The sequence below is a fragment of the Thalassophryne amazonica genome, chromosome 18, assembly GCF_902500255.1.
Source record: "Thalassophryne amazonica chromosome 18, fThaAma1.1, whole genome shotgun sequence".
In the NCBI taxonomy this organism is placed as follows: domain Eukaryota; kingdom Metazoa; phylum Chordata; class Actinopteri; order Batrachoidiformes; family Batrachoididae; genus Thalassophryne; species Thalassophryne amazonica.
In genome coordinates, this window is record NC_047120.1 from 4758687 (window position 1) to 4830775 (window position 72089).

At 43.0% G+C, this 72089-nt stretch overlaps 1 protein-coding gene and 2 long non-coding RNA genes across 3 annotated transcripts; 1 reads left to right on the forward strand and 2 right to left on the reverse strand.

The window, feature by feature from the left end:
• Window positions 1–8644: 8644 nt before the first annotated feature.
• Window positions 8645–18844, reverse strand: LOC117531548 (muscarinic acetylcholine receptor M3-like). Its single transcript, XM_034194669.1, has 6 exons — window positions 18796–18844; window positions 18472–18621; window positions 18128–18279; window positions 13559–13854; window positions 12674–13398; window positions 8645–9180 (listed from the first exon to the last, which is right to left on the reverse strand). Exons 1-6 carry the CDS (start codon window positions 18842–18844, stop codon window positions 8645–8647), a joined length of 1908 nt encoding a protein of 635 aa, XP_034050560.1.
• Window positions 18845–19183: 339 nt separating this feature from the next.
• On the reverse strand, window positions 19184–39625 carry LOC117531053. The gene is made up of 3 exons (XR_004566510.1): window positions 39615–39625; window positions 34499–34506; window positions 19184–19342 (listed from the first exon to the last, which is right to left on the reverse strand). It is a non-coding gene; the product is annotated as an uncharacterized LOC117531053 (long non-coding RNA).
• An 11302-nt stretch (window positions 39626–50927) lies between these two features.
• LOC117531513 lies at window positions 50928–69113 on the forward strand. The gene is made up of 4 exons (XR_004566638.1): window positions 50928–51022; window positions 51128–51269; window positions 51500–51763; window positions 68555–69113. It is a non-coding gene; the product is annotated as an uncharacterized LOC117531513 (long non-coding RNA).
• Window positions 69114–72089: the final 2976 nt, after the last annotated feature.

Here is a 72089-nt window from a genome sequence, read left to right on the forward strand (position 1 = left end):
TTTAAATAATTAATTAGCATTTTATTGCATGAAATAACAATTTGATACAATAGAAAAACAGACCACGATATTTGGTACAGAAACCTTTGTTTGCAATTACAGAGGGTTTCCTGTAGTTATCAGCCACTTCTTTTATCAGTAATTGTGCATTAACGGTGGCTAATGGATGAAGCTTCAGATGGGTGTTTTAATTTTAATTAATCTCTTTTGCAAGGGAGACCTGGACAATTATTAAGTTTCCAATTCACCCAACCAGCATGTCTTTAAATGTGGGAGGAAACCGGAGCATCCAGAGGAAACCCAAACACGGGGAGAACATGCAAACTCAGCACAGAAAGGCCACAGGTGGGAATTGATCCCATCACCTTCTTGCTGTGAGCCAACAGTGCTAACCACGAAGTCACCATGCTGCCTGTTAAAAGTGTTAGCGTACAACCTCAGTTTCAATGAAGTTGGGACGTTGTGTAAAATGCAAATAAAAACAGAATACAATGATCTGAAAATCCTCTTCAACCTATATTCAATTGAATACACCACAAAGACAAGATATTTAATGTTCAAATTGATAAACTTTTTGTTTTTGTGCAAATATTTGCTCATTTTGAAATGGATGCCTGCAACATGTTTCAAAAAAGCTGGGACAGTAGGATGTTTACCACTGTGTGACATCACCTTTCCTTCTAACAACACTCAAGTGTTTAGGAACTGAGGACACTAATTGTTGAAGCTTTGAAGGGTGAATTCTTTCCCGTTCTTGCTTGATGTACGATTTTAGTTGTTCAACATTCCGGGGTCTCCATTGTCGTATTTTGTACTTCATAATGCGCCACACATTTTCAATGGGAGACAGGTCTGGACTGCAGGCAGGCCAGTCTAGTACCCACACTCTTTTACTATGAATCCACGCTGTTGTAACACGTGCAGAATGTGTCTTGACATTGTCTTGCTGAAATAAGCAGGGACGTCCCTGAAAAAGTCGTTGCTTGGATGGCAGCATGTGTTGCTCCAAAACCTGGATGTACCTTTCAGCATTGATGGTGCCATCACAGATGTGTTAGTGCCCATGGGCACTAACACACCCCCATACCATCACAGATGCTGACTTTTAAACATTGCGCTGGTAACAGTCTGGATGGTCTTTTTCCTCTTTTGTCCAGAGGACACGACATCCATGATTTCCAAAAACAATTTGAAATGTCGACTCATCAGACCACAGCACACTTTTCACCTTGTGTCTGCCCATTTCAAATGAGCTTGGGCCCAGAGAAGGCGGCAGCGTTTCTGGATGTTGTTGATGTATGGCTTTCGCTTTGCATGGTAGAGACTAGTGAGGGAGATCACCAAGATAATCTCTCACAGACAGTTTCTCTGAATCCTCTGATTATATTATGGACTGTAGATGATGGAATTCCTAAATTCCCTGCAGTTGAACGTTGAGGAACATTGTTCTTAAACTGTTGGACTATTTTTTTCACACACTTGTTCACAAAGTGGTGATTCTCACCCCATCTTTGCTTGTGAATGGCTCCTTTTATACCCAGTCATGACACTCACCTGTTTCCAGTTAACCTAATCACCTGTGGAATGTTCCAAACACGTGTTCTTTGAGCATTCATCAACGTTCCCAGTCTTTTGTTGCCCCTGTCCCAGCTTTTTTGAAATGTGTTGCAGGCAGGCACATCGAGCGGAGGGCACCGCGAGAGTCTCAATTGGCTCAGCTGCTGTCACTCAATGTGACCACGCCCCTATTTATACAGAACTCTTACAGCGTCTTAAACTAAAAAAAATAAAATAAATTCACCCTTCTTACATTCATCATGAGGAGGAAAGTATGTACAGACACCAAAACCGTTGTTATTTTGTTTGTTTGTTCATCCCAGGCTGTAAACATGTTTATTTCTGCTTATTTAAACATCGACTTGAATGGGAATCTGTTTGCTTTTGTTGCCAGCCTCAAGTGGACAGTCAAGGAACTGCAACTTTGTCTTCATCCAGGTGGAGCTTCATCTGAGACCATCGAAATTTACTGCTTGAAAAATGATCAGTGAAGACCATGTAAATCTAAAGAAAGTGCACACAGAAATGACTGACAAAGTATTAAGCTGATTGAGGAACAAAAACAATCAGCAGGTAAGACGAATCAACAGACCAGGAACAGAAAATCCAGAACAAAATGCACAGCAGGAAATCAGAGAGACTAAAAGACAAACCAAGAACTTAAACGTGGGGGTTTGGTGAGAACAGATGGGAAATGAAGCCAAAACAGCAGCTGTTAAGGAAAACATCAGAGAACTGTACCAGGAAGCCTGGAAAATCACAAACAAGAGGTGTTGACAAGTTGCAGCCATTAAGAACAAGAGGGGTGAGACAGCAAATGACAAGAAAGACGGACTGAGGCACGAGTCAGGGAGGCTCCAACAAACCCGAATGAAGAGCAGGAAGTGCGCGTGGAGGCGGACAAAATTAACAAAATGATACAAACTGAGATGAGGGACGTACAGGTGAGACACTGAAGAGCAGGAAGTAGAGAGCGATGTGGCAGTAAAGTACTGACATGAACATAGCTGACAAACAAGACAGTTAAATGAGCTAAAAGAGGAGATCTGAAGTAGTTTAAACATGCACAGGAAAGCAATGGGGAGGGTTAAAATTCAGAGGATCCAAAACAGCACAGATAAGGACCTCAGAAAGGAACAGGCCGGTTCTTGAAAGAACAAGCGTCCAGTTGAACAAATGTTCAATGTTCATCTGCCACAACGTGATAGACCAGGTCAGTGAGTGGCAGCCAACATTAGAATTTTGTTTTATTTACTTTGAAAAAGCTTTGACTCAATACACTGTGAAGGACTATGGAGAATCATGGCCATCAGTAGCATCCCTGACAAGCTGCTCAGAATGGTGAAGATCATGTAGGAGGACTTTGAGCATTCAGTACTTGAAGAGACAAGATGGTTCAAGATGACCGCTGACGTAAAACAAGGTGGTGTATGTCGGGGTTCCTGTTCTTGCTCCGTGGGTGACTGGGTGATGCAAAGAACAACAGAAAGAAATGTCATAACGAGGTTTGATGATCTCAATCTTAAGGACATTTTTTCATACATCATAAGAAGAGCAAACTAAATGCAGGAAAATGCAAAGTGATGAGAATGAACACATGAAGAGAAGATGAAGTGAGGAAGTGGAAGATGCCAACGCCATTAATATCATATTGACCTCTGCTACATACTTGGACCATACTTGAGGGATATTGTAAGAAATGTTGGAGTGCTTCTGTGAAACTGACCCATTTATATTATAATAGCCAAGTGGCCTCTCTCTGTGTTTGTGTGCACATGTGCGTGCGAAAATGGAAAGTTGATAGGACAAATATTTTTTGAGAAATGAGCAATTTTGACTAACCAATAAACACTGGACATTGTACTGCAATGCACCATGGGAGTTTTGGGTTTTGGAGTTTTAAATGTTGTTATTGTGGTTCATATTAGTTTAACAGTGTTGTTCATGTCATTGATTTATTGTATGTGTGTGTTTTTTTTTGGTAGTTGGGGGTGTAGGGGCTCTGCATAGAAGTCTGGACCTTTGGCAGCCAGTCTGCTACCCATCCATCCCCTAATCCCTCACATGTGGCTCCAAGTGCCACACCCTGGTACACTACATCAGCAGGTGGACTAAACCATGTGAGGGGCCACCCTGGTGGTGGTGTAACCTGCGCTTGTGCGCCAGTGCAGGATTATAGCCTAGACACCCTGCAACCCCATAGTGAACCAGTCATCTTGGTCTTTCAGTTGACACTGGAGTTCTATCATGGGGCCAAGTTAGTAGACTGAGAGGTGTGCAACCTCCCTTCACTTAGAATAGAATAGAATAATTCTTTATTGTCCACCAATGTGGAAAATTGTCTTTGGCTCACAAACATAGTCATACAAACACACGAATAAAACAAAGATACATAAAATACATAGAAGTAAAGGAAGGCTTCATCACGGCGTTGCTTTGCGCCATGCGGCTCCACCGTGATGCGCGGAACTCCTCCGCACGTCTGTCTCAATGTGCCGAAAAAGTGCTGATGTCCACGTCTTTTCACAATTCCTGTGCTAGTCAGATGACATACCGGATCAAGACAGCGTCCAGTTTAGAAATGAATGGCACATTCCACTGTTACAGGAGTTTTTGTCATGGAAAGAGGAGCGGAATTCCGCGCGTCGCGGTGGAGCCACATGGTGCAAAGCAACGCCGTGATGAAGCCTCACAGGACATGTTGGGGCATGTCCAGCTCATGCTCAATTTCACGGATAGTCACACGACTGAAAAGCAACCAACGGCCGTCTGAAAGCCGCCTGAAAGCCGTCCTGTGAGACCAACACGGAGGTGGTTTTGTGCCACGTAATGAACGGCTCCGTGGCACGTCCCTCCGCTTTTCTTTCCATGAAAAAAACTCCTGTAACAGTGGAATGTACCGAAAAAGTGCTGATGTCCACGTCTTCTGCCTTTTTGTGAAAGTCAGACGAGGTCCCGGATCAACAAAGCCTTCACGTTGGAAATGATCTGGTTGTTTCAGCGGGGTCTGAGCATGTTGATCGGCGCTGGGAGCGCAGCGCGCACTCAGCAGCTGTGGGCGGTCTTTAAACCGGCTGGAGCACGAAGGTCACTGGTGGTAGAAGGAGGATTTTTAATGCTGAGCAGGAGGCAGCTGTTGTCAACATGGTTGTGGCAAATAATGCCATTAGGCTGAGAGAAATCAGGGCTACAGTAATTGCAGATCAGGGAGTATTTAGAAATATAAATACTGTGAGCGAGACCACCATAGACCACATCCTCAGGATGTGGCAATGAAACAGCTCTACAGAGTTCCTTTTCAAAGGAACTTTGATGCTGTGAAGGAGGCCAGATGCCAATATGTGGAGGTAAGGAAACATTACTATACTGTTCCTGTCTGCCCTGTCATATCCTGCAGTTCCTGTAGAGGCAACTAGAGTCACTTTTACATAATTGTAATTTTGACTTTTTTTTCATTAGAGAATAATGGAGCTTGAAGCCGAGGAGGCACATCACGTCTTCATTTATGTCGATGAGGCCGGCTTCAATCTGTGTAAAGTCAGGAGACGAGGAAGGAACCTCATTGGGCATAGGGCCACTATTGCAGGTCCAGGGCAGAGGGGCACCAACATAACTATGTGTGCTGCCATCTCCAGTGATGGCGTCCTGTGCCATATCTCCACCATTGGGCCCTACAACATCAAGTGCCTCATAACATTCCTGAATGATCTTCATGACATGCTGATCCCACCTCAGGAGAGAGGGTTGTTGAGGTCTGGCTTGCCACTGTTCGTTTTCATATGGGACAATGTGGCAATCCACCACTCTCGTAAGTGAGTGGTTTGCAGTCCAGAAACAACAGGAACAACAACAACAAAAAAAGCCGGTCTGTGCGTGCGTCAATATGTACGTGTTCGGAGTCCAAAGCGCAGATGGTTTTCATCCTCCACAGTCTTCCTCTTCCTCAGCGGAGGCACAGCCAGTCATCTTTTATTTGATTTGTTTTTTAAACTTGTTTTATGTTAAACATGACACTTGATGCTGTTGACTGGAAAGTGCTGCGCTCTTGCTGAAGAGGACTGTATATCTGCCCGCGGTATATCTGCCCACTGTACAGCTGCGCTTCAGCGTACTTTCACCACATGCATTGCTCAATCAAATTTCCTTTTACACTCAACAAAAATATAAACGCAACACTTTTGGTTTTGCTCCCATTTTGTATGAGATGAACTCAAAGATCTAAAACTTTTTCCACATACACAATATCACCATTTCCCTCAAATATTGTTCACAAACCAGTCTAAATCTGTGATAGTGAGCACTTCTCCTTTGCTGAGATAATCCATCCCACCTCACAGGTGTGCCATATCAAGATGCTGATTAGACACCATGATTAGTGCACAGGTGTGCCTTAGACTGCCCACAATAAAAGGCCACTCTGAAAGGTGCAGTTTTATCACACAGCACAATGCCACAGATGTCGCAAGATTTGAGGGAGTGTGCAGTTGGCATGCTGACAGCAGGAATGTCAACCAGAGCTGTTGCTCGTGTATTGAATGTTCATTTCTCTACCATAAGCCGTCTCCAAAGGCGTTTCAGAGAATTTGGCAGTACATCCAACCAGCCTCACAACCGCAGACCACGTGTAACCACACCAGCCCAGGACCTCCACATCCAGCATGTTCACCTCCAAGATCTTCTGAGACCAGCCACTCGGACAGCTGCTGAAACAATCGATTTGCATAACCAAAGAATTTCTGCACAAACTGTCAGAAACCGTCTCAGGGAAGCTCATCTGCATGCTCGTCGTCCTCATCGGGGTCTCGACCTGACTCCAGTTCGTCGTCGTAACCAACTTGAGTGGGCAAATGCTCACATTTGCTGGCATTTGGCACGTTGGAGAGGTGTTCTCTTCACGGATGAATCCCGGTTCACACTGTTCAGGGCAGATGGCAGACGGCATGTGTGGCGTCGTGTGGGTGAGCGGTTTTCTGATGTCAATGTTGTGGATTGAGTGGCCCATGGTGGCGGTGAGGTTATGGTATGGGCAGGTGTCTGTTATGGACGAAGAACACAGGTGCATTTTATTGATGGCATTTTGAATGCACAGAGATACTGTGACGAGATCCTGAGGCCCATTGTTGTGCCATACATCCAAGAACATCACCTCATGTTGCAGCAGGATAATGCACGGCCCCATGTTGCAAGGATCTGTACACAATTCTTGGAAGCTGAAAATGTCCCAGTTCTTGCATGGCCGGCATACTCACCGGACATGTCACCCATTGAGCATGTTTGGGATGCTCTGGACCGGCGTATACGACAGCGTGTACCAGTTCCTGCCAATATCCAGCAACTTCGCACAGCCATTGAAGAGGAGTGGACCAACATTCCACAGGCCACAATTGACAACCTGATCAACTCTATGCGAAGGAGATGTGTTGCACTGCATGAGGCAAATGGTGGTCACACCAGATACTGACTGGTATCCCCCCCCAATAAAACAAAACTGCACCTTTCAGAGTGGCCTTTTATTGTGGGCAGTCTAAGGCACACCTGTGCACTAATCATGGTGTCTAATCAGCATCTTGATATGGCACACCTGTGAGGTGGGATGGATTATCTCAGCAAAGGAGAAGTGCTCACTATCACAGATTTAGACTGGTTTGTGAACAATATTTGAGGGAAATGGTGATATTGTGTATGTGGAAAAAGTTTTAGATCTTTGAGTTTATCTCATACAAAATGGGAGCAAAACCAAAAGTGTTGTATATTAAAGTAACGAGTAATGAAGATGTTTAAGGGAATGTATCAGAGTACAAGTACACATTTTATTGAAGAAATGTAGTGGAGTAAAAGTGAAAGTTGCCAGAAATGTAAATAACGAAGTAAAGTACAGATACGTCAAAATTCTGCTTTGTTACATTACAACACTGGTGTTACTGATTTATTGTGTTTTTGTAGTTCAATTGGTTTAGTCAGTTTAGTTAAGTGTTGTGTTAGTACTATGAGTGAAATGTGTAGTGCTTTTCATGTCTTTTGCCATTGTCTCTGTTTGTAAAATTAAAAGCACTTGCTTACAGCAGAATGCAGAAAAGAAAAACAGCTGTGCGTGCGCGCAATTTTGATCATGCACAAACAGGGGAGAGCTGACATTTGCCATTTGGTATGCTTATGTATTTTGGACCAAGGGTGAACAGTGCCAAAACTGAACATTGATAGGAGTAATCTTTTTAGAGACGCTACATATATTAGCTAACAACACTGAACAATGGACATTAATATTTGCATTCAGGACTCACATGCCAATCCAGCAGACGGCGGTGTAATTTTTTTAGTAATTTCTATGTAAGTACATAATATAATTGTAAACACATTAACAATACATGGATGACGCAAGAAAGTGAAAAGACTTATTTCCATTGTGTTCCATTTAAAAATCAAATGCCAAAATAGGAGTAAAAGTAAAATAATAATTATAATAATAATAATACTGATAGGAATAATAATGATGATGATAATAATAATACTAGTTTGTATATGATAACAAGAACCAAAACAATTTATAAATACATTAAGACAGTAAATTAACAATAAAAAATAAAAAAAATCACATAATTAACAGGAAATAAAAGGGCTGAGATCTTCTTCAAAAGACTGTTGAGGTCTAATGTCTAAGGTTCTAAAACATTCTGGACTCACACGCCATTCCAACTCATTATAGAAACTTGTGCATAATTTATTACCGCCCTTGAAAAATGTCAACTACCTATTTTATAAACACTACCCAATCTAGGGCCTCTGGATCCCCACAGGCAACACGCTCATAGTCTGTTTAACTGGTTAGGACGACCACTTTTACCCTCTGAAGAACTGCTGCCCGATAACCTGTCTTACAGTCTACCCAACCTCAGCCTGGACTCCTTCCTGAGGATTGGAATCCTGCTTTCTCAGGTCTGAAGATCAAGCCTGTCCCTGGTTCTTGATTAAAACCACTGAATGTTGTTGTTCACTGTGAGGGGGTTGACTGACTGGTCCGTGACACACGGTCACTTCTGTGTTGTAGATATGAATCAGAAAATGAACAGTTAAAGATGTGACCCATAAATTAGGACTTTTGTGTGAACTGTATGTTTCTTTTGCAGAAAGCCACCGCCTTTCTTTGCTGAAACTGAGGCTTGTTTTTCCTCTTATTCCACTGACACATCAAAATATCCCTGAAAGTTGTTCTGAAGGTCTTATTGCACAAAGCATAGCACATGGGGTTGACTGTACTGTTGACGTAACACAGCCAGTAGCCCAGCGCCCAGAGCATTTCAGGGATACACTCCTGACAGAAAGTGTTGACCAGCACCATGATGTTGTACGGCAGCCACGTCATAATGAAGGCCAGCAGGATTGCACTGAGCGTCCGAGCTGCCTTCTTCTCACTGGCTTTTTTCTCGTTCTTGCGTTTGTGGATCTCTGTCTTGGCCTTCGATGCCAAGTGTTTGGCCATCACTGCTTCTTTGATGGTGATGGCTGCAGGTGATTGGTCAGCTGTCAAAGATATCACAGATTTTGATTGTGACCCTTCTTCACGTCTGGAAAATGAAGATAGCTGTTCATCGGTGCGTTTCTTCCCCTTTGTGAATTTTTTGACACCTAGACAGAGAGAGATACATCGATATGTAAGACATATCAAACTCCTTGTTGTGTCTTAAAGGTTCATATCTTACATTAAGAACACTGAACAGGAAAAATAGAAGACATTATAATGCGCACACACTACACATGATGACAGTTTTTGCAACTGAAATAAGTTATTACCCGTGATTATTTTATTCAACGTTGCTTCTCATAATAATTACAACTTTTGTTTATTCTGATTTTTTTTTTTTTTTTTTTTTTTAGTAGCGATGTTTTTAGGGCCCCTTCACACATAGTGCGAATACGTACAACTCAGGGCGACTAACAGCGGTAGAGCTCCTATGAGCGAACCACGAAACATCACATTACATTTGTTTATTTGATCTTTGTTATTGTTAGTTTGGCCTAAACTTTGGGCCACCCCCCCCCTCCAAGTCTGGTCTGCTTGTGGTTTCTTCCTCAAAATAAAATTAAAAAGCAGCAGTGGGAGTCCTTGCTCTGGGGGTTGGTAAGGTTGTGATTTAGTGCAATATATCCTTCAAATCAAATCAAATCAATTTTATTTATATAGCGCCAAATCACAACAAACAGTTGCCCCAAGGCGCTTTATATTGTAAGGCAAGGCCATACAATAATTACAGAAAAACCCCAACGGTCAAAACGACCCCCTGTGAGCAAGCACTTGGCGACAGTGGGAAGGAAAATTCCCTTTTAACAGGAAGAAACCTCCAGCAGAACCAGGCTCAGGGAGGGGCAGTCTTCTGCTGGGACTGGTTGGGGCTGAGGGAGAGAACCAGGAAAAAGACATGCTGTGGAAGAGAGCAGAGATCAATCACTAATGATTAAATGCAGAGTGGTGCATACAGAGCAAAAAGAGAAAGAAACACTCAGTGCATCATGGGAACCCCCCAGCAGTCTAAGTCTATAGCAGCATAACTAAGGGATGGTTCAGGGTCACCTGATCCAGCCCTAACTATAAGCTTTAGCAAAAAGGAAAGTTTTAAGCCTAATCTTAAAAGTAGAGAGGGTGTCTGTCTCCCTGATCCGAATTGGGAGCTGGTTCCAAAGGAGAGGAGCCTGAAAGCTGAAGGCTCTGCCTCCCATTCTACTCCTAAAACCCTAGGAACTACAAGTAAGCCTGCAGTCTGAGAGTGAAGCGCTCTATTGGGGTGATATGGTACTATGAGGTCCCTAAGATAAGATGGGACCTGATTATTCAAAACCTTATAAGTAAGAAGAAAAATTTTAAATTCTATTCTAGAATTAAGAGGAAGCCAATGAAGAGAGGCCAATATGGGTGAGATATGTTCTCTCCTTCTAGTCCCCGTTAGTACTCTAGCTGCAGCATTTTGAATTAACTGAAGGCTTTTCAGGGAGCTTTTAGAACAACCTGATAATAATGAATTACAATAGTCCAGCCTAGAGGAAATAAATGCATGAATTAGTTTTTCAGCATCACTCTGAGACAAGACCTTTCTAATTTTAGAGATATTGCGCAAATGCAAAAAAGCAGTCCTACATATTTGTTTAATATGCGCATTGAATGACATATCCTGATCAAAAATGACTCCAAGATTTCTCACAGTATTACTAGAGGTCAGGGTAATGCCATCCAGAGTAAGGATCTGGTTAGACACCATGTTTCTAAGATTTGTGGGGCCAAGTATAATAACTTCAGTAACTTCAATCCTTAATCCTACTCCGTTAACATTACTAGAAAAAGTCAAATAATTACCTTGGGGACAAGGACCGATTCCTCAACAACTATTTTTAATGACAGTTTACTTCAATTCAATCATCACTCACAGCTTCACAGTGAAGTGGGGCAGAGGAGGATTTTCATACAACATAACAGGTCAGATCTAGACTTACATCTCTCATGGACCTTCTGGCAAAGTGTAGCTGAACCTTCAGCTCTTTTTAAGAAAATCCTTCTCCATACCATTTCAGGATGAAGCTGGATGTATGATGTATGATTGGGATGTATGATTAACTGATCCAGTCCAAAGCCAACAGTACCTGGATTCACACATTGGAACTTATTCAGAGAGATTTTGATTTCCTTTGGACTGGCTGAACTTTGATGATTCTGCTGATGGTTGGGTAAATCTGTGCCTCACTGTCTTTCCACACATATTGAAAGAAGAAAAAGACACTTACAAATTGAACCCTACAACCTCATGGTGTTGGTTTACACAGCCATAACTGAGATAAAATTCCCCAGGGTGAATTTTGGTTTATTTGTGAGTTGGGGCCATTATTGTTTTTGTTGTTGATGTTTTTTTTTTTTTTTTTTTATTGCTTTGTGTGAAAAGTTAATGTGTGAACGTTCTAACACAAACAGGTATCTTACTTAAGTTTACTGTGTGGTCTTATTTCATCCATTCTGCTCCAGTAGCCGAACCTAGTTTCTAAACTGAAATTGTTGCTTTCAAAAAATTCCTTCCTCTATCCATGGAAGTTTTTTGGAACTGCCACCTCCTGACATACAGTACCATACTGTATTTATTAATGAGAATATGTTTCACTGTGAGGTTAAAAGATGTAATTTTTAGAAATTTTACTATAAAGAGCCTGAGTGAAGAAAGGAACCGAACAAAACCGAAACTAATGAAAGAAAAATGAAGCAAACATCAACCTCAGCACTTTAAATGAAATCAAAATGAAACATTCATAACATGACCGAAAGTGTGTATAAAACTGAGCGCAGCCAACCTTGTCCTCATGTCCACAGCACTTGCAGCTATGAGATTTTGTTTGTTTTGACAAGTTTTGTTTGTCTTCACATTCTGAGTTCTCACAGCATGTCTGTACCTTTGTTGTACACTTTATTTGTGATAGTACTTGTCCTGACGAGTACCTCTGATGAGTCCATGGCATCAGCCATGGGGAACTGTCCGTGTCAGATGAAGGCTACTCCCAAAGACACGCACGCACACACAGGTGTGTTGTAGTTAAATAAAACTTTCTTAATGCTATTGTTTTTGTATGAAAAAAATGTTGCTTTTTCTTCCCAAAAATGAACAATTCATAAGTGATACAAGGATATTTTGGTCAGTTTGATGAAGCTTTAATTATTGATTTGTTCAGATATTGCTGCGTTCGTCAACCTTCTTTCTATGCGTTGGACTTGGGAGGTTGAACGAAGTTGGACAAAAGTCAAATGAAACACTAATGTTACGAAAATTAAGCAAACGATAAGAAACCATCAAGAACAAAAGCAAAATTAAATATGGATGAATTGAGGTTGTCAGCGGTGTTTGTTCAAATTTTTCAACAGTTTAAAAATTCTGCCGAAGCGCTAGCTGCAGGAAACAAAGCTGAATGAAGGTTAAAGAACCACTCCAAAAGTCAACGAAAGCCCAGATTTCTTGTTTCGTGTGAACTTCATTGTCCCTCGTTAGTGCCGTGTGACTGGGGCTTTAGACTGTCGATGGATAGATTCATAGACAGAGAGATAGATAACTTTCCAATCAAGACAGCACAGTAAGGGTATGATCCAACCAACCTGCTGAAAGATTTGGTGTATCTGCCACATGAGCTTCCTCATCGAAACCTGACTGCTCCTCGAACACACCACCTTCATTGTTCCAGACGTCACAGCTGCTGTTCTCCACCTCATTCAGCATGCTCATGCTGGTGGTAGATCTCTTTGATGACTGATCTGACAGGACGAATGAAAACTGGAGGCAGAGTGAACTGCACCTGCCTTTGGGCTCCACTCCTTCAGGTAAGTTGTCCTCTGATTTCTTCTCTGAAGCCCTCTGGGTGAGTTTTGTCCTGCAGTGAGTTGGGGAAGTGGCCATCTGGTGCAGCACAGCTGATGTGCCCCTCTGGCTTTCACTGGTGTCCTCTCTGCCCATTTTTTTAGAGCCACTTTGTTGCTTCTGAGCAGGGATGGGGTTGTTTCCTGACCCAGAACCCTTGAGACCTTGCACATCTTTAGCACGTTTCTCAGTCTCTTGGTAGATCTTCCAAAACAGGATGGTCATAATAGTCACTGGCAAATAGAATGCAGCAATAGCAGTGCAGAATGTAATAATGGGCTCCGACAGAAACTGGATGTAGCACTCGTTGGGCTGGACTGTCCGCTCACCCACAATGTACTGCCAGAACAGGATAGCTGGGGCCCACAGGATGAAGGAGATGGTCCAGGCTAATCCAATCATAGTCATTGCACGCTTGGTTGTACGTTTGACACGGTAGGTCAAAGGTCTAGTCACAGAAAAATATCTACGACAATTTGACAATAAGAGAATGGAACAGTGTCAGATCTACATGGACAATCCATACATGCACAATTTACCCACAGAATGAAACATGCATGTGTTCTTTGATTTATTAAGCAAAGATGAACTCAGTTAAAGGAGGGGGAACCCATCCACAGGAGTACCTGTCAAAGCTGATGACCAGTAGGTTCATGACGGATGCGTTACTGGCCACATAGTCGATCGCGAGCCACAAATCACAGACAACTGGACCCAAAGCCCAGTGGTTCATGATGATGTAGGTGGTGTACAGGTTCATGGACAGTGTTCCAATGGTCAGATCAGCAAATGCTAAACTCAGCAGGTAGTAGTTGTTCACGGTCTTCAACGCCTTATTGATCTTGAAGGACATCAACACGAGGATGTTGCCAACAATCGTGACAAGAGACAGTGATCCAGTGAGGAAGACAATGATGATAACCTATTAAAGGAAGAGCGATAATCAGAAATGAATAGAAACTAAAATAAAATGTGAAAAACAGCATTTCATTTTAATTCAGTTGTTACTCTGCCCCATATTCCGAGCCATAATGTGATTTGGGATTTTGAACTCTCTGGAGAATATAGCTTTAATAGTGACATTGGAGGCCATTTAGTGCCACTTTGCAGAGTCTTTCACATGTTTGACAGGTTGAAATGATCCAACATTAATGTGGCTTCAATTCTGCTATATGTATCAGGGCTGAAATTAAAAAATGGTCCATGATCAATCATTGAACCCAGTGAATCAAAACTTCACACATTCTCAAGAAATGTTGGTTTCTCAGAATGCAAAAGATGGAGAACCACATACTACTTTTTTCTGGGTCAGGCTCAAACATCTCAACTGCCCCTCATAGTTGTGTATTTCCTGCTTGTTTCTTGAACAATAAATGTCTCCATGTGTAACAGGGGGCCGGTCTATAGTTCTACGCTGTTTTGCGTTGAGCACAAAGTTTATTTTGGCGAGACTCCTTTTGGGCAGTGGTGGGCACATTTCTGATAACCAATAATTATCAAAGATAAAGTTTTCATTATCAGATTATCTTTTCAGATAACTTTGAAATCCATTATCAGACTAATTATCTTCCGATAATTTTCAGACTGTTAACGTGGTAAACAGATGTGTAGTTGTACCTTTTGTAAACAGAGGAGAGCTGCTTCTAGAAGAAACCACTCTATCCTCTGCAGGCAAAGAAGAACTGGTCACCAAAAAAAGAACACCATACTGATATGTGGCCAATATCACCCAAGTCATCCAGAGGCATACATTTTTAACTTATGGTTCAAATTTTAACCAAACTTATTTCGGACAAGTTATTTAAATTAAGTCACTTCTTAAGTTTTATAAAGTGAAAATATCAGATATATGTATTAGTTTTAAAGTAATGTGCTAATTTTTAAGGTTTTAGTGTGGGCATGCTGTGTCCAGGTGCATTATGGGTGATAGGGTAATCTCAGTACGTTCACGACAGGAGAATGCATTTGAGACACTCTGATCAGGACAACAGCATTAAACTCTAGTGCCTAAAACTCTCATGAATATATTCTCTGGGTTTATAGACGTTGTTATTGTGTTTGCTTTTATTAAATTCCACACATCTTAAACGTTACGTAGCAAGTAGCAACACAGATTACGATTTATGTTCTCACACACATTGTACATTCAAAAACCACACATCTGACTCTTATTTCCAGAAGCAAAACGTAAACAGAAGCTTTTTTTTTCAAACTTAATTTACAAAAACTCTCGATGGGAGACATCAAAGTAAAAAAAAAAACATTTACAAGACAGGTCTGCGGTGTTTGCAAAGGCACAGTGCGAGAGTTTTGATGCTTGTAGCGCTTCAGCTGTGTGATACCCTCACGACTACCGACCAGAATATCAAACAGATTTGATTTTCATCTGACTATACGATCGGTGATCAGGAGGTGGTCGTGAGATGTTAAACGCAGCTCATTACTCCATGTATACTAAACGATACAGGACGCACGATTAAGCTGAAACTGTGCGATCCAAAAAATTCTCACACGAATGAAAAATCAGCTGAAAAAGGGCCAACCAGTTATATCAGACAGTTATTTAATTACAACTTGGCTTTTTTTTTTTTTTTTTTGAAAATTCCTTTTTTTACAAATTAAAAATGGCATATTTTACAAAAGCACATTTATCTGTAAACACCAACACATGACACACCTCACATTAACGTGTTGGTTTACATAGAATGAATCAACCAATCAGTGTAGCGGAGGCACATTTTACCCAGAATGCCATCTGTCTGTGTTTGTTACAAAACTTCAGAATTAGTGCATTTTTCAACATTAAAAGATATATGTTATATCTTAACTTTGCACAAATGACAGAATTTACATTAATGGAGTTATTCTATCAGTATTTATCTTATTTATACACCAAACCATAACTCAGCACTGCTTTATTTTCCAAGACCTCGGCCTGACGGGAGCGCTGTGTTTGAGTAGAGAGTTGAGCTTTCTGGCTCCTCCCCCAGTTGAGGCTGTGCTGAAAGCCATGTAGTAAACTGGAGCTTCCAGCAGAGGGCAGGATGTGCTGATTCATTGTTTGGGTCTGTTGTCGCTTTTGATGCTTCCAAAAGTGAACGCAATGTTAAAACTTTATCGAAGATAACTTTTCAGTTATCTGGTTATCTGTTATCGAAGTTAATTTTTTGGTTATCTGTGCCCACCACTGCATTTGGGAGTGTGTTTATTTGTGTGTCATACTGTATCACACAAATAAACACACACATATCTCAGGGCATGCGTGGGATGATGCAGAGGTGGAACACATAGCTGTCTGTGTGCATTCCACCAGAAAGAACGTAGTATGATTACTCACCAGATTTTTTTTCTTTTAAATTGCCAGTTCAAGAATCCGGAGTTCATGTGGAAGGAAGCACAATGTACACACCTGCAAGTGGCTGGTTGAATTTCATTTTGTGCATATGGCAAATTAACATGCACAAACTGCCTATAATCAACTGTGTAGTAAATCACCCACAAAACTCTCCACCCCAGTGTGAAAAGTTTGGATTAGTGTGTAGATTCTTTGGCGATGTCTTATTCAGTTTAATACACCCATCATTTCCAAACTTCAGTCTTACCTCTAAATCAGGGGTTTTCAAAGTGTAGGAGAGTGAGGTTCCCCCACGACACACATCCATCCAATTTCAACATTGCCGTGTGTTTCTTTTTATTCCTTTACACATCTTAAACACATTTTAAAAGTATTTGTGTATTTTTTAAGGAACTGTCTATGCATTTACACATTTTACAGACTTTGTAAACATTTTAAACATCAACTTCATATTCTTCTATTTTTACCTTTTGTTATGTTTTAAACATTGTTTCTTAAAACATCTCTGTGTGTTTTAAAATGTCTTTGGAAATAACTAACACATTTTAACAGAAATAATATTAATTCAACTTTACAGGGCTGGGTATTGATAAGATTTTATCAATATTGATGCCATTATCCCATTCCTTATCGATTCCCTTATCAATACCTCTTGTGAATTTTCTGTGTACTAAAAGTAGGCTTTACAGGTTTTCTATGTCAATAACATTTAATTGAGTCTTAAAGTAAATAAATATGAAAATGGTCACTGGATCCTTAAACTCTGGGCATAAATAGAAATAAACAAAATCTGTAGTTTTTCTCAAAAGCATTTCCGTTCAGATATTAATGGCATAAATGTCACTCCATACCTCTGAGCTGAACACAGCCAGGTGAGCTGCACGTCAGCATCAATGTAATTCATAAAGAACACAGGACGTCTCATTTTGGGAGGAATAAATGTTTTAGTCTGTTGTAGTTTGCTGTATGTGTTACAACGTTTGGAAAGAGGTGCCATTTCATTTCATGCTGTAATTCGCTTTGAAGTTATTAATTCCAGCTGGACTCTAACTTGACTCTTCAGAGAGCGGCGCAGCATTTGGAGCTGTGCCAACGGAATGGAGGACGATTCTTGTTTCTTTTCTGCAACAAGACAAGACAAAAGTGACTCACAATTGACATTTTTAAATGGCTTTGAGAGGGTTTAAGAAGTGGACTTGCTGCTTCTGAAAAGCAGTGAAGCAGAGAACCAACGAACTGCTTCGTTGCTTCAAGCTTCAAGAACAGCAGCTGCAGAAGCGGTTGATTACAGACCCGCTGCAGGGTCTGCAACCAATGTAAAGAAACAATCATTTTCTGGACCAACACCTTCAAAAACAACGGCCGCTCTGAAGGACCGAATTAGGGAATCCTTCAGCGAAAAGGCTATTGATTGAATCATTTGTTAATGATTCTCAAAAAGGTTCTCAACACCCATCCCTTGTGCCCCCCCCAAAGAACTCTGGCCACAGTTTGAAAACCACTGCTCTAAAGTATTAAATTGCAGATTAATTTAGTGGAACCTCAATAATTTTGTGACTATATAGGTGTGATTTTTCTGGAGCTTTAGAGTAGTCCAGTGAAGAGGTCCATGGTCAGGATTCCTCGGCACTAAAGCTTCTTCATTCACTCGCTGGGTCCATTTTGAGTGGATTTCATCTCATGCATGAAGACATCGGTGGAAAAGCGCGACAGGGATTCATTCAATATTAGGAATGAGTAAATGTTTGAACATTATAAAACAAAAAGCACTGCTCAGAAGTGTCTTTTGATTGGTTGTTAATGCCACGTGTACAAGCAGCAGAAGCACAATCAGTGTTACCTGCCAAACTGCGTGTCCTCCAAAGGGGTCAAACTCCTCTATGGGAGGGATCGATGTCTTGTTTACCGGGGAATCAGTGACATTTGACAGATAGGTACTCTTATATTGCTGAAACCCATCATGGATTGTGGACTGATGCTGGTATAAGTCACCTGAAAATACAGACATTAACAGAATAATACACTGTGTAAGAAAGTACATTTAGGATTTTTTTTCTTTCATAAAACAGAAAAGTGTTTCAAGGAGTCAAGTTTGAGATTTTTACTAGAAAGAAACAAATGGCTGATGGCTGGGTCGAGTAAGTCACTGGAAGCTTGGATCTTCACAAGCCCAGATACTCTGACTCCTCACTTTGACAATGAGGACAACCACTAATTCCACAAAGATCACATCATCTTCTGTACACTCAAGGTCAGTGAAACTGTCCTCACTGACAAAGGCTCCCAAGGTGCTGGATTCCACAACCGTACCCCAACACCCAGCCTGTGCATGCACTGAACAGAACACCAGAATTCACTGGAGACTCTGAAAAAAGAAGAAGTAGCAATGGATGAAATTAATGGATGAGAGAAACAAACACAACATGTCTTTATATGAGGGTTGAATGAAAAGTACTGCCTCAGTTTCTTTTTTTCATCAACAGTTGGCAGCACTTGTATCCTAGATACCCGCTTGGGCGTAGATGAGCCGATTAAACTTTAGATTTGTGTTGTGCATATATTTACAGTATTGCAGGAGTGGTGGCCAAGTGGTTCATGCACTTGGTTTCAGTGCGGAAGGTTCCCAGGTCAAACCGCACGCCTGCCATATTTTTCCAAGTAAAGTGTAATTGTATCAGGATGGGTGTCCGGCGTAAAACCCGTCCCAAAAGCAACATGCAGACCCAACTTGGATCTGCTGTGGTGACCCTGAGTGAAAAACAAGGGAGCAGCCGAAAGGGACATACAGTTGGCAGCACTGGTGTGAAACAGGTTTTAACACCTTCTGTAACTTCTCCGCTATAGTCTCAGTTAGGGGCAAGCTAACACGGTGAAAAGTTTATTTGCTATTTAGTCCATGGGTGAAGCAGGTTTTTGGTACCACTGAAGGTGACCAAACAACACTTAGAATCCAGCCTCAGTGTATCATGGCCTGCACAAAAATGCATGATAGCCATCACAGGGTGGTGGCTGTAGCCAGCTAGGGGTCAGTGAAGAATTACACAGAAACTAAAATCTAAAAAAGCTCCAGTCATGTTGAAAACTATATCACATTATTTGTCTGATCATAACGATTCCATAAAGGTATAGTTTGGACCATCTATGACAGAATGTTCTGGAGTTATGGGGTTAAAACAGTAAAAATGCTGACAAAGGTCACCATTTCTTGGTGGTCTTGGTGGACTTGGTGGTCACCGTTTCTCCCCCTCTAGCTGCCACCTTATCATGGTGGGGGAGTTTGCATACCCGGATGATCCTAGGAGCTATGTTGTCGGGGGCTTTGTGCTCCCTGTAGGGTCTCCCAAGGCAAACAGGTCCTAGGTGACGGGTCAGACTAAGGGCACTTCAGAACCTCCATGACCAGTAAAAAATCAAGGACCGAGACGTCGCCCAGTATGGCGGAGCCGGGGCCCCACCTTGGAGCCAGGCCTGGGGTTGGGGCTCGCGCACAAGTGCCTGGCGGTCGGGTCTTAGCCCATGGGGCCAGGCCGGGCTCAGCCTGAAAGAGCGACATGGGCCCACCCTCCTGTGGGTTTACCACCTGCAGAGGGGGCCATAGGGGTCGGGTGCAGAAAGGATTAGGTGGCGGTCGAGGGCGGGTGGCTCGGCGGGCCGGTCCATGCTCACAGCCCCTGGCTGTTGGGACGTGGAATGTCACCTCACTGGGGGGGAAGGAGCCTGAGCTTGTACGGGAGGTTGAGAGATACCGACTAGAGATAGTCGGGCTCACCTCCACGCACAGCTTGGGCTCTGGTACCCAACTCCTGGAGAGGGGCTGGACGCTTCATTTTTCTGGCATTGCCCACGGGGAGAGGTGGAGAGCTGGGGTCGCATTGCTTATTGCTCCCCAGCTCAGTCACCAAGTGTTGGAGTTCACTATGGTGAACGAGAGGGTCGCGTCCCTACGCCTTCGGGTCGGGGACAGGTCTCTCCCTGTTGTCTCGGCCTATGGGCCGAGCAGCAGTGCAGAGTACCCGACCTTCTTGGAGTCCCTGGGAGGGGTACTAGATAGCGCTCCGACTGGGGACTCCATTGTTCTCCTGGGGGATTTTAACGCCCATGTGGGTGGCGACAGTGAGACCTGGAGGGGGGTGATTGGGAAGCACGTCCTCCCTGATCTGAACCTGAGTGGTGTTCAGTTGTTGGACTTCTGTGCTAGTCACAGTTTGTCCATCATGAACACCATGTTCGAGCACAAGGGTGTCCATAAGTGCACGTGGCACCAGGATACCCTGAGCCGGAGGTTGATGATCGGCTTTGTAGTCGTATCATCTGACCTACAGCTACGTGTCTCGGACACTCGAGTGAAGAGAGGGGTAGAGCTGTTGACCGATCACCACCTGGTGGTGAGTTGGATCCGCTGGGAGGGGAGGAAGCCGGTCAGACCTGGCAGGCCCAAACGTATCGTGAGGGTCTGCTGGAAACGACTGGCGGAACCCTCTGTCAGCGAGGTCTTCAACTCCCGCCTCCAGGAGAGCTTCTCCCAGATCCCGGGGGAGGTTGGAGACATGGAGTCTGAGTGGACCATGTTCTCCACCTCCATTGTCGATGCAGCCGCTCGTAGCTGTGGTCGCAAGGTCTCTGGTGCCTGTCGCGGCGGCAATCCCCGAACCCGGTGGACACCGGAAGTAAGGGATGCTGTCAAGCTGAAGAAGGAGTCCTACTTATCTTTGTTGGTAGGTGGGACCCCAGAGGCAGCTGACAGGTACCAGCAGGCCAAGCATGCAGCAGCCCGTGCAGTCGCAGAGGCAAAAACTCGGGTCTGGGAGGAGTTCGGGGAGGCCATGGAGGAGGACTATCGGATCCGATGCCTCAGGAGGCGGAAGCAGCTCTCCACCAGCACTGTTTACGGTGCGGGTGGGGACTGTGCCTATTGACCCTGACTAGGGATGTTGTCGGGCGGTGGAAGGAGTACTTCGAGGATCTCCTCAATCCCATTGTCATGTCTTCCGAAGAGGAAGCAGAGACTGGGGACTCAGAGGCGGACTCATCCATTACCCAGGCTGAAGTCACCGAGGTGGTTAGAAAGCTCTTTGGTGGCAAGGCTCCTGCGGTGGATGAAATCCGTCCTGAAGACAAGTCTCTGGATGTTGTGGGACTGTCTTGGCTGACATGCCTCTGCAACATCGCGTGGCGATCGGGGACAGTGCCTCTGGATTGGCAGACCGGGGTGGTGGTCCCTCTGTTTAAGAAGGGGGACCAGAGGGTGTGTTCCAACTATAGGGGGATCACACTCCTCAGCCTCCCCGGTAAGGTCTATTCCAGAGTACTGGAGAGGAGAATTTGACCAATGGTCAAACCTCGGATTCAGGAGGAGCAGTGTGGTTTTCGTCCTGGTCACGGCACACTGGACCAGCTCTACACGCTCCATCTGGTGATCGAGGGTTCATGGGAGTACGCCCAACCAGTCCACATGTGTTTTGTGGATCTGGAGAAGGCATTCGACCGTGTCCCTCGGGGCACCCTGTGGGGAGTGCTCCAGGAGTACGGGGTCCGGGGTCCTTTGCTAAGGGCTAGCCGGTCCCTGTACGACCACAGCAGGAGCTTGGTTCGCATTGCCGGTAGTAAGTCAAACCTGTTTCTAGTGCACGTTGGCCTCCGCCAGGGCTGCCCTTTGTCACCGGTTCTGTTCATTATTTTTATGGACAGAATTTCTAGGCGCAGCCAGGGTGTAGAGGGGGTCTGGTTTGGGAACCACAGAATCTCGTCTCTGCTGTTTGCGGACAATGTGGTTCTGTTGGCTTCGTCAAATCAGGATTTTCAGCGTGCACTGGGGCGGTTTAAAGCCTAGTGTGAAGCATCCGGGATGAAAATCAGCACCTACAAATCCGAGGCCATGGTTCTCGACCGGAAAAAGGTGCTTTGCCCTCTTCAGGTTGGTGGAGTGTCCTTGCCTCAAGTGGAGGAGTTTAAGTATCTCGGGGTCTTGTTCACAAGTGAGGGACGGATGGAGCGTGAGATTGATAGACGGATCGGTGCAGCATCTGCAGTGATGCGGTCGCTGTATCGGACCGTCGTGGTGAAGAGAGAGCTGAGTAGGGGGGCAGAGCTTTCGATTTACCGATCGATCTACGTTCTGATCCTCACCTATGGTCATGAGATTTGGCTCATGACCGAAAGAACAAGATCGCGAGTACAATCGGCCGAGATGAGTTTCCTCTGCAGGGTGGCTGGGTGCTCCCTTAGAGATATGGTGAGGAGCTCGGTCACTCGGGAGGAGGTCGGAGTCGAGCCGCTGCTCCTCCATGTCGAAAGGAGTCAGTTGAGGTGGCTCGGGCATCTTTTCCGGATGCCCCCTAGATGCCTCGCTGGAGAGGTGTTCCAGGCACGTCCCATTGGGAGGAGGCCCCGGGGAAGACCCAGGACATGCTGGAGGGACTGGGGGAGGTGTGTGTGTGGATCGGGAGGTCTGGGCGGCTTTGCTTGAGCTGCTGCCCCCGCGACCCGACTCCGGATAAAGCGGAAGAAAATGGATGGATGGTGACAAAGGTCAATTTCAGTTTGTACTGGGGTCAAAAGTTAAAGTTGTTCCAGTTTCATTAAAAAATATGCATATTATTGTTTGTGTTGATAGGGTTCTAATAAGGAATAGTTTGCACCATCTGTCATGCTTAGTTATCACGTTACAGGGTAACATATACCACCTGTCATTGAATTCAATGGACGTCAACCTTGTTTGACCTTTACTTTGGAGACCAAACATTCAGCACAGTCAAAACTATTCCATTTATTAATCTTTTTATTTTAACCAATAAGTTGAAGATTTGATATTTGTTTAGCTTTGAAGATTTGAAGATTTGAGATAAGATTTGTTTCACTCTGCTTTTGTTTCTGGGTCTTGAGCTTTTTGATGTTGAGCCTTTTGACAGGTTTGCAGTGTCCAGGTCTTCTCTTAGGGCAGATGTTCAGCTGGATCCTGGAGCAGATCAGATGATGATCTACAGTGGGGTAAAAAAGTATTTAGTCAGTCTTTGATTGTACTTTTTTTTTTTCACCTCACTGTATCTAACAGTTGTCTGCACCAGTCATTGCCTTGGTGGACAGGACATGTTTCTTGTCGCGCTTTCAGACAATTGATGTAGTGGAGCAGGTGCCAGTACTTCAAGTGAGGGTGTTGCAAGGAGACTTTAAGCTTTTGCTTTTCCCTGGTTTTGGTAAAGACAAGATCAAGTTCAGTGCACTTCATGAGAAGCACGATGCCCCTGACACTAGAATTGCCCACTCAGTTTCTCCCATTGTTTCTGGACTAGAGGTGGTGGTTCTTTCTGACCAGGGCATCGAAGTTACTGAGGAGGTTGCTGGAATTGCAAATGGAATGGTGTCCAGCTTGGCGTGGAAGGTTTCCTTCTCTTCATGGTCGGTGTCAAGTGTTGGTGCATAAGCACTGACAGTGACATGATGTTCACTCACAAGTTGGAGACAGAGTGTCATCAATCATGTAATGACACCCACTGGAAGTTCAGTCAGTTTTGAAAGGAGAAAGTCCTTTATGGCAAAAAGACGTCATGGATTTGTTGTTTCTTCACAGGAAGTCCTTTCCAGAAGAAAGTGCTGCCCCCTTGCTCCTCCCATAGCTGGCCTTCTGTTGCTCTTCAATGTCAAAGTCAAGTTTCTGGAGTTTGCGAGAAACAAGAGCTGCTCGTCTGTCTGGTTGGCCTGATCTTTCATTGTACATCAAGGTTTGTATGACTCATACCAAATTTCATCACTTGTGTTTTTGTGGTTTTACAGCAGAGCTGGTGACCCTCTGGACACAGTAATCCAGACAGGATAAGGTCAAGCAGACTATGTTTAGGGCACCTTTTCTAGTCCCTCCCTGTTCAGGGTGAGCAGAGCAGATCCTAAATTGGGCTGCCCAGATGCAAATACAGCTGCCGGAAAATCTACCTGCTTCTTCCAAGGGTCTGAAGACTGAATCGAACATCTGTCGCTCCATATCAGGTCAGAGCTAAGGGCTTCCAGTTTCACAATCCTGCCCCTGTCACTATTCGCTGCACTGTGGGTGTAAAGTGCAGCATAGAAAGTCTGCATTGGGGGTTAATCTGGAGACTGCTGTCCATGGGTTTGTTTAACGCAGAAGTGCTGTATGCTGACAAACACGGTGCTTGAGGGATCCTGAACTTGGTCTGATGGCTGGGAAATCTGAGGACCTGCTGCAGCCTTTATCCACCTTCACAGCTGTTGGGTTCAGGCCATCACAAGTCACCATCTTGCATAGTCACTCAGTTTTTGAGATCAGGTTTACCACACAGTACCATACTGTTTGGATGGATTGATGGAAATGTTCATGTGTCCACCCCTGACTTGTAAAGGTATTTGTATGGACAAGTCAAGTAAAGTCTGAGAGCATGCACTTTGCCACTGTGCTTTGCCACACCCACATCACCACAGAAACACCCGGATCCTGGATGACAACCACTCAGGCAGACAACCGGTCCAATGAACAATAATCCTTATATTTACAAAATGTTTAAGAAGGAGCACTTACTGGACTGAAATAACCTATATTTTCAGGTACTCTTTGGGTGGTACTCTCTGCGTATCCATAAACAAGAAAAACTCCAAGGCACTTACAAAAAATGATGCATTTTAAAACTCAAATGCATCAGTTTTTTGTTTTTTAAGATGATCTACTCAAGCAAATTAAGGCTTTTTAACTATTTTTGGCAGAGTGCCTTGGCGTTTTTCTTGTTTTTGGATAATCCTTAAGTTTAGTTTGTCTGATGATGAATGGGCTGTGAAAATGAAGAGTATCTGTGTAAAAATGTGTGTAATTATTAAATTGTTAATCTGCTGGGTTTTTTTAACCCTCTGGGGCTGACGCTGTCGTATACGACAGCTAAGACCAAGCTTTACTAAATTATAAATAGGTTTTTAATGATATGAGATAGAAACATACTTTTTTGCTGAAAAGTTAACTCCGCGGTCTTCGGCCATCTTTGTACTCCTCATAGAAGCTGTGTGATGACGTGTGCAACGTGAGTGTCCTAGTGTCCTGTACAGTTCACCATCACATGATTTTCCAAAATCCAATCGTAGGGCAGATTTACTTCATGTGAAAAGCCAAAGATCATTTTCAGGAGTGATATATTACTAGTTGGCCCGTTTGAATAGCTCCAATGAGTACATACTATTAGCACACTACTCAGTGTGCCCTGCTCCATTATGCACAGTGATCAGTGAACACAGACGGAGCAGACGGAGAGCCTCTGATGACAATCTCACGTGCTCAAACAAAGAGTGTGTAACTATCAGGATTGCTCCACTAGTTTGCATGTGAATGTTACTGGATAACTCTGTTGCTTTCTCTGTGTAAAGCACTGTTTACCATATCAACGGACAACAAAATGCATAGACCATTTTGTATATATTGTTCAAAATGTGCATTTGTGTTTATTGTTTGAACCTTTTTGTTGTACAGTCTTTCACACAAGACCTCAAATTACCTTTATAAAGTGTCAAAACAGTTGTTTATTATAGTTTGCTTTGTGTTTTGAATAAATGTGTGTGGAAAATTATTTTTCGCTTTATTTTTTCCTTGCTTATTTTTGATTGTAAACCATTATTACACTTATAAAACACAACAAAAACATATATATTCTGAAAGCACAGGTTGTCCTGAAAAAAGAGACATAAAACTTGATTGTGGGATGCAGGGAGAGCTGTTAACAGCAATAATAAAACATTTATGCCAAGCGAGTGAACTGTCCAAAAAATGCTCTCAGACCCCAGAGGGTTAAAGCTGTTGAGCTGAAGCTGAACATTGATATTACAAGAACATCTGGTTTCTTGGGTTTCACCATCATTACAGTGGTGACAAGATTACAAAATTTTATCATTGTCCAAATACCTATGGACCTGTCTGCATTTATTTTATTGAAAAACTGTCTTCATTACATCAAACACAGCAATATGAACGAGTTTAAAATCCCTCCTCTGGGGCGTTGTGACATCATGTGTTGTTCTTTTGGCAGCTCTTGTGTTGCTTGGGGTTGCATGCCATATAGATCTGCATGATAAGTTGACAGATGTTCTACACCAGATGCCTCCCTGATGCAACTCCAGATGTACAGGTAGATTAGTCCACAGGTGGGATTTGAACCCCAGACCTTCTTTTTGTTTGTCAACAGTGTGACTGACCACTGCACCAGTGACCACCATTCCCATTCAAGTCATGAATCTGGGATTTGAAAACACACACTGTCACACAGTGGTGAGCAAGTAACAGCACCAACACATAAAGAAGGGCCAGTTTGCAAGCTCAGATTCCCCTAAAATACAATAAAATCTTCAGGTTACATGCAGTATTTTACCACAACATTTAATAATGCAAACACATATTCAGAATGTCCATTTGCTAATTTTGTAGAGCTTTTTTAAGTGGCGTACCTGAAATGGTAGGATTAGCCATGTTGATGGGGTTCTTTACACCAATGTTGATGAAGACGTGGGTGGGTTCAGGGGTGAAGGTCAGGGTCACGATGACAAATAAGAAAACTAGAACAAGAAGACAGATGTTTTGTATGGTTGAAGACAAAGGAGTTTTTCAACATCTATAGAGACTGTGCAGCAGTTTAGACATAGCAATAGAATTACACAAAACAATGGAAAATTATTAATACGAGGTCTATTAGAAAAGTATCCAACCTTATTATTTTTTTAAAAAACCATATGGATTTGAATCACGTGTGATTGCTTCAGACAAGCTTGAACCCTCGTGCGCATGCGTGAGTTTTTTCATGCCTGTCGGTTGCGTCATTCACCTGTGAGCAGGCTTTGAGTGAGGTGTGGTCCATCCTCTCGGCGGATTTTTATTGCGAATAAATGTCTGAACGATTTGGAGCTTTGCTGCATCAATTTTTTTCCAGAAACTGTGAGAGACCTCCAGGTGGACACCGTTCGAAAAATTAATATGGCTTTCAGGGATGATTTTATGGGGATTAAACAGATTACGGAGTGTTACTGCCGCTTTAAGGACGGGCCACAACTGCTGAGAGCACAGCGCGCTCCCAGCCCCCATCGACAGGCTGACACCCCGCTGGAACAACCAGATCATTTCGAACGTGAAGGCTTTGTTGATCCGAGACCTCGTCTGACTTTCACAAAAAGGCAGAAGATGTGGACATCAGCACTTTTTCAGTACATTCCACCATTACAGGAGTTTTTTTCATGGAAAGAAAAGTGGAGGGACACGCCACGGAGCCGGGACAAAACCACCTCGGTGTTGGTCTCACAGGACGGCTTTCAGGTGGATTTCAGACGGATTCCGGTTGCTTTCCAGTCGTGTGAATATCCGATTGTGATTGTGCATGAGCTGGACATGCCAGAACATGTCCCGTGAGGCTTCATCACGGCGTTGCTTTGCGCCGAGTGGCTGCACCGCGATGCGTGGAACTCCTCCGCATGTCTGTCTTAATGTGCCGAAAAAGTGCTGATGTCCACGTCTTTTCACAATTCCTGTGCTAGTCAGATGACATACCGGATCAAGACAGCGTCCAGTTTAAAAATAAACGGCACATTCCACTGTTACAGGAGTTTTTCTCATGGAAAGAAAAGCGGCTCCACCACACGTTGCGGTGCAGTTTCTAACGGTTTCTGGAAAAAAATTGATGCAGCAAAGCTTCAAATCATTCAGACATTTATTCGCAATAAAAATCCGCTGAGAGGGGTGAACCACACCTCACTCAAAGCCTGCTCACAGGCGAATGACGCAACCGACAGGCATGAAAAAACTCACGCATGCGCACGAGGGTTCAAGCTTGTCTGAGGCAATCACACGTGATTCAAATCCACATGGTTTTTAAAAAAAATAATAAGGTCGGATACTTTTCTAATAGACCTCGTATATCAATCTAGAAATAAAACAGCAGTTCTGAACAATGAAGATTAGAAACAAAGACATTAGCACCATTGCATCCTTCATAATATCTATTTTATTATGTCCACCGTGCTTTAAAGTAGACCTGCTTTGAAATAAATGCAGTCAGATCTTTGGACCAAAAAATTACTTATATTTACACATAAGATTCTTCTGAATGTAGTAAAGTAAATCTGCAAGCCCAGATCTGTCATTCAACGGAGAAATCTTCATTTAAAAATGACAAATTTACAGCTAAAATTTAGCCCTCCGCAAAACTGTCAGCACATCCGGGACGCTGCTGAGACGTCAGGGAGAAGACCCTATCCCAGCATGCATTGCGCGCGCCAACTGTAATTTGTGGATTTATGTCAGTTTGCATCTGCACCTTTTTCTTGTCTTATACTGAAGGATCTACTTTTTTAAAACTTCATATTGTCTTGCGGCACATTTAGTGAGTACACATTTCTTTTGTTTGTGCTTGAAAATTATTTTGGAGGACTTTTTCATACGCCCATTTGATTGAGTGGTTTCGCATTGAAAATCTACTGTCTTTCGCCTCCAGTGTTACCGTCGCGGGGTACGGAGGTGGGACCCGCAAAGAATCCAAGTCATTAAAAAGATATAAACCTCTCTCAGCGGCCACGGAGCTCTGCGGCTCCGATTACCGAGACGTGCGGCGCTGCGGAAAGTCTGTCCTTGCAGCTACAGGTGTTACCGGCCGCTCGCATCAAAACAACGAGCGTAGTCTCTGGACTTTTGCCAAGTTGGCTGCACCTCCATTCAGTAGACAGGGAGGTGATGCCGGCTGCACAACAGACACGGGCAGTGTGAGTGGCCCGCTTCGGCGGTTACCAAGCACGACTCGGTAGGCACAGCGGAGGCAGAGAGCGAGGCGTCGGGGAAGAACGTCGCCCGCTGTTGATGTCGCCGCTGATCTGAGCATGCAGAGCTGTATCTCACATTCATTGCAGCTTACTTTTGGATGCTGAAACTAGGATGTGTATAACAGTAACATTACTAAAACCCTGTTTACACATAGACGGTAAGAGCTCCCGGAAGCATCCCAGAAGAGTTTTTGGCTCCTCCGGGCTGTCTTAGGGATCAAACGCCGTTGTTAACGCCGGTGCTAGGGGGCGTGGCTTAGTTCCGGCTTCACCGGGAATCCTCGAAAAAATTATTCAACATGTCGAATAATTCCGGGAGTGCTGCCGGAGAATTCGCGTGACGACAGAGACAACGCGAACAACGACATTTGATACTTTTTAATCGCCGTTTCATCCTGTCCCTTCCTGTAGTGCCACAGTTTACACCGCCGTTATTCGGCGGCCGGCATTGTATCCCTAATCAACGGCGTATAAAATGGAGATAGAGCCCACATCGGTGTACACAACAGCGTTTTAACTGGCGACAGAGGCAGACAAAACGGCGGCGCTAGTGGACAGTACACCATTCTAAACACCACCTCCCGGTTAAAATGGCGTTCCAAATGGCCGATAGGCGGCGGTCAGTATAAAAACGCTAGCGTGCTGCATGCAGGCCTCTCACTCGCGGCCAGCTCCAGATATTTTTGCAGAGAAGCTCCAGTATGCCTCCTAAAAGAAAGTTGGCAGCGGCAAGGACTTAAAGAAGAAGGAAACCAAGAGGTCTGGTTCAGAAGCAGAGGGGAGGCCTGTGGTGGAGACGGAGCAACACGTTGAGGAGGGGGAAAGGAAGGAGAAGAAAAGGCTGAGGATGATCTCCCTCCTTCTGCAGTTACAGAGGCATGTATTCCTGCTGCTTCAGCCTATTATACTCTGGGGGCGGTGCCTATATGCAAATGATCCTGGAGTAACGCAGGATTTGCCTGGATAAAATCCTGGGTATTAACCAGCGGTACACAGGGCATTATCGGCGGCAGCAGAACACCGCCGTTCTCACGCGCGTCTTAACCTGCGATTGTAAAGGATAGAATTGGGTATTAACCCCCGTTGCCTGATGAGTGCCAGATGCTACGGCATCAAAACGTCACTTTATTCTGTGTTTTATCCGCCTATCTGCGGATAGTACGGTGGTCAAAACGCCGGCGAAATGCTTCACCCCTTTCCACAGCAAAAACAGCCGGAACTACCACGAACTTCAGTCTACGTACTACCCGCTGACAAAACCGTCTATGTGTAAACAAGGCTTAACAGATAAAATCAATTTCAATGCGGGATCGGACTGAAGGCGGGAGCTCTCCGTCTTCTGCCGAATGTCACTACAATGACCCGGATGTACAAACAGTTTTCGCTGAGGGCCAAATTTTAGCTGCAAATTTGTCATTTTTAAACGAAGATTTCTCCGCTGAATTACAAATTTGGGCTTGTAGATTTACTTTACTGCATTCATAAGGGTCTTATAAATACATATCAGCTATTTCTTTCTGAGATCTGACCACATTTATTTCAATGCAGGTCTACTTTAAACAACTTGACAGCTGACTCTAGACAGTGAAATGCATGATAGGAATGACAGATTCATTTAAGGTGGAGGTGGGATTACATCAGGGATCACCTCTGAGTCTATTCACAATGGTGATGGACAGGTGGACAGATGAGCTCAGACTGGAGTCCACATGAATAATGATATTTCCAAATGACGAGATCTGTAGTGAGAGGAAAAAGCAGGTTGAGATGAGCCTGGAGATGTGGAGATACACTCTAGAGAGAAGAGGAATGAAATTCAGTAGGAGCAATACTGAGTACATGTCAAGAAGTAGAGGTGGTTAAGGTAGATGAGTTTAAATACTTGGGGTCTACTGTTCAGAGTAATGGAGAGTGTGGTAGAGAGGTGAAGAAGAGAGACCAGGCAGGGTGGAGTGGGTGGAGAAAGGTGAAGGGAGTCATTTGGGACAGAAGTATATTTGCAAGAGTGAACAGGAAAGTTTACAGGACACCAGTGACTACAGCTATTGCATGGTTTAGAGGAACTGGTGCTCACAAAAAGACAGGAGGTAGAGCTGAAGATGCTGTGATATTCTTTGGGAGTGACGAGGATGGACAGGATGGGAAATTAACATATCGAGGGACAGCTCAGGTGGGATGGTTTGGAGACAAACTCAGAAAGGTGAAACTGAGATGTTTGGACATGTGCAGAGGAGGGACCCGGGGTATATAGGGAGAAGGACACAAAGGATGGGGCCACCAGGCAGCAGGAGAAGAGAGAGGCCAAAGAAGAGGTTTCTGGATGTTCAGAGCGATGACAAGCAGGTAGTTGGTGCGACCGAGGAAGATACAGAGGGGTAGATGAGTAGATGGAGACAGATGATCTACTGTGGCGCCCTCTAATGGGAGCAGCTGAAAAAAAGAAAAATTATTTGCAAACTATCCCGAGTCTGGTTTGGCACAAACTGAGGGACATCAATCTCTGACACAGTTTAGTTGTTTGTATTTTCATAATTTTGTGCTGGAATTATAGATTTTTATGAAAATGCATGTGATTGAATAATGGGTTCTTGAACTACTTACTGAGCAGTGTGTCATGGAAAGCCGCGCGGAGGCTTCGCGCGTCACGACCGATTCGCTGATGAAGCGAGATGTCCCAACTTGTCCTCTAACACTCCGAAACGGAGGTGTTCCTTTGTCTCGCTTCATCAGCGAATCGGTCGTGACGCGCGAAGCCTCCGCGCGGCTTTCCATGACAAAATTTCTTGTTAAAAGTGAAATCTGCCGGAAAATGGCTGATGTCCAGGTCTTGTGATAACCAGAGAAAGAGCACACAACGGTCTCGTATCCACAGAGCCATCAGCTTAGAAATGATCCAGTGGTTTGTGCCGCGACGTCGCAGCTCGCAGCGCGGTGCACCGACCGTCTTTAAAGGGGTCCTTAAACCTGTAGTTAAAGTCCTTATTCTCTGTGAAGCCCGTAAAATTTTCACTGAAAGCCAGATAAATTTTTCGAATGGTTTCCAGGTGCCAGTCTCTAACAGCTTCTGAAAAAATTCTGATGGAAAAAAAGTCCTTTTCATTCCGCCATTTCCAGACAATGAAAATCCGACGAGGGGGCGGGACCACTCCTTCCACAAGGCGTGCTCACAGGCGAATGACGTCACCGACAGGCGTGGAAAAACTCACGCATGCGCACAAGGGTTCAAGCATGTCTGACGTAAAAACATATGAATGAAATCCATATAGTTTTTGAAAAAAATAAAAAGGTACAATACTTTATGGACAGACCTCGTACTACATGCAAAGCCTGGACAGTCTGTGTGGTCAGATCCCACCGAACAGTAGTCCAGTTAAATATGTATGTATATGTAGCTACTGGGAGTGGTAGTTGATGTGGCAGACCAGCTCTTTCCATTGTCTCTGTGGTGTCCTTAAGCAACATCTGCAGCAGGTGTACAGCAGATGTTGAGCTACGTATTTATTTTGTAATAAGGTTGTGTTCTTTTCCACAACGTAGTCTGAATCTTCTGAGGATTTGCACAGTTCTGGATACACAACAGAAGTTTTGGCAACAAGGAACGTGGGATTTTTTAGAAGCAAAGACACGAAAAAAGGGAAGAACTGGAGTGGCACAACCTAGAATGGTGCACATGATTTCTGGCCGTGGACCGGGGCTTAACATTGACGAAAACTTTGAGAGATTTTTTCATTTGTGGTGTGAGAAGTGAAAAATTAAGAGAACGTCTGTTAAACACTGCTCAAGTTAAGGAATTAACTCTCACAGACGCTGATGAATTAAGCCTGACTTTTGAGATGCTGGAGAAAAACGCAGTGAACTTTGTGAGACAGAGACAGCAAAGGAAAACCAACACTGAATGCCCATGACCTTCGATCCCTCAGGCGGCACTGCATTAAAAACTGATATCATTGTGTAAAGGATCTTACCGCGTGGGCTCAGGAACACTTCAGAAAACACAGTTTATCGCTACATCTACAAGTACAATTTAAAACTACCATGCAAAGTGAAAGCCAAACATCAACAACATCCAGAAATGCCACGGCCTTCTCTGGGCCCGAGCTCATTTGAAATAGACAGACGCAAAGTGGAAAAGTGTGCTGTGGTCTGATGAGTCCACATTTCAAATTGTTTTTGGAAATCATGGACGTCGTGTCCTCTGGACAAAAGAGGAAAAAGACCATCCAGATTGTTACCAGCACAAAGTTCAAAAGCCAGCATCTGTGATGGTATGGGGGGGGTGTTAGTGTCCATGGCATGGACAACTTACACATCTGTGATGGCACCATCAATGCTGAAAGGTACATCCAGGTTTTGGAGCAACACATGCTGCCATCCAAGCAATATCTTTTTCAGGGATGTCCCTGCTTATTTCAGCAAGACAATGCCAAGCCACATTCTGCACGTGTTACAACAGCGTGGCTTCATAATAAAAGCGTGCAGGTACTAGACTGGCCTGCCTGCAGTCCAGACCTGTCGCCCATTGAAAATGTGTGGCACATTATGAAGCGCAAAATACGACAACAGAGACCCCGGACTGTTGAACAACCGAAGTCGTACATCAAGCAAGAATGGGAAAGAATTCCACCTACAAAGCTTCATCAATTAGTGTCCTCAGTTCCCAAATGCTTATTGAGTGTTGTTAGAAGGAAAGGTGATGTAACACAGTGGTAAACATACTACTCTCCCAGCTTTTTTGAAATGTGTTGCAGGCATCCATTTCAAAATGAGCAGATATTTGCATTAAAAAAAAAAAAGTTGAATGTTGAATGTATCAGAGTCGGCACTCTCCAAAGGAGGAGGGCACTCTAAAAATATCATCTAGAGGAGTCGTAGTCCACGGCTTGATGGAAATCTTAAGATGTAGAGTGAGCTACGAAAGAAGACTGTGATGGCTCTGACACACCATCTGTGTTCTAGTGACCCATGCCCTGGTTATGGAGGAAGCACATTGTACTTCCAAACTTATACCTTGTCCTCCTGCAGTTATGGCAGAAGAAGGTTTACTCCTAACAGATGCCTCTACTGTACCAGCACACTGGACCGTCTACTTAGAGCAGTGGTGCCATGGTTCTTGTGGCTGATTCTCCATTCAATTGTGAACCACCAAATGTTAGTGTGACTACAAATGCCAAGAAACAACTGAAGACAGAGAAAGCATGAGGGATCTGTGGTATTGGAGCTGAGCTCCTCCTGGCACAATCAGGCTTGGTGGACAAGCAGTTACATAAGTATGCTTGTTTTCAGAGTAGAAGTTTCCTAGTTCGAGGCCACCCCTCCACATTCTGCAAGTAACATGGAATGGCATAAAAGTTGTGCCATATCGATATGCAGATCCAAGACGGATCTGAAGTGGCAACTTGGAGTGAGACAAGGGAGAAGCCGAAGCGACTTACAGTCCTATAACCCTGTTATGGTTAGAGGTTCGGATGGGCCCAGACCTACGATGGACTTACACGCAGGGAGCAAGGAGCAAAACAGGTTATGAACGAAAAGAGATTTACTTACACTAAACAAAGAACAAAGTTGAGCGGGTTAGGTGGCCTGCTGAGTGGAGAGTCAGCCTGTTCGTATCGGTGGAAATCGGTGCTGCAGGTTTCCGAGCCAGTCTTGAAGGAGAACTGAAAACTGGGATTCTGGGACCAGGACCATGGTGGGGATGCACAGAGCCAAGGATGGGAACTAGAAGGATGGAGGAGAGCAGAGGTGAGTGACTGCACTCGCAACACTGGAAGCCTTAAACAGTTCACAGTTAACTGAAGGCTCAACACAGGCATGTTCACAGTTCTGGGAATATTGTTTACAGTTTAGGAAATAAGATCTGTTGTTCAGGAATCGTTCACAGTACATGAGTGATCTTTAGAGGTCACATGTCAAATGCTGCATGTCCTGTGACCCAGCTCCAACCAAGCCGGACTTGATGTTATTAACGACCTGGAGAGTTCCCAGTGGTTCAACATCAGAGTTCATACAGTTCTTTGGAAGAGTTCTTGAAACAGTTCTGTATCAAGCACAGTCACAGGCAGGAATGAGTGACAGCGGAATCCCACTGAGATGAGAAGGAATTTAACGGGCGTGAAGCAGAGCCGCGCTCTGAGCTGAGAGCCGTAGAGTTCCAAGGTGACGTTGTGCAGAAGGTGGCGTGGGAGCCAGGAGCATGCAGCATGGAAGCCACACAGGAAAGCGCCTGGAAACACCAAAAGATCAACGAGCTCTAATACGGGAATTAGAGGTGGCCAGGTTACCTTGAGTTTAGCTGCGGGAAGCTCTGATGTCTTAGGTGCTTGGAAGCAGCAGGAAGACATGGTCAAGGTCACAGAGAGGAATCAGGCTCGGTCATCAGATCATGGCTCTCTGGATCATGGGTCTTGGATCATAGAAGCATCTGGAAAGGCTCATGGATCGTCAGAGTAGAATCTGGCCTCAGGGCAGGAAAACCAACCAAGAATCCAGCAACAATGAACTACCAGCCTGGGATTATATAGCCCGCTCCTCATGAGCAAAGGGAAAGAGAGAGGCAGGGCAAAGGGTACCATGACAAACCCATCTTATTCACAGATACGGAGTGCTGTACAGGCACAGGCTCTCAGCATTTCCCATTGAAAACTGGTGTTCCTCAGGGGGTGTCCTTGCCTCTACACTGTTCAGTGCTTGCTTGGACTGAGTGTTGGGTAGGGTTATGGAAACCAGTAACTTTTTTTGGCATGGAAAAGTTTACTGAATTTGACTTTGCAGACAACGCTGTGATCTTTGCAGAATCAGTGGACGCTCTGATTGAGCACTTGAGAACTTGAGTGAGGAACTGGAGTGTCTGTGTTTCCAGTTGTCCTGGACCAAGATTAAGATGCAGGCTTACTGGACTCAGCCATCAGAAGTGGTTTTGCATGAAATGAAAGTGTTGCACTCACAGAGAGTTTTACTTAACTCAGCAGTGACATTTGTGTCTCTGGGACCTCAGCCTGGGAATAACATATGGAATCATGAAGTCCCTGGACAGAGGTAATGGTGTGATGCTGATGTCTTTGCAGGAGAACGAAAGTCCAAGTCTTTAGGCTCCTGGTGCTGACTGTCATACTGATCATATCCCTGATTAGAATCGGCAGCTGTGATGCACAGAATCTTACTGGGGAGCCCATGTTTGACAGGTGTACACCTATCAGGAAATTGTCCACTTGCCACTGTTCACAGAACAGCTCACACCCAACTCAATTTCGGATGCACCAGACCGTTTAAGCTTAAATTCCCCCAACTCACCAATTGTTTGTCGAAAAAAATGTGATATTATTTTACTTTGGCTGTATTTTAATTAATAAGTAAAATGAACAGTGGGAAGCTTGATCATCTCTACACGTGTGCCACTACTCATATAGATACAACTAAAGTTTCTGAACACTTTGCAGTTTGCATAAGAAGAAGACAATGACAAAGAAGGTCCTTCATTACCATTGTGCATACATACAACAAAATTTATCCTCTGCATCTAGCCAACATAATTACAGTTAGACACAATCCAACTACTAGGGTCACTGGGTAGCCAGAGTCCAGGGCCAGGGGACCAACTCCAGATGCTGCCTTGGTCAGGGACAGAGAACGAAGCAGACAGGATTCTACAGTGCCTGGACAAAACACACAAACCACACAGAAAGAACCAGGTGGGAAGTGATCCCAGGACCTTCTTGCTGTGCATCAACAGTGCTAACCACTGAGCTATGGTGCTGCTCTACAGGAATAAGGGAGCCTAGACATCTGAGAACAAAGAGCTGGGCTTGATGATGAAATCTGCGGCAGGTAAAAAGACCAGTAGAGGTGGCTGGTCACTAGAGAGTACTACAGGCCACCACCCCCGACTGATGCTGTCTTTGTGTTGCAAGTCCAACTTCCAGATACTTTTGTCTAATTTTGTCTAGGTAATTTTTGAATGTCACATGTGTATAAATCACTCATCTTCGAAATGCTCTTCAAGCTTTAAATCAAAGATTCTCACAAGCTGAATTAAAAACAAGAGGTTTATTGTGGATTAACTCAGGTATGATACTTCGTTATCAATTGATAACATAGGGGTTATAATAATAATAACAATAATGATAACAAAGCAACCCAACAACAATAAAAAGAGCATTGAACAAATTAAAAACAACTAAAGCAGTGCGATGTTAAAAGCTAGTAAAAAAAATTGGTTTTAAGATTGATTTTAAAAACAGACACTGAGGAGGCCTGTCTAATGTGTGCAGATAAAGCATTCCAAAATTTAAGAGCAGCCACAGAGAATGCTTGGTCTCCTCTGAGCATTGGCTTGGACCTCGGTACCTCAAGAAGCAGCTGTTCAGCTGACCGGTCGCGCTATGCAGGGGCATAGGGGTAAAGAAGCTCAGAGGGGCGAGGCATTTAATCATTTAAAAACAAATTAAAGAATCTTAAAATGAACCCTAAAGTGCACAGGCAGCCATTGGAGGGAGGGCAGGATAGGCATAATGTGCTTCATCTTTCGTACTCCAGTTAGCAGAGGGGTGGCAGCATTCTGAACTACGGTAACTGAAGATGTGCAGGGGAGGACTTGTTAACTCCAAAATAAAGTGCATTACAGTAATCCAGCTGAGAGGTAATGAAGGCATGGATTAAGGTGCCTTGACACTTGCATGCATTTTGGCTCCTCACTTTCACGCACTTCGTAGTGACAATCCCACCTGCTGTGTTCCCAGATGGATGCCGTGCTTTGTGCGCTGAATGCTGCGTATATAAAATAATTATTTCATAGCAGATTAATCATTTTCTCTCAGAGTTGGCTGTTGAAAACACCTCTAATGGCTTCCGGAATCACAGAGGACTGTTCCAGCTGCTGCTTTTATTCTCTCTCTCGCTCCTGCACTTAATGAGGGGTAGAACGCACAGTCTTAAAGGTAATTATTTGTAATGTTTATATTGTAATAGTTTGGTAAACCAGTTGCGTGTAGCTGAAAAATTATATGTTTATGATAGATTTAACGTCTCGTTATAATAGATCAGATGAGCTGTGCTGTGATGCGGTGCGCTGATGCAATCACTCACATGCAGTGTTTTTTTAATTGTTTGCACAATGTTCACACAAAGTTCAAGTAATTAATGCGTGACAGAGATTTTGAACATTTAAAAATTTTCTTTTCTCTTGCATGAAGCCATGGACAGTTTACAACGGTTTGGCTAGGACCCAACACAATCACCTCTGCTTTCTTATCATTAAAATTTAGGAAGTTTAGGGCCATCCAGGTCTCACTATCTTTAAGACATGACAGCAGGGATTTGAGAGAAAAGGCATCACTTTTCCTCAGGGGGACATATTTCTGTCTGTCATCAGCATAACAATGAAAAGTGACACCATGTTTTCTGAGGCTACAGCCGAGGGGAAGCATCTACAGGGAGAAAAGAAAGGGTCCTAAAGTTGAACCCTGTAGGACCCTATAAGAGTGGACAGAGGAGGATTTACAAACCTCAAGACCAATGCTCATAGTCCTATCTGCTAAGTAGGACCAAAACCAGTCCAAGGCCACATCCACCACATCCTCTAACAGCGACAGAGTTATATGTTCAAATCCATTGAAGACCACTGGGCAAGGAACAGAGACAGAAGGGTCAGAGGTGGCTGGAGAATTGAACCAGGATTCAGTCCTCGCCACAGAGTCCGTTCTAGAAAAGCAGGAGGAGTTGAACCAGGAGCAAATCTCCTCCATATCAACACAGGCTGAATTGGGGTGCACACAGACGGCAGAGAAGCAGCAGAGAATTTTCCGGCAGTGAGGCGGTTAAAAGCTCCACAAAGCTTGACAGGTGGCGGTGCAAAAATCAAGTGGCACACAAGAGAAATCAACACTAAATGAAACTAGTGCATGATCAGAAAACACACAATCACCGATCTCCAGGTTTGACACAGACAGGCCATGAGAAAAAACCAAGTCAGTGTGTGTCCGTGCCCGTGTGTGGAGCCGGACACACACTGCTTCAAATGAAAAGAGTCCACAATGTTTAAAAAGTCCTTCACAACAGACTGATCAGGACAGAAGACATGGAGATTAAAATCACCGACAAGCAGGACATGATCATTGACGGGCATCACTCCTGCAAGGAAGTTTGGAAACTCACTTATGAACTCCTTATTATATTTTGGTGGCCGGTAAATGACGGCACAGAGCACCCGGTCCGAGCAACTAACCTCAAAAACAGTCGGTTCAAAACTGGAGAAGATGCAGGACACTGTTTACAGTTAAAAGTTCCTTTAACAACTGCCGCTATTCCTCCACCTGCCTGCGGAGAATTAAAATAAGAATAATCAGCCAGTAAGAGTTCCGCAAGAGGGCTGCACTCACCAGCATTCATCCACGTCTCTGTTACGCAAAGGAAGTCCAGATCACGGGAGCTGAATCAATCTCTTAAGATCAAAGTTTTGTTTGCCAACGATCTGGCATTAACCACTAACCATTAATCCAATAAAAGAAGTGAAGGTGTGCTCTCTTAACCTGTCTAGGGTTAAGAGAGACATATAGACAAACACACACACAAAAATTCAACCATTAAGATATTGTTGTAGGAGGACTTTGAGGGTGAAAATGAGGTGTTCTTTAAAGTTTTTGTAAGTTTTTACGGAAACGTTGTAATATTGCAACGTTGGGCTCTAAGGGGAGCAGAATCTCCTGTATTTGTGGTCAGCAATACAGAACTGAGGATTTATGAGCAGGGTTTTGCCTTTTGTCCCAGAAAAGTATAACATGAAAAATAATCTCAGTCATGTTACCCCATCCCCGTAGAGATGGTGCCTGCTCCCAGACCACCAATAACCAGCAAAAATCTATTTAAGCATAAAAATTCAAAAAGAAAAAATAATATAGCACCTTCAACTGCACCACAGACTAAAACAGTTAAATGTGGTCTATTAAACATTAGGTCTCTCTCTTCTAAGTCCCTGTTAGTAAATGATATAATAATTGATCAACATATTGATTTATTCTGCCTTACAGAAACCTGGTTACAGCAGGATGAATATGTTAGTTTAAATGAGTCAACACCCCCGAGTCTGCCAGAACGCTCGTAGCACGGGCCGAGGCGGAGGATTAGCAGCAATCTTCCATTCCAGCTTATTAATTAATCAAAAACCCAGACAGAGCTTTAATTCATTTGAAAGCTTGACTCTTAGTCTTGTCCATCCAAATTGGAAGTCCCAAAAAACAGTTTTATTTGTTATTATCTATCGTCCACCTGGTCGTTACTGTGAGTTTCTCTGTGAATTTTCAGACCTTTTGTCTGACTTAGTGCTTAGCTCAGATAAGATAATTATAGTGGGCGATTTTAACATCCACACAGATGCTGAGAATGACAGCCTCAACACTGCATTTAATCTATTATTAGACTCAATTGGCTTTGCTCAAAATGTAAATGAGTCCATCCACCACTTTAATCATATCTTAGATCTTGTTCTGACTTATGGTATGGAAATTGAAGACTTAACAGTATTCCCTGAAAACTCCCTTCTGTCTGATCATTTCTTAATAACATTTACATTTACTCTGATGGACTACCCAGCAGTGGGGAATAAAAGTTCTTATTATAGTTCTTCTACTTATTACAGTAGAAGTTATATATAATATACCTTCTACTGTAATACGTTTCATTACAGTAGAAGTCTTTCAGAAAGCACTGTAACTGGGTTTAAGGATATGATTCCTTCTTTATGTTCTCTAATGCCATATACCAACACAGGGCAGAGTAGTTACCTAAACTCTGTAAGTGAGATAGAGTATCTCGTCAATAGTTTTACATCCTCATTGAAGACAACTTTGGATGCTGTAGCTCCTCTGAAAAAGAGAGCCTTAAATCAGAAGTGCCTGACTCCGTGGTATAACTCACAAACTCGCAGCTTAAAGCAGATAACCCGTAAGTTGGAGAGGAAATGGCGTCTCACTAATTTAGAAGATCTTCACTTAGAATAGAATAGAATAGAATAGAATAATTCTTTATTGTCCACCGATGTGGAAAACTGTCTTTGGCTCACCAGCACAAAAAAGACAAAACATAAAACATTCATACAAACACACGAATAAAACAAAAATAAGATACATAAAATATATGGAAGTAAAAGAAGAAATAGAATAAGACCTAGTAAGATAAATAAAACGTACAGTAAGATCTAATAAAATCAAATAAAACAGAAGTAAAGCAGTTCAGGTTTAATTTGTGGAGTGGTCACTTTTTTGAGTTCATTATGGTGACGGCATTTGGTATAAAAGATTTTTTGAAAGAACCTTTGGCCAGAGGAGCTCTGTAGCGCCTCCCAGAGTTCAAGAGCTCAAACTGACAGGACAGAGGATGAGAGCTGTCTGCCAGGACTCTCTCAGCTTTCCTCCTCATCCTGTCAGTGTAAATGTGGGCCAGAGTCTTCTGAGGTTTTCCCACAATTTTCTCTGCCATTTTTACAATTCTATTTAATTTGTCCTTACATTTACAACTCAAGTGACCAAACCAAACACAAAGATGAAATGTTAAAATACTCTCAATATGTGCAGAATACACAAGCTCTAAAATCTGCGGATTAACACCAAGACAACTCAATCTTCTGAGAAGACTGAGTCGCTGTGAACATTTCTTAAAGATAAAATCAGTGTTTTCAAAGAAGCTCAAGTGACTATCAAGAACTGTACCAAGATATTTAAAAGTTTCAACCGTTTCAACAAGCTGGCCATCGAGTGAAACTGGCTGCACGGTCAGTTCTTGCTTTGTGTGAAAAACAAGCTCCTTTGTCTTAGACACATTGATTTCCAGCTGGCTGTCGAGACACCAAGCTTCAAGAGCCTTAATGTGAGCGAGATAGGAGGCTTCGCCAGAGGAGTCACACTTCTGTAGCAGGCCGACTAGGGCCATGTCATCCGCGTATTTAATCAGTTTAAAGTTTGTGTCATTAACTGCAAATTCGTTTGTAAAAAGAGAAAAGAGCAGAGGTGAAAGAACGCTACCCTGTGGGCAGCCAGTGCTTATGATGAGCTCTCCTGACAGAATCTTGTTAGCACAAACTCTTTGAGGGCGACAAGACAGAAAGTCTCTGATCCACAGCATCAGGCCCTTTTCAACATTTAAATCAGCCAGCCTTTTCAGAACAATATGTAATTTCATAGAATTAAAAGCTGCACTGAAGTCTACAAACAAAACCCGAGCGTATGCTTTAGCAAGTGAAAGCTGCTTTGAGATCATGTCCAGCAAGATCAATCCGGCATCATCAGTACCTCTGTCCCTCTTATAGGCAAACTGCAGAGGGTCTAGTTCACTGACCACTGTGGTGGTCAGGACGTCAACTAAAACTCTCTCCATAGTTTTACATAATATGGAGGTTATGGCAATGGGCCGAAAATCTTCAGGTTTGCTTGCCCCTGGCTTTTTTGGTATAGGCCTTATTATGGAGAATTTCCAAGATTTGGGCACTCCTGTGACAAGAAGGGAATTAAACAATCTGGAAAAGACTCCTTTTAATTGAGGAGCACAGTCTTTGAGTAGACGGGCTTTCAGGCCATCTGGGCCAGTGGCTTTGTTTGGCTTCAGTTAGAAAGACTTTTAGCCACGTCATCCTCAGTGATGGCTGTGGGAGCTCCTGCTGGAAGATTTTTACAGATCTCATCACATTCCTGTTTATCATCCACTTTATCAAATCTACAGAAGAAACGGTTTAACTCATCAACAAAACATTGATTAATGGTTGTAAGAGCATCACATTTCTTACTGGATTTGCCCGTCAGTGTATTTAGACCTTCCCAGGCTTGTTTTATATTGCCACTGAAAAATTTACTTTCTACTTTATTCTTGTACTCAATTTTTGCCTTAAATATATTCCCTCTCAGCTGTCTCCTTTTTTCCTCCATTAAGTGCACATTACCAGAGCAGAAGGCTGCCTTCTTTTCATTAAGACAGATTTTCAATTGTTTGGACACCCAGGGTTTGTTATTTGGGAATATTTTCACAGTTTTAGTCTCTGACACGTTATCCTCACAGAACTTAATATAAGATGTGATGGTGTCAGTGAGTTCGTCTCCATCCAGACAGGATTCAAAGAAAATGTCCCAGTTTGTTTCATCAAAACAGTCTCTGAGTTGCTCTTTGCTTTCCTCAGACCACACCTGTACCTGCTTATTAACTGTTTTAATTCTTTTGACCACAGCTTTGTATTTAGGCAAAAGATGAATCACATTGTGGTCAGATTTTCCAAGAGGCGGTCTGCATACCACTTTATAAGCGTCTGGGATGTTGCCATAGCAACGGTCAAGCGTGCAATGCAGACGTGTAGGACAGTCTACATATTGCTGTAGAGTGGGCAGGTAGTCAGACAGACTGCAGGAGTTAAAGTCACCCAGAATGAAAACGGGCTGGTCAGCAAAGCGGGTGAGTGCATTATTACAGCTCTCTGCTATTCTCTCTCCTGCTGCGTCATCATCTGGACGTATACGTACGAGAATGACAGTGATCTGTCCGAACTCCGGCGGAAGATAAAAGGGTCTAAAAGATACAGTCAGTATCTCATAGTCAGGTGTGCATACTTGCTCTCGTATGCTGTATTGAGTGGCCCAGCTGTTATCCACAAACAAACACAGACCCCTTCCGATGGATTTGTGTGCAGTGCGTGCATCCCTGTCTGCTCTGACAGCGGTGTAGCCTGACAGGCTACGTGTATCATGATGATCTTTAAGCCATGTTTCCGTCAAACACACAAGATTACTCTGTCTAAATTCACTGTCAAGCCTGGAAAAAGAGTCTGTTGCTCTATAAAAAAGCCCTCCGTAAAGCTGGGACATCTTACTACTCATCACTAATTGAAGAAAATAAGAACAACCCCAGGTTTCTTTTCAGCACTGTAGCCAGGCTGACAAAGAGTCAGAGCTCTATTGAGCCGAGTATTCCTTTAACTTTAACTAGTAATGACTTCATGACGTTCTTTGCTAATAAAATTTTAACTATTAGAGAAAAAATTACTCATAACCATCCCAAAGACATATCGTTAACTTTGGCTGCTTTCAGTGATGCCGGTATTTGGTTAGACTCTTTCTCTCCGATTGTTCTGTCTGAGTTATTTTCATTAGTTACTTCCTCCAAACCATCAACATGTCTATTAGACCCCATTCCTACCAGGCTGCTCAAGGAAGCCCTACCATTAATTAACGCTTCGATCTTAAATATGATTAATCTATCTTTATTAGTTGGCTATGTACCACAGGCTGCCAAGGTGGCAGTAATTAAACCATTACTTAAAAAGCCATCACTTGACCCAGCTATCTTAGCTAATTATAGGCCAATCTCCAACCTTCCTTTTCTCTCAAAAATTCTTGAAAGGGTAGTTGTAAAACAGCTAACTGATCATCTGCAGAGGAATGGTCTATTTGAAGAGTTTCAGTCAGGTTTTAGAATTCATCATAGTACAGAAACAGCATTAGTGAAGGTTACAAATGATCTTCTTTTGGCCTCAAACAGTGGACTCTCTGTGCTTGTCCTGTTAGACCTCAGTGCAGCTTTTGATACTGTTGACCATAAAATTTTATTACAGAGATTAGAGCATGCCATAGGTATTAAAGGCACTGTGCTGCGGTGGTCTGAATCATATTTATCTAACAGATTACAATTTGTTCATGTAAATGGGGAATCTTCTTCACAGACTAAGGTTAATTATGGAGTTCCACAAGGTTCTGTGCTAGGACCAATTTTATTCACTTTATGCATGCTTCCCTTAGGCAGTATTATTAGACGGCATTGCTTAAATTTTCATTGTTACGCAGATGATACCCAGCTTTATCTATCCATGAAGCCAGAGGACACACACCAATTAGCTAAACTGCAGGATTGTCTTATAGACATAAAGACATGGATGACCTCTAATTTCCTGCTTTTAAACTCAGATAAAACTGAAGTTATTGTACTTGGCCCCACAAATCTTAGAAACATGGTGTCTAACCAGATCCTTACTCTGGATGGCATTACCCTGACCTCTAGTAATACTGCGAGAAATCTTGGAGTCATTTTTGATCAGGATTTGTAGGATTTGTCCTTCAATGCGCATATTAAGCAAATATGTAGGACTGCTTTTTTGCATTTGCACAATATCTCTAAAATTAGAAAGGTCTTGTCTCAGAGTGATGCTGAAAAACTAATTCATGCATTTATTTCCTCTAGGCTGGAATATTGTAATTCATTATTATCAAGTTGTCCTAAAAGTTCCCTGAAAAGCCTTCAGTTAATTCAAAATGCTGCAGCTAGAGTACTGACAGGGACTAGAAGGAGAGAGCATATTTCACCCATATTGGCCTCTCTTCATTGGCTTCCTGTTAATTCTAGAATAGAATTTAAAATTCTTCTTCTTACTTATAAGGTTTTGAATAATCAGGTCCCATCTTATCTTAGGGTCCTCATAGTACCATATCACCCCAATAGAGCGCTTCGCTCTCAGACTGCAGGCTTACTTGTAGTTCCTAGGGTTTTTAAGAGTAGAATGTGAGGCAGAGCCTTCAGCTTTCAGGCTCCTCTCCTGTGGAACCAGCTCCCAATTCAGATCAGGGAGGCAGACACCCTCTCTACTTTTAAGATTAGGCTTAAAACTTTCCTTTTTGCTAAAGCTTATAGTTAGGGCTGGATCAGGTGACCCTGAACCATCCCTTAGTTATGCTGCTATAGACTTAGACTGCTGGGGGGTTCGCATGATGCACTGAGTGTTTCTTTCTCTTTTTGCTCTGTATGCACCACTGTATGCATTTAATCATTAGTGATTGATCTCTGCTCTCTTCCACAGCATGTCTTTTTCCTGATTCTCTCCCCTCAGCCCCAACCAGTCCCAACAGAAGACTGCCCCTCCCTGAGCCTGGTTCTGCTGGAGGTTTCTTCCTGTTAAAAGGGAGTTTTTCCTTCCCACTGTCGCCAAGTGCTTGCTCACAGGGGGTCGTTTTGACCGTTGGGGTTTTTCCATAATTATTGTATGGCTTTGCCTTACAATATAAAGCGCCTTGGGGCAACTGTTTGTTGTGATTTGGTGCTATATAAATAAAATTGATTTGATTTGATGTTGTTGTGAACAGTCATTTTTTGCAAGACAAGAACTTTGCTATTTATTCACAGTGATATTCCCAGAAACAGTTCTTGTCCTCTAAAAAACCGAGGTGGACATCACACTTGGCGAATTGCATGTTTGTGTACCCTTTACTGCAATGTCTGCAGTGTCCTTTCTTTATCTTCATGGGGAAATGTCCAGTTTGGTCCTTGTACACATCCTGTGGGGGGTGTACACATGCTTTCTTTGAAGAGGGACTGTTTGGACTCCCATCACCTGGGGAAGGCCTTTTCCCAGCATTCAAAGGACTTTGTGCTGCATCTGGGCTCCCGTTGGCTGAAGATCAATTCATGTACATGCCAAAAATGCAGGATGATGCAAGTCAAAGTGTCATGATCCAGCCCTGTTTGGCCCAGCTGTTATTATTTTGAACTCTTTTTCCACATTTGTGCTCTGAGCGTTTTGGATTTCTTAATCATGCCATGTATCATCGTCATGCTTCAGCTGGTCTTGTTTCTTGTTCTTGCCAGGTTTTCATGTTCATGTTATCTTTGGTTTTGTTTCTGTCATTTAACCTTGTATTTGTTCACTCTTGGTCACTTAGTCACTCTAATCTTAATTTGATTCTGTTTACTTCATTTTTTGTATTATGCTTTAGTCACAGGTTTTGGTTATTATTTATCTTCAAGAGTTTCTTCTGATTATGTTCTGTTTGACACTTATTGCTCATCAGTTAGTTCTTTATATTTATTGCACTATTCTGTAGTCACCAGTTTTGTTTATCTGCTGTTCTCATTTCTGTTTTCTCTTGTACTTTTATATTGGCTTTTTGCTTTCTGTTAATTAGTCAGTTCCTGTTTAGTTTTGCTTCAGTATTGACTTTCTGATCAGTTCTCATAGTTTTTTCTTTTATACTTATTATATCTTGGTTTGCTTTTAGTTCCCATGATGCTTGCTCTGTCCTGGTCCCCTAGTATCATATTCTGTTTTATCTCTGTTCTCACGTCGTCCTCATTTGTTTGTGTTCACTCACTACACCAGCCATTGTGTCTTTGTATCACTCTTTTTCTGTCTGCTTTGTATTTTCGTTCACTCCCACTCTTGCACTTGCTAACTTGTCTTTGTCTCTTTCATCACTTCACTCTGTGTCTTCCTGCCTTCTATAAACAGTAACATTATGGAAATTTTAGCTAAGCTGCCCCACTACATGACCTTCAAGCCCACAATGAGTGTATGTAACCGTCTGACCACAACTGCAAAATCCTGGAAAAATGAGATATAGATGTTGTCACGATTATCCATGTGATGGACGGTTTTAAAAACAGTGGGTTGACTGAGACACGGAATACAGTAGTTCAGGAGACAGACAACTTCAGGTCTAAATGGACAAAATCCAATGATGCTGCTGTAATAAAGGAGGTACGTGACACTGCAACTGCACAGGCACAAGAGAGATTTAAAAAAAATTGATCATCATATCGCAGCAGGACTTGTGGACTGCACAATCTTCAGCAAGTTTTCACATAATTTCCCCAGCACATGAAGATGCAAGATTTGGCCAAATCCAACTAAAGCTGAGCTAGAAGCAAAACTACAGATATTATACAGTAACTCTGAGCTGCACACGGGAAATGCACTAAAGTTCACTAATGAGAACAACCTCAGGATGTTTTACGAAACAGTATCAATGCTAAAAATCCAGGATGAGGACAAGTGGACAGGCCAAGCTTTCAGCCAAAAACAAATTCATTGATGGGCTAGTGGAGTTTGACCAAAAAATGTTTGACCAGTTTGGTCAGATGAAAGCTGGAGAGTCTGTTTTGTTACTGATTGTTTGACTCTAAGCTTGTAATGGTGGTGTCCCTGCTCTGAAATATTGCTTTGGATGTGCTGTAACAGTGATTGTTTCCTGCTTGATAAGTCTGGACCTGATGACATCTCTGTGTCCACGCCACGTTCTCCTGCCCAGTGGATTCATATGTTCATTGTTCTCTTCCAACCTTTCTGTGCCAGAGACACCATGGATCAGTTCAGAGATCACCTCTGGAAACTAACACCTCTGCAAAATATATCTGACCAAACGAGCAGGTTAAAGATGATGGAAAGGAAGACAAACTGCCCACACTTCAGCCGAGTGTATCACCAAGAGTCCACACAAAACTCATTAACCCTCAAGCGACCAAGCTGTTTTAGTGACTAATATGACTGAGTGGGGTTATTTAGTTATTTATGACCCCATTGACTTTATATTGGAATATCCATCCATCCATTTTCTTCAGCTTTATCCGGAGTCAGGTCGCGGGGGCAGCAGCTCAAGCTTGCTTTGCTTGCTATATTGGAATACTTCTATATACATGATTTTAGGGTTTTAGGGTTCTTCATATTGATTTTGCTCTCTAATATATTTGTTCGTCATGCTTTTCATCCTCACTCTGGGCATTAAGAATCAGTCTCAGTGCTCGTGCAGCTGTAAATCTTGCTATTCTCAGTCTGTTGGCTTCCCTGCAAAACAGTAAAATATAATGATTAGAGTTGGCAAATTACAATAACATCTAAAGCTATAAAGTTAGATCTTCATGGGGGATCATAAGTGACCCACACAAGTTTGGATTATACTGGCCACACGGATCGGCCAATCCTTGTAAAATTCTATGAATAAATACAGGACAAATAGATTGAAAAACTTTTTTCCGATTAAAATTTGAAAAATGGTGCACAAAAATATATGTCCGGGGTCATAAATGAGTGCACTTGGTCACTTGAGGGTTAAGAGATGAAACCAAATCTCATGCTTTAGTCTGGTTTGGGTGCCTATTTGTCCCCTTTTCTTTTCCTTCCATTTACCCCAATCTTGACTTTATTTGTTTTTATTTTTGCCACTTGATTATTTTCATTCTTGTCTGGTTCTGATTATTCATGTTCATGTATTATTCTGTGTCCCTGGTTTTGGTTCTTTATTGTATACTTGGTTCTCTCATTTATCTTCTTATTTATCTTCTCTGGTCTTATTATTCTAGTTGTGTTCTGGCAGTCATGAGATTTACTTTCTGTTACAATTCATTTTGTGTTCAGTCTTAGTTTAGCTTTTCACATTCTTTACATTATGCACAGGTTTTGCTTATTATTTATCTTCAGTATTTCATATATGATCAAGTTCTGTTTGTGATTTATTGTCTTCTCTGTGTTAGTTATTGTCGGGCTGCAGGTGCAGTGTGGCTGGACACAAATGCAGGACTCCAGAACACAGATGTTGGAATAATAAAAGGCTTTATCTTAAGACGTAGCAGGGATTCGGTACACAGTATGGCAGGCAGAGAGGCAGAGGTACAAACAATCGAGAGGCTGAGGTGTGGTCTAGGTGAGTAGAGGTCAAAATATAGCGTGACAAAGAACAAGGGCTAAGACAAAGACAAAATCCAAAACTACAAAGCAAGGTCAAAAAATACAGAGAGGCAACAGGACAAGAAACAAAGGCTGGAACGTGGATAACAAGATCACAATGAACTGGCACTGGGGCTTAAATAATACGTGATGTAATCAGTGTAACAAGAGGCAGGTGTTAGTGGAGGTTCTGGAAGGAGGTGTGGTCTGGTGAAGCAAAGAAGCGTGAAGAGATGCAAGAGGATGAGTGAGTGAAAAACTGGTGAAAATATAATGTGCCCAAAGACCAACAAAATTACATGTGTCCAAAATAAAGGGGAACACTAGGAAACCGAGTGACAGACCTAGAAAGAGAACAAGAACAATAATGTTCTATAACCAAAACTAGAAGAGGAATGAACATGACTGAAGGATACATGCAATAACAAACTCAGACAAAAAAAGGCTAACAAAAACTAAAGCAGAACTGAACATGGCTGAAGTATTAAAGTAGCAGCAAAACCATAATAATAAAATAGTAAATCAAACTAAAGGTTGAACAGGAAATAAATGATAACCAGAAAAACCATTAATGCAATAAATAACAAAAGATAAACCCTAACAGAAAACAGGACCACTGACAACAGGAACATAACCAGATAATGAGAAACCAAAACCAGATAATACCAAAACATAATGAAAAGAAATAACCAGGAACAAGCTAAGATTTAAATGACTAAGGTACAATCGTGTGAAAAACAAAACATAAAAATCATCAGAGAAGACCTCGATGGGGAAAAACCCAGACATAAACCCTGGGCCAGGGCGGAATCTGACAATTATTTTGTATTGTCTTCTTATTATCGGTCATTGCATTTATTTTTATATTTTATTCTGTGTCAATTCGGTTGCAGTTTTGTTTATTATTATTTCCCACTTGTTACATTAGTCACATTATTTCCTAGTGTTTCCCCTTTTGGTTTGCTCACATTAATTATTGTCTACATTGCGTTTGTTCTTTCTTCACTCTGTTGCATCTGTTCCTCATCTGTCAGCCACGCCCCTTTTTCCAGATCCTTCGTCCTCGTGCATCTTGTTTTCCTGTCACCACCTTCCTTATTTAAACTGCGCCTGTTCCTTATTTAAACTCCCTTGTTGATTTTGATTACATACCAGGACTCTGTCACAGTCCTGTTTATGCCAAGCCGTGGTTTTGACTCTGCTCTGTTTACCGTATCCTACCTTTTGCCTCAGCTCTGAAAACCCAGTTTGCTTGTGTACTGACCCTGCTTATTTTTTGACCACAACTTTTGTCTCGCCCCTGCCTGGTACTTTTGCTCCGCGTGTAAATGGCAGTTAATTTCATTTACGGCAAATGATGAATTTCTGACACGCTACAGTTTGGTGCTTTTATTTTGAAGACCACCGTTTTCTTCTTCTTCTTCTACTTCCTGTGCTGCCGACGTTAGACATTACGCTCCTGTCTTGTCGCAGCGACATGTTCACGTCACGCACGAGTTGGTAAAACGTGAACAAATTAATTACTTATCGTGTTATGTATTAAAACCTAAGAAAGGTATTTTATTGTTGTTTGCTCTGTTCTGTATCGTTTATGTCGCATGTAAGGACTGTCCCTGTGAGATGTGTGTGGAGGATAGGCTGCTAGCAAACAGAAACAGGCTGGAACATGGATAACAAGATCACAATGAACTGGCACTGGGGCTTAAATAATACGTGATGTAATCAGTGTAACAACCTTCAGAAGGAGGTAGGAGGAGATGATGATTTATTCATAAAAATGAGGGATTTATTTCATTTATTGTTCTTATTTCAACAAGAGCTGTAACTCTGGTTTGAAGGGTTAATTTCATGTGAAATGCATTTTTTCAGTTTATTAAAAGAGAGTGGTGTTAAGTTTAAAATGTAAATATAATTCTATGCAATATTTGTGAAATATGGTGCTATGGAAATTTATGTATTTTTGTGTCCATTTCATAGTTTTCACGGTGTCAAATGTCAGTGGTGATAAAAGGGAGGAGAGAAATTAAACCTGCACCAGTCGAAGCTCTCTGCATCTTGCTTTATTATTCCAAGCAGGCCGCTACAGTGAAAACTCCTTTTGGCTACAACAGACCTGCCATCCCTGCAGAGAAGCTGATGCCACCTCATCTGAGATCCAGCTACCAAACGGATACCAGCCAGCTGATTCCACTCACATTGATATCCTGCACAGGCAAGATCAAAAAGGACGGCACACTGAAGGTACAACTATGGATGCTAAAGGGACTTTGAGTGCCAAGGAGCAAAGAGGACGATTTACATACGCTCGCACAAGCTTAAAGCATAACTGAAATGCCTTATATCGTTTCGAGGTCAAAAATAATTTGTGAATTGATTTCTAAGATATAACAGTGCTGAGGTTGATGAATATTTCAGGACAAGTGGAATGTGTTTAGGGATAATAATTCATGATATTTCTGTTTATGAAAGGGTTAAAAAGGAGTGAAGCTCTTTGCTATTAATACCAGCAACACTCATTTACGACACTTGTTAGTGTTTCATGCTAAGAATCCCTTTGAATGTCCATAATCTGTGAATGCTTGATTATAGATATTACTCTGTGGTAAAAGATAGCTACAGCTCATAGGTGTGAATTCAGGCATAGGACAATCAAAGCCACGTCAGACTTGAAACAGTCGCACAAACAAACAAGATGTCACTCCCACCAGAAGAAACAGACAATCCCACAGACACACCATTCAGGTCTAGCTCACGTGAGAGGAAGCTAACAGAGAAAGGCCAAGAAATGCATAACCAAGACTCCAAAAAACGTGAGAAAATATTCAACAAGGCCTATGACTCTTGGAAGCTAGTAGCAAGGGAAACTAGGACAAGATTAAAAACCCTCTGCTCATTAGGAGACCTCAATAAGTTACAGGAAGATACTGTATTCAAGCAAAGTACAATGCTGTAAAACTGCAGTATGAACCTATTCTGCGTAACAGCACCAAGCCAGAAGTCAAAAAAATGGATGCGTGTGTTATGTTGACAAAGGAAATTTGGTGTTAAATCACTTGCAGAGAGGCACGGATAGCTTGCAACCCAATTGCTTCTCCACTCTCGATAATTTCAAACCTGTAGATGACAGGATCCCAAAGAGAGCCAGAGCTTTCAACACAAGCACACAATCAAAGAGTGTAGTTCAATAGAAACAAGAAACGAACAACAGTAAACCAAAATTGCCTTGCTCTGTCTGTAAAAGTGAAACTCATGGCATCACAAGGTGTCCCACTTTCACAACAAAAAGTGCTGAAGATAAAAAGGTATTCATTCATGAAAATCAACTCTGCTTTGGATGCTTAAGAAAGGGTCACATGACTAAAGATTGTAAGAGACGACACACATGCGACATATGCAGCCATCGTCACCCAACCTGCTTGCACGAAGACAGGAACCAAAGACCTGTGGAAGAACTGAACAGCTCCACTTCCACAGAAGAAGGTGCAAGCCAAGAAGTGCAGAAGGTCATATCCCATACATCAACACAACGGGCTTCTGCTACTTCAAGTATTGTCCCAGTCTTTGTTTCTTCATTGCAAGAGCCACACAAAGAAATACTTACGTATGCAATATTAGACACACAGAGTGACTCAACATTTGTCATAGAAGATGTACTTGATAAACTAGAGTACTGACAGGGACTAGAAGGAGAGAGCATATCTCACCCATATTGGCCTCTCTTCATTGGCTTCCTGTTAATTCTAGAATAGAATTTAAAATTCTTCTTCTTACTTATAAGGTTTTGAATAATCAGGTCCCATCTTATCTTAGGGACCTCGTAGTACCATATCACCCCAATAGAGCGCTTTGCTCTCAGACTGCAGGCTTACTTGTAGTTCCTAGGGTTTGTAAGAGTAGAATGGGAGGCAGAGCCTTCAGCTTTCAGGCTCCTCTCCTGTGGAACCAGCTCCCAATTCAGATCAGGGAGACAGACACCCTCTCTGCTTTTAAGATTAGGCTTAAAACTTTCCTTTTTGCTAAAGCTTATAGTTAGGGCTGGATCAGGTGACCCTGAACCATCCCTTAGTTATGCTGCTATAGACGTAGACTGCTGGGGGGTTCCCATGATGCACTGTTTCTTTCTCTTTTTGCTCTGTATGCACCACTCTGCATTTAATCATTAGTGATCGATCTCTGCTCCCCTCCACAGCATGTCTTTTTCCTGGTTCTCTCCCTCAGCCCCAACCAGTCCCAGCAGAAGACTGCCCCTCCCTGAGCCTGGTTCTGCTGGAGGTTTCTTCCTCTTAAAAGGGAGTTTTTCCTTCCCACTGTAGCCAAGTGCTTGCTCACAGGGGGTCGTTTTGACCGTTGGGGTTTACATAATTATTGTATGGCCTTGCCTTACAATATCAAGCGCCTTGGGGCAACTGTTTGTTGTGATTTGGCGCTATATAAAAAAAAAATTGATTGATTGATTGATTCTGCCTGCTCCTTTTCAAACATAATAATGTTGTAGTTGTGGTCAACTTTACTTTACTGATGACGGAACATGTTTGAAATGGATGAATAAATACATTTAAGTAAGTACCTTTGGCTGCTCCCTCGGGTCACTGATCTGCATGTTGATTTGGCACAAGTTCAACACTTGGATGCTCTTCATGATGCAACTCCGTATGGGAGGAGAGATCTTGAACCTGGAACCTTCTGAAGTAGAAACAAGCACACATAACTGCGTGGCCACAATCCCATCACCATACACTTCTAGCCTCACCTACGGTCATGACCTTCAACTAGTGCAGCAGAAGTTCCTCTGTAGGGTATCTGGGCTTAGACTTACGGGGGTCACCAACCCTGTTCCTGGAGAACATCTGCCCTCATGTTTTCCACATCCACTTGCTCAAGTCACACCTGATTTTTATTTTTTTTTTAATTGGTGTTTTCCAGCTCTTGATTGGCTGAGAACACCTGACAGAGTTAATTGCCTGGAAGTGGAACAGGGGGAGTTAGAAAACATGCAGGAAAGGTGACCCCTGGACTTAGGGACAGGCTGAGGAGAGCTGCTGCTCCTTCACTTCGAAAGGAACCAGCTGAAGTGGTTTGACATCTGGTGAGGATGATCCCTGGTCGTCTCCCTGTGGAGGTCTTCAAACCACATCCAACTGGGCAGAGGCCCCACGGAGTTCTAACTCTTCCTGAGGTGAAGTGCCCGATGAGCTCATTAGTCTGCTGCCATCGTGACCCCGAAGCAGATAAAGAGCAGAAATGAATGAACAAATGAATAAACATTCATAACCATGTGTTCATTTGTGTATCAGTGCAGTGATATGTTCAGAAAGATGAGATGAGAGTGCTTCCCCCACTGGAGGGCGCCATGCTGACACAGTGACCCAAAGTAACACACTTCACCTTTGGCATTTTTCAGCACAGCAGAAGAAGGATCTCTGTTTTCTCCCCATATGCTGTCTGCTGATTGCTGGTGCAGACTAACCTCTATCTTTGTGAAATGAAGGATCATATGAATATCACATGAGCAGGCGGGGGAGCGGAGCATGAACCCTCGCTACCAAAAAAGTGAATTATGACCTAATTGGTACCATTTAAGGTGACGAAACAACACTGTTGTGTGGGCCGCTGAAGAGGAGGTACTGCTGGCCCACCACCACCAGAGGGCACCCTGCCTGGAGTGCGGGCTCCAGGCACAAGAGGGCGCTGCCGCCTCACAGGAGCCGCCGGGGTGACAGCTGTCACTCATCACCTATGACAGCTGTCACCAATCATCTGATCTTCATCTGTATATCAGCAGGACGACATCTCCACCTCTTTGCCGAGATATCGCTCTTCTTAGGAGGTAACGAGCTCAGCCGATTGACTTCCTAGGGTTTGTAAGAGTAGAATGGGAGGCAGAGCCTTCAGCTTTCAGGCTCCTCTCCTGTGGAACCAGCTCCCAATTCAGATCAGGGAGACAGACACCCTCTCTACTTTTAAGATTAGGCTTAAAACTTTCCTTTTTGCTAAAGCTTATAGTTAGGGCTGGATCAGGTGACCCTGAACCATCCCTTAGTTATGCTGCTACAGACGTAGACTGCTGGGGGGTTCCCATGATGCACTGTTTCTTTCTCTTTTTGCTCTGTATGCACCACTCTGCATTTAATCATTAGTGATCGATCTCTGCTCCCCTCCACAGCATGTCTTTTTCCTGGTTCTCTCCCTCAGCCCCAACCAGTCCCAGCAGAAGACTGCCCCTCCCTGAGCCTGGTTCTGCTGGAGGTTTCTTCCTGTTAAAAGGGAGTTTTTCCTTCCCACTGTAGCCAAGTGCTTGCTCACAGGAGGTCATTTGAACGTTGGGGTTTTACATAATTATTGTATGGCCTTGCCTTACAATATAAAGCGCCTTGGGGCAACTGTTTGTTGTGATTTGGCGCTATATAAATAAAATTGATTGATTGATTGATAAACTGAATGTGAATGCACAGTCAGTAAAGCTGAAACTCAGTACCATGACAGCCATCGACACAATCATATCGAGCAAGAGTGTTCGTGGTCTACAAGTCCGTGGACTTGACTCTGAGAGTCGTATTCAACTACAGCAGGCCTACAGCCGTGACTTCATCCCAGTGGATAAGTCTTACATTCCAGCAAAAGAAACAGCATTACTGTGGCTTCATCTTGGCAGACAAGTTGCCACCCCTTCAGGACTGTGATGTAGGACTCCTAATAGGATATGACTGTCCTTCAGCGCTGGCTCCTCTTGAAGTTATCTTAGGTGACAAAAATCAACCATTCGCATAGAGATCAGAACTAGGATGGAGTATAATAGGCTCGTCAAACCCCCACCTAGACAGGCAAGGAAGTCAAAGCTTTGTGCATCGGCTAACAGTAAGAGAACTGCCAGTTCCATCAGCAACAGTTCTGAAGACTTTGGAATCAGACTTCATTGAGAGAACTTATGAGGATAAATATGTCTCACAAGATGTTCATTTCATTCAGTTCCTCAGTGACCACATCACACAGAAGGAGGATGGGCATTATGAGATGCCTCTCCCTTTCAAAGGCAACAGTCCACCCAACTTACCAAACAACAAGAGGCTAGCCACAGTTCGCCTACAGTGTCTTAAGAAAAAATTAAAGGCCAACAAACAATACTACGAGCAGTACAAAACATTCATGGAGGAAACCATTAACAAGGGTGATGCAGAGCCTGCCCCTGCAACCTCAGAGAGTGACAGAGTGGTACCTTCCACATCACGGTATCTACCACCCCAAAAAAACAAATAAGCTAAGAGTCGTTTTTGACTGTTCAGCCAAATTTTATGGTATTTCTCTAAATGACACCCTGCTAACTGGGCCTGATCTGATCAATCCTCTGGTAGGGGTGCTTTGTCGATTCAGACAAGCAGCTGTAGCCATTATCTGTGATGTTGAACGAATGTTTTATCAGTTTTCTGTCACTCCTGAATCCAGGAATTATCTGAAGTTCCTCTGGTGGAAAGGCGGAGATCTGGAGAAGGAACCACAGGAGTACAGGATGGCCGTTCATCTATTCGGAGCTGCTTCATCTCCAGGATGTGCCAATTTTGGCTTAAAGCATCTAGCAAAACAACACAAAGCTAACTATCCCCTGGCATCAACATTTGTGGAGAGAAATTTTTATGTTGATGACGGATTAGTCAGCATCCCATCAGTTAATGAAGCCAAAAAACTGATCACTGAATCACAAGAGTTGTGCAAAAGAGGAGGCCTGTGCCTCCACAAATTCAACTCAGATAAAGAAGCTGTATTGTCTTGCTTAGACCCATCTGAAAGAGCAGCAAGTGTCAAGCCTCTAGAGTTTGATCCAACGCCATCAGAACGTGCTCTCGGCATCCAGTGGCTGATAAAGGATGACATGTTCAGCTTTAACATCAGCTAGAAGGATCAGCCTTCAACCCGTCTTGGTTGTTTGTCTGTCATCACCTCTCTTTACGATCCACTCGGGTTCATTGCTCCATTCAGCCTAAGTGGAAAACGTATCCTTCAAGAGCTTTGTCACAGAGGCATCGGATGGGATGATCCAGTTCCGTAAGATATAAAGCCACGGTGGGAGGAATGGATGAATGGACTTCTTAAGCTGAAAGAGGTCTCAATCCCAAGATGTTACCACCCACATGACTTTCATAACATTGTCAGAGTAGAATTACACCATTTTTCAGATGCCAGCTGCGTAGGATATGGTGCATGTTCTTACCTCAGGTACAAAAATGACAAGGATGAAGTCCATTGCAGTCTCGTGATGGCAAAAGCAAGGGTCGCTCCCTCAAAGGTCACAAGTATTCCAAGGCTGGAACTCGCAGCAGCAGTGGTTTCTGCAAAAGTCAGCATCATGTTAAAGGGTGAGCTTAACATGAAAATCGATCAAGAATTTTTCTGGACGGATTCGCAAGTTGTGCTTGGGTACATCAACAATGATGCCCGTAGGTTCCACATATTTGTCGCAAACCGTGTTCAACTGATTAGAGACAATAGTGATCCTGATCAGTGGCATTATGCGGATTCCTCAGAAAACCCGGCCGATCACACATCCCGAGGTCTCCATGTTTCAGACATTCACAAAACGAACTGGCTGCAAGGTCCGAAATTTCTCTGGGAGCGTGAATTGCATCTAACACCCAGCAGTCCAGCAGACTTACTCGCCGGTGATCCTGAAGTCATGGCAATTCAAGTACTTGCAACCGAAACCAATAACTGCAATGACATCCTCAAGCATCTGAGTCAGTTTTCCTCATGGACAACACTTGTAAAGGTGGTTGCAAGAATCAAGAGACTGAGGTCTAAACAAAAACAGCATAGTGAACATGTGACTGTTGAGGAGTGGGAGAAGGCCGCTGAGACAGTGATCAAGATTGTACAGCAGCAAGCCTTTCCCCATGAGATAAAGTTGCTTCAAGGTGGAAAGGAGCTTCCAAAATCTAGTTCCCTCTTTAGTCTTGATCCCATCTGGTCTGAAGAACTTCTCTGTGTTGGTGGGAGATTAGAACAGTCATCTCTCTGTCACAAAGTCAAGCACCCAATTATCTTACCGAACGATAGTCATGTAACTAAGCTTGTAGTGTCTCACTACCACACTAAGACATGCCACCAGGGTCGAAGCCAGACACAAATGGCGCTTAGAGCCAATGGATTCTGGGTCATTGGTGGAAGCAAGCTGGTCGCTAAGTTGATACACACCTGTGTGCTTTGTAGGAAACTTCGACGGCCGACAGAGAACCAACGAATGGCTGAACTCCCTAAAGAACGTCTTGAAGCCTCAGCACCTTTCACGTATAGTGGCATGGATTGTTTTGGACCATTTATTGTAAAGAAAGCTCGTAAAGAGTACAAAAGGTATGGACTCATTTTCACATGTCCGTATTCCAGAGCTGTTCATATCGAGATGCTTGAAGATTTGTCGACAGACTCATTCATCAACGCATTAAGATGCTTCATCAGTCTCAGAGGAGCTGTCCGACAACTTTATTGTGACCAGGGCTCTAATTTTGTTGGAGCCAAAAATGAGTTTAAGGAAGCACTTAAACAGTGTGACACCAAACTATTGGAAATCTTCCTGACTGAAAGGCGAATTTGTCTTCAATGCCGCCTCTGCTAGCCATGCAGGCGGTGTCTGGGAATGGCAAATCAGAACCATAAGAAACGTGCTAAATGCTACCTTCGCACAGTGCCCAGGTCGATTGGATGACGCCTCTCTCAGAACACTGTTATATGAGGCCATGGCTATCGTTAATAGTCGCCCATTGACAGTGGATGGAATAAGTGATCCTCAAGCAATGGAACCTTTAACATCGAACCACCTCATCATGACGAAGTCTAAGGTTGCTCTTCCTCCCCCTGGAGTATTTGGGAAAGAGGATTTGTATGCTACAAAGAGATGGAGGAGAGTTCAGTATCTCATTGAACAATTCTGGGGTCGTTGGAAAAGAGAGTATCTACTCAACATATCCACAAGACAGAAATGGCACCTACCTCAGCGCAACCTCAGAGTCAATGACATTGTCATTATTAAAGATGACAACCTTCCTAGAAATCATTGGCAATTAGGACGAGTGGTGGAGACTGTTCAGGACAGTGAAGGTTTGGTCCGTCGAGTCAAAGTCCAAGTAGGAGAGCGAAATCCTCATAGAAAACAAGATTCCACCTCTAAGCCTTCAGTTATTGAGAGGCCAGTCCAAAAATTAGTACTACTTCTTGAGAATTAATTAGAACAAACAGGCTGTTTGTGTACACGCTATTTTATTGTGTATGATGTTGTACAGTTCAACTGTATAACTCTGATAGTTAAAGGTTATAGATCAAGAAATCCTGTACAATTCATTTAGCCTTTGTATATTTGTTCATTCATTGTAGCAGGATTTGGTGGGAGTGTAAATGGCAGTTAATTTCGTTTATGGCAAATGATGAAGTTCTGACACGGTACAGCTTGGTGCTTTTATTTTGAAGACCATCGTTTTCTTCTTCTACTTCCTGTGCTGCCGACGTTAGACATTACGCTCCTGGCTTGTCGCAACGACATGTTCACGTCACGCACGAGTTGGTAAAACGTGAACAAATTAATTACTTATCGTGTTATGTATTAAAACCTAAGAAAGGTATTTTATTGTTGTTTGTTCTGTATCGTTTATGTCGCATGTAAGGACTCCCTCTGAGATGTGTGTGGAGGATAGGCTGCTAGCAAACGGAGTTCAAATTTAGCGCCCTTGGAAGCAGAAGGAGGTAGGAGGAGATGATGATTTATTCTTAAAAATGAGGGATTTATTTCATTTATTGTTCTTATTTCAACAAGAGCTGTAACTCTGGTTTGAAGGGTTAATTTCATGTGAAATGCATTATTTCAGTTTATTAAAAGAGAGTGGTGTTAAGTTTAAAATGTGAATATAATTCTATGCAATATTTGTGAAATATGGTGCTATGGAAATTTATGTATTTTTGTGTCCATTTCATAGTTTTCACGGTGTCAAATGTCAGTGGTGATAAAAGGGAGGAGAGAAATTAAAGCTGCACCAGTCGAAGCTCTCTGCATCTTGCTTTATTATTCCAAGCGGGCCACTACACCGCGGACTGTCTTCCTGTTTTCCGAACCCTTGCCTGTTTTAAAGACCCTGATTTTTACTCATATGTCCTGTTTGTGAGCCTGCATTTGTGTCCAGCCTCTGTCTGTGCCTCGCCTCCGCTCAGCCTGATACCAGAGCAGTGACGTATGACTCCTTACATTGTCTCAGCAAATTTCCAACCAACATTCAGTGGAGAAAATGTATAACCAGATACAGCATACAGAGGATCACAGGTGAGACTACAAATGACGGCGACACGCAGTTGGTTTTGTCGATGATGGGCGTTCCTGTGACAACCACACTAACATCTCCTTGTAAATCACTTTACAGGTGTTATCTGGTTACAAAAACAGTTTTTAGATTTAGAAGTGCACTAACATTTCCTAAATAGATGAGAAACATGTTAGATTTATGCAGAAATGCAGCTGTTTCAGAGCATTTTCCACCATGTTGAAAGCTGAGCTGATGTCACGCTGCCTGTTCACTTGAAGTGGCTTTCGCCATGTTGCGTCACTCAGTATTTGCATAAGATAAAGTTCAGGTCGCCTAGCTCGTAGCAGAGTTACCGCTGTCTCTTGCCGTTCCAAAACGCCCACTCTGATTGTAAATGAATGACAAGCTGCCACTTTGCCTCTGTTGCTTGTTGCTAATGTGACCGTAACTATAGAAGCAAATATAAACACAATTACAACACGTAATAAACAATAAAAATCATATGAGGCAACCTTTCCTTCTAACAACACTCAATAAGCGTTTGGGAACTGAGGACACTAATTGTTGAAGCTTTGTAGGTGGAATTCTTTCCCATTTTTGCTGGATGTACGACTTCAGTTGTTCAACAGTCCAGGGTCTCCTTTGTTGTATTTTGCGCTTCATAATGCATAACAATGCATAACACATAATGCATAACACATTTTCAATGGGTGACAGGTCTGGACTGCAGGCAGGCCAGTCTAGTACCCGCACTCTTTACTACGAAGCCACGCTGTTGTAACACGTGCAGAATGTGGCTTGGCATTGTCTTGCTGAAATAAGCAGGGACGTCCCTGAAAAAAACGTTGCTTGGATGGCAGCATGTGTTGCTCCAAAACCTGGATGTACCTTTCAGCATTGATGGTGCCATCACAGATGTGTAAGTTGCCTATGCCATGGGTACTAACACATCTCCATACCATCACAGATGCTGACTTTGCACTTTGTGCTGGCTTTTGAACTTTGCACCTGAGGGATCGAAGGTCAGGAGCATTCAGTTTTGGTTTTCGGCCTTGCTGCTTACATGTAGAAAGTTCTCCAGATTCTCTGAATCTTATCAATCAATCAATCAATTTTATTTTATATAGCGCCAAATCACAACAAACAGTTGCCCCAAGGCGCTTTATATTGTAAGGCAAGGCCATACAATAATTATGTAAAACCCCAACGGTCAAAACGACCCCCTGTGAGCAAGCACTTGGCTACAGTGGGAAGGAAAAACTCCCTTTTAACAGGAAGAAACCTCCAGCAGAACCAGGCTCAGGGAGGGGCAGTCTTCTGCTGGGACTGGTTGGGGCTGAGGGAGAGAACCAGGAAAAAGACATGCTGTGGAGGGGAGCAGAGATCGATCACTAATGATTAAATGCAGAGTGGTGCATACAGAGCAAAAAGAGAAAGAAACAGTGCATCATGGGAACCCCCCAGCAGTCTACGTCTATAGCAGCATAACTAAGGGATGGTTCAGGGTCACCTGATCCAGCCCTAACTATAAGCTTTAGCAAAAAGGAAAGTTTTAAGCCTAATCTTAAAAGTAGAGAGGGTGTCTGTCTCCCTGATCTGACTTGGGAGCTGGTTCCACAGGAGAGGAGCCTGAAAGCTGAAGGCTCTGCCTCCCATTCTACTCTTACAAACCCTAGGAACTACAAGTAAGCCTGCAGTCTGAGAGCGAAGCGCTCTATTGGGGTGATATGGTACTACGAGGTCCCTAAGATAAGATGGGACCTGATTATTCAAAACCTTATAAGTAAGAAGAAGAATTTTAAATTCTATTCTAGAATTAACAGGAAGCCAATGAAGAGAGGCCAATATGGGTGAGATATGCTCTCTCCTTCTAGTCCCCGTCAGTACTCTAGCTGCAGCATTTTGAATTAACTGAAGGCTTTTTAGGGAACTTTTAGGACAACCTGATAATAATGAATTACAATAGTCCAGCCTAGAGGAAATAAATGCATGAATTAGTTTTTCAGCATCACTCTGAGACAAGACCTTTCTGATTTTAGAGATATTGCGTAAATGCAAAAAAGCAGTCCTACATATTTGTTTAATATGCGCTTTGAATGACATATCCTGATCAAAAATGACTCCAAGATTTCTCACAGTATTACTAGAGGTCAGGGTAATGCCATCCAGAGTAAGGATCTGGTTAGACACCATGTTTCTAAGATTTGTGGGGCCAAGTACAATAACTTCAGTTTTATCTGAGTTTAAAAGCAGGAAATTAGAGGTCATCCATGTCTTTATGTCTGTAAGACAATCCTGCAGTTTAGCTAATTGGTGTGTGTCCTCTGGCTTCATGGATAGATAAAGCTGGGTATCATCTGCGTAACAATGAAAATTTAAGCAATACCGTCTAATAATACTGCCTAAGGGAAGCATATATAAAGTGAATAAAATTGGTCCTAGCACAGAACCTTGTGGAACTCCATAATTAACTTTAGTCTGTGAAGAAGATTCCCCATTTACATGAACAAATTGTAATCTATTAGACAAATATGATTCAAACCACCGCAGCGCAGTGCCTTTAATACCTATGGCATGCTCTAATCTCTGTAATAAAATTTTATGGTCAACAGTATCAAAAGCAGCACTGAGGTCTAACAGAACAAGCACAGAGATGAGTCCACTGTCCGAGGCCATAAGAAGATCATTTGTAACCTTCACTAATGCTGTTTCTGTACTATGATGAATTCTAAAACCTGACTGAAACTCTTCAAATAGACCATTCCTCTGCAGATGATCAGTTAGCTGTTTTACAACTACCCTTTCAAGAATTTTTGAGAGAAAAGGAAGGTTGGAGATTGGCCTATAATTAGCTAAGATAGCTGGGTCAAGTGATGGCTTTTTAAGTAATGGTTTAATTACTGCCACCTTAAAAGCCTGTGGTACATAGCCAACTAACAAAGATAGATTGATCATATTTAAGATCGAAGCATTAAATAATGGTAGGGCTTCCTTGAGCAGCCTGGTAGGAATGGGGTCTAATAAACATGTTGATGGTTTGGATGAAGTAACTAATGAAAATAACTCAGAACAATCGGAGAGAAAGAGTCTAACCAAATACCGGCATCACTGAAAGCAGCCAAAGATAACGATACGTCTTTGGGATGGTTATGAGTAATTTTTTCTCTAATAGTTAAAATTTTGTTAGCAAAGAAAGTCATGAAGTCATTACTAGTTAAAGTTAATGGAATACTCAGCTCAATAAAGCTCTGACTCTTTGTCAGCCTGGCTACAGTGCTGAAAAGAAACCTGGGGTTGTTCTTATTTTCTTCAATTAGTGATGAGTAGAAAGATGTCCTAGCTTTACGGGGGGCTTTTTTATAGAGCAACAGACTCTTTTTCCAGGCTAAGTGAAGATCTTCTAAATTAGTGAGACGCCATTTCCTCTCCAACTTACGGGTTATCTGCTTTAAGCTACGAGTTTGTGAGTTATACCACGGAGTCAGACACTTCTGATTTAAAGCTCTCTTTTTCAGAGGAGCTACAGCATCCAAAGTTGTCTTCAATGAGGATGTAAAACTATTGACGAGATACTCTATCTCCCTTACAGAGTTTAGGTAGCTACTCTGCACTGTGTTGTTATATGGCATTAGAGAACATAAAGAAGGAATCATATCCTTAAACCTAGTTACAGCGCTTTCTGAAAGACTTCTAGTGTAATGAAACTTATTCCCTACTGCTGGGTAGTCCATCAGAGTAAATGTAAATGTTATTAAGAAATGATCAGACAGAAGGGAGTTTTCAGGGAATACTGTTAAGTGTTCTATTTCCATACCATAAGTCAGAACAAGATCTAAGATATGATTAAAGTGGTGGGTGGACTCATTTACTTTTTGAGCAAAGCCAATAGAGTCTAATAATAGATTAAATGCAGTGTTGAGGCTGTCATTCTCAGCATCTGTGTGGATGTTAAAATCGCCCACTATAATTATCTTATCTGAGCTAAGCACTAAGTCAGACAAAAGGTCTGAAAATTCACAGAGAAACTCACAGTAACGACCAGGTGGACGATAGATAACAAATAAAACTGGTTTTTGGGACTTCCAATTTGGATGGACAAGACTAAGAGACAAGCTTTCAAATGAATTAAAGCTCTGTCTGGGTTTTTGATTAATTAATAAGCTGGAATGGAAGATTGCTGCTAATCCTCCGCCCCGGCCCGTGCTACGAGCATTCTGACAGTTAGTGTGACTCGGGGGTGTTGACTCATTTAAAGTAACATATTCATCCTGCTGTAACCAGGTTTCTGTTAGGCAGAATAAATCAATATGTTGATCAATTATTATATCATTTACCAACAGGGACTTAGAAGAGAGAGACCTAATGTTTAATAGACCACATTTAACTGTTTTAGTCTGTGGTGCAGTTGAAGGTGCTATATTATTTTTTCTTTTTGAATTTTTATGCTTAAATAGATTTTTGCTGGTTATTGGTAGTCTGGGAGCAGGCACCATCTCTACGGGGATGGCAGGGGGAGAGAAGCTGCAGAGAGGTGTGTAAGACTACAACTCTGCTTCCTGGTCCCAACCCTGGATAGTCACGGTTTGGAGGATTTAAGAAAATTGGCCAGATTTCTAGAAATGAGAGCTGCTCCATCCAAAGTGGGATGGATGCCGTCTCTCCTAACAAGACCAGGTTTTCCCCAGAAGCTTTGCCAATTATCTATGAAGCCCACCTCATTTTTTGGACACCACTCAGACAGCCAGCAATTCAAGGAGAACATGCGGCTAAACATGTCACTCCCGGTCCGATTGGGGAGGGGCCCAGAGAAAACTACAGAGTCCGACATTGTTTTTGCAAAGTTACACACCGATTTAATGTTACTTTTAGTGACCTCCGATTGGCGTAACCGGGTGTCATTACTGCCGACGTGAATTACAATCTTACCAAATTTACGCTTAGCCTTAGCCAGCAGTTTCAAATTTCCTTCAATGTCGCCTGCTCTGGCCCCCGGAAGACAATTGACTATGGTTGCTGGTGTCGCTAACTTCACATTTCTCAAAACAGAGTCGCCAATAACCAGAGTTTGATCCTCGGCGGGTGTGTCGTCGAGTGGGGAAAAACGGTTAGAGATGTGAACGGGTTGGCGGTGTACACGGGGCTTCTGTTTAGGGCTACGCTTCCTCCTCACAGTCACCCAGTCAGCCTGCTTTCCCGGCTGCTCGGGATCTGCCAGGGGGGAACTAACGGCGGCTAAGCTACCTTGGTCCGCACCGACTACAGGGGCCTGGCTAACTGTAGAATTTTCCACGGTGCGGAGCCGAGTCTCCAATTCGCCCAGCCTGGCCTCCAAAGCTACGAATAAGCTACACTTATTACAAGTACCGTTACTGCTAAAGGAGGCCGAGGAATAGCTAAACATTTCACACCCAGAGCAGAAAAGTGCGGGAGAGACAGGAGAAGCCGCCATGCTAAATCGGCTAAGAGCTAGTAACTACGCTAAGCTAGCGGATTCCTAAAAACACGCAAAGTGAATAATGTGTAAATAATTTAGAGGTGATTCAGCAGAAGGAGTGCTTTAGTTAAGGCACGTAAAGATTACACTGGGAAACAAATCGTAATCTAGATAACTAGATCAATCTAACTGCGCAGATTAAACAGCTAACAGATACAGAAAAACACCGCTGTGCTCCGGAACAGGAAGTGATACAATTATGATTATATTATGGACTGTAGATGATGGAATCCCTAAATTCCTTGCAATTGAACTTTGAGAAACATTGTTCTTAAACTGTTGGACTATTTTTTCACGCAGCTGTTCACAAAGTGGTGATCCTCACCCCATCTTTGCTTGTGAACAGCTGAGCCTTTTGGGGATGCTCCTTTTATACCCAATCATGACACTCACCTATTTTCAATTAACCTGTTCACCTGTGAAATGTTCCAAACAGGTGTTCTTTGAGCATTCATCAACTTTCCCAGTCTTTTGTTGCCCCTACCCCAGCTTTTTTGAAATGTGTTGCAGTTATCTATTTCAAAATAAGAAAATATTTACACAAAAACAAAACGTTTATCAGTGTGAACATTAAATATCTTGTCTTTGTGGTGTATTCAATTGAATATAGGTTGAAGAGGATTTGCAAATCATTGTATTCTGTTTTTAATTACATTTCACACAACATCCCAACTTAATTGGAATTGGGGTTGTAGTTCACAAAATTAATGTGTGCCTTAGATTTTGAACATTTGAAAATGTTGCGCACTTGCATGCAGCCATGCACAGTTTACCACAGTTTACAATAGGTTTGCTCACTGGCACGCCAGATGCCAGTGCAGGGATCAAATTCATGCAAGTGTCAAGGTACCACCAAAGATTTTCTCTGGTTTAGATATCATGCCTGACCCCCATCTCATCATTAATTATTCAAATTGTCAAAGGGCTGCTGAAGCCCTCGTCACACCGACATAAGACTGCTCTGACGAGAAAACTCTTGGCACTCTGGCTCCAGAGCTGGCCATGGTGTTGTGGACCTCTGCCAGCTGTTCTAGCTTTGTAACCCACTGTGGCACGCTTCGTTAAACCCACTGAATTTTAGAGTGGCAGGAGAAATGACCTCAGATTGTTAATCCTGTGTGACCACATGCTGAGGAAAAGGAGTTTTCTAACCTTTAACCTCAGTGAATAACGACACATTTGGGACATGCACTGTGCAACTTCGGATCAACAAAGGAGTAAAACACGCTGCATGCAAATAAAACATAACATTGTTAGATTGTGTCTGGATGACAGCTGCTCAGAGTACCTGCTCTTTTCCTGCACAAGATGTGTGCAGCATTGCACAGAGTGCATCCACCCACCCCACCCCACCACCACTGCCAAAAAAGGAAAACCACCTCCCTCCCAGAAAACTTGAAGTTATATGATTTTAAAATCCATTGACATCCCTGACTGGTGGAGATGCCATGACAAGTGATATAATTGACAAAAAATTTTGACTGGATGTTTAAAGTCACAAACTAGGAAAGAAATCCAGCTACCTGACCAAGTAAACCTGGTTTTTAATTATCGAATCACTGCTTGTAAATTTGTCAAATCAGATTAATGACACTGACAGAGTATTGTTGTCATGTAAACGCAGTGTATGACACCAAAATTTTCATTACAAGATAGTTCTTGACTTCAGCGAATTAAGTTCTAAGCTGTCACCAGAGGAACGTAACCAATGTCACAAGTTGCCCAACCAGAGTGGTTCTGGTGGCAAAATCTGTCAGTGTATATTTAGACATTAATTCAGTTACCATGTATGTAAAGGGACATTTGATGTTAAACATTCCCTGACGAAGACCTTTGTCTCGCTTCTGGATAAGTGAGGCAATCGAGGGAATTCCTAAGGTGCGTAAGAGCGCACTGTGACTTCATCTATTTACCAGATATAAAGAATTTTAATCACAGTTCCCTGGAAGGATTCACATTTTTTTCAAACGTGTAACCTGTGACAATTGAACTTTCCGTGTAAATCAACAAAAACATTTTATCTTTCACTGCAGACACAAACAACGTTTTATGTTTTATACGTGACTCAGATGATAAACAAGCTACATGTATATAAAATAAGTATTTTTCACTTTGACTTTTTCAACACATTTTAGGAGTTAAGGTGAACACATTGCATGCATGTTGTCGTGTGTATTTCAGGTTTTTGGTTCTTCATTTTGTGTGTGTGTGTGTGTGTGTGTGTGTGTGTGTGTGTGTGTGTGTGTGTGTGTGTGTTCCCTGCAGTCTTTAATGCAGCAGAACTGAAGAGTTTAAAAAGTCCACCTACCAGTCCTCCCAGTGTCCCATCATCCAGAGTTCTGCAGGACATTCAGCTGCTGAAGCCCTCTGAGTGCAGATCAGACTGATGGACGTGATGGAGGCGGAGCCAAGAAGGTTTTTTCAAACAGATACAGAACCGGTTATGGATGACCTCCGAAAAAAATCCATCAGGAACAACAGAAAACTGACACGACCTGTGACAGACCTCAACAGACCTCAGTACAAGTTCAAAGTGCTTCATTTGATTCATTTCATTTATCTTGTGTCTTATCTTGTGTCTCACTTATCTATGTGATATTTCTTCCAATTTCCCACCGTGAGACATGGAGGTGCCGAACATGTTGAGAATTGATTGATGGAGACAGACAGGCTGCAGGTTTTTAGATGAATCAAAACCTCAGGGTTTGTTCATCTTTAAATGACATCTGTATGATGACACGTCAGGCAAAGAGGAGTTTGACTAAAAGTCCTTTGTTAAGGGCTATCTGGTCCCTGTACAATGACAGCAGGAGCTTGGTTCGCATTGCCGGTAGTAAGTCAAACCTGTTTCCAGTGCACGTTGGCCTCCGCCAGGCTGCCCTTTGTCACCGGTTCTGTTCATTATTTTTATGGACAGAATTTCTAGGCGCAGCCAGGGTGTAGAGGGGGTCTGGTTTGGGAACCACAGAATCTTGTCTCTGCTGTTTGCGGACGATGTGGTTCTGTTGGCTTCGTCAAATCAGGACCTTCAGCGTGCACTGGGGCGGTTTGCAGCCAAGTGTGAAGCGTCCGGGATGAAAATCAGCACCTCCAAATCCGAGGCCATGGTTCTCGACCGGAAAAAGGTGCTTTGCCCTCTTCAGGTCAGTGGAGTGTCCTTGCCTCAAGTGGAGGAGTTTAAGTATCTCGGGGTCTTGTTCAGGAGTGAGGGCCGGATGGAGCGTGAGATCAATCTGTATCGTACCGTCGTGGTGAAGAGAGCCGAGTAGGGGGGCAAAGCTCTCAATTTACCGATTGATCTGCGTTCCGATCCTCACCTATGGTCATGAGATTTGGCTCATGACCGAAAGAACGAGATTGCGAGTACAAGCGGCCGAGATGAGTTTCCTCCGCAGGGTGGCTGGGTGCTCCCTTAGACATAGGGTGAGGAGATCGGTCACTCGGGAGGAGCTCGGAGTCAAGCCGCTTACTGGGTGTCCACACCCACCTTTAACCTGTTTTTGTTCCTGCCAGCAGTACCGGATCTGACAGCTGGAAGCAGAGGCCACCTGGGGACTCGGGACTTGGCGGCTTCAGTATACTGCAGGTCTTCGTTGGCGGCGGAACCTGGTGGGCCCCGGCTCTTCTCTGGATAGGCGTCTCCTACCCTTGGGCCTGCCCACACGTCACTCATTGTATCTTGTGATTGACTGTCTAAAAACAGTATTTGACCTGTTGTGCACTTTTGCTGCAATAAATTGTATTTATTGGATTATCTATTGACCGTTAATTTGTGCCCCTTGTTGTGGGTCCGTGCATTACACTTTCCCCAACACATACAAGACCATTGATAATCTCCCTCGATCTGGGGTTCCACGCAAGATCTCAGAACTACACGGAGGGATCTGATGAATGACCTGCAGAGAGCTGGGACCAAAGTAACAAAGGCTACACGATACGCAGAGAGGGACTCAAATCCTTAAGCCAGTACATGTCCAGGCCCATCTGAAGTTTGCCAGAGAGCATATGGATGATCCAGAAGAGGATTGTGAGAATATCGTGGTCAGATGAAACCAAAATAGAACTTTTTAGTAAAAACTGAACTAGTCATGTTTGGAGGAAGAAGAATGCTGAGTTGCATTCCAAGAACAGCATATCTACTGTGAAGCATGGGGGTGGAAACATGCTTTGGGGCTGTTTTTCTGCAAAGGGGACAGGACGACTGATCCGTGTTAAGGGAAGAATGAACGGGGCCATGTATCGTGAGATTTTAAGACAAAACCTGCGTATTAATGTTCAGAAATGGTTCTGCCAGTGTGGCACTTACTATTGCTATATATGCAGACAGGGGAGAAAAAAAAAAGACAAAACCTCCAGTGAGAAGATGCAACGTGGCTGGTTCTTCCAGGATGACAATGATCCCAAACACACCGCTCGGGCAACGGAGTGGCGGCTTTGTAACAAGCATTTCAAGGTACTGGAGTGGCCAAGCCAGTCTCCAGAACTCAACCCCATAGAAACTTTGTGGAGGGAGTTGAAAGTCCATATTGCCCAGTGACAGCCCCAAAACAATGGGCCAAAATACCAGCTACAGGTTTAGCTGGTGAAGACTTACAGGAAACGTTTGACCTCTTGTCATTACCAACAAAGATTATGTTACAAAGTATTGAGTTGAACTTTTGTTAGTGACCAAATACTTATTTTCCACTATAATTTACAAATGTATTCTTTAAAAATCCTACAATGTGATTTCCTGGATTTTCTTTCTCTCATTTTGTCTCTCACAGTTGTACCTATGATAAAAATTACAGACCTCTCTCATCTTTCTAAGTAGGAGAACTTGCACAATCAAGAACTGACTAAATACTTTTTTACCCCACTGTACTTCATAATCATTCAGCCATAAAAGCCCAGAATCCTTATTAAATCTGAATTTTAAGCAGTATTTTTACAACTGCCAAAGACACAATTGTCATGGTCTGCCTTTGTCTGCCTCCCTGTCCTGTTTTGTTTTTAACCTTGGGTGTAGTTTGTGAGTTTTCCCCCAGATGGCACACTCAGAGCCGAGTAACACCTGCTTCTCATTACTGCCACACACCTGACGTGCATGAGTGGCTCATCAGCAGCAGGCTACAAAAACCCAGACTTTCAGCTTGTTCACTGCTGGATTCTTGGTTTTCCATGACCACTGATGATAGACTGTCTCTCTACTGGTGGTTGGCTCTCACTGCGGTATTGTATCACTTCCTGTTCCGGAGCACAGCGGCGTTTTGCTGTATCTGTTAGCTGTTTAATTTGCGCAGTTAGATTGATCTAGTTACCTAGATAACGATTTGTTTCACAGTGTAATCTTCACGTGCCTTAACTAAAGCACTCCCTCTGCTGAATCACCTCTAAATTATTTACATATTATTCACTTTGTGTGTTTTTAGGAATTCGCTAGCTTAGCGCAGCTACTAGCTCTTAGCTGGATTAGCATGGCGGCTTCTCCTGTCTCTCCTGCACTTTTCTGCTCTGGGTGTGAAATGTTTAGTTATTCCTCGGCCTCCTTTAGCAGTAATGGTACTTGTAATAAGTGTAGCTTATTCGTAGCTTTGGAGGCCAGGCTGGGCGAATTGGAGACTCGGCTCCGCACCGTGGAAAATTCTACAGCTAGCCAGGCCCCTGTAGTCGGTGCGGACCAAGGTAGCTTAGCCGCCGTTAGTTTCCCTCTGGCAGATCCTGAGCAGCTGGGAAAGCAGGCCGACTGGTTGACTGTGAGGAGGAAGCGTAGTTCTAAACAAAAGCCCTGTGTACACCGCCAACCCGTTCACATTTCTAA

Coding starts and splice junctions, on each gene's coding strand:
- LOC117531548 (XM_034194669.1), bottom strand. CDS start 18,844: ATGCACAACACAAATCTAAAGTTTAATCGGCTCATCTACGCCCAAGCG. Junction 18,280..18,471: donor CCTCATTGTCAAAGTGAGGA/GTCAGAGTATCT, acceptor CTGTATTTTCAG/GTGACTTATACCAGCATCAG. Junction 13,855..18,127: donor GAGGACACGCAGTTTGGCAG/GTAACACTGATT, acceptor TTCCTTTAATAG/GTTATCATCATTGTCTTCCT.